The sequence below is a fragment of the Lagenorhynchus albirostris genome, chromosome 3, assembly GCF_949774975.1.
Source record: "Lagenorhynchus albirostris chromosome 3, mLagAlb1.1, whole genome shotgun sequence".
NCBI lineage: Eukaryota > Metazoa > Chordata > Mammalia > Artiodactyla > Delphinidae > Lagenorhynchus > Lagenorhynchus albirostris.
The window spans coordinates 164502649-164557881 of NC_083097.1; the positions used below are offsets into that span (position 1 = coordinate 164502649).

The 55233-nt window shown below is 52.9% G+C and overlaps 2 protein-coding genes across 6 annotated transcripts; one reads left to right on the plus strand and one right to left on the minus strand.

Annotated features, from left to right (window-relative positions):
• Positions 1-4247: 4247 nt before the first annotated feature.
• On the minus strand, positions 4248-10289 carry RDH8 (retinol dehydrogenase 8). The gene is made up of 6 exons (XM_060146690.1): positions 10187-10289; positions 7645-7806; positions 6826-7005; positions 5520-5613; positions 5125-5308; positions 4248-5015 (listed from the first exon to the last, which is right to left on the minus strand). Exons 1-6 carry the CDS (start codon positions 10287-10289, stop codon positions 4800-4802), a joined length of 939 nt encoding a protein of 312 aa, XP_060002673.1. The 3' UTR covers positions 4248-4799.
• A 1291-nt stretch (positions 10290-11580) lies between these two features.
• COL5A3 (collagen type V alpha 3 chain) lies at positions 11581-50401 on the plus strand. Of its 5 annotated transcripts, none has more exons than XM_060145248.1 (67): positions 11581-11629; positions 15967-16125; positions 16218-16407; positions 16483-16639; positions 17337-17441; positions 18002-18154; positions 19721-19834; positions 19939-20085; positions 21327-21374; positions 21447-21488; positions 21808-21870; positions 22321-22395; positions 22495-22578; positions 22719-22775; positions 22874-22927; positions 23078-23131; positions 24026-24079; positions 24392-24445; positions 24631-24684; positions 25030-25074; positions 25182-25235; positions 25418-25462; positions 25613-25666; positions 25810-25854; positions 26818-26871; positions 26974-27018; positions 27165-27218; positions 29044-29088; positions 29196-29249; positions 29379-29486; positions 29910-29963; positions 32253-32306; positions 33241-33285; positions 33455-33508; positions 33632-33676; positions 34090-34143; positions 34237-34290; positions 34427-34480; positions 34611-34718; positions 34892-34981; positions 35215-35268; positions 36164-36271; positions 36381-36488; positions 36577-36630; positions 37297-37350; positions 37996-38103; positions 38180-38233; positions 38424-38477; positions 38588-38641; positions 38754-38807; positions 39339-39446; positions 40117-40170; positions 40354-40407; positions 40802-40855; positions 41013-41066; positions 41265-41372; positions 41541-41594; positions 42238-42291; positions 42478-42585; positions 42875-42928; positions 43009-43044; positions 43724-43777; positions 44365-44572; positions 44653-44765; positions 46523-46591; positions 49084-49323; positions 49414-50401. In XM_060145248.1, the coding sequence occupies exons 1-67, from the start codon at positions 11617-11619 to the stop codon at positions 49558-49560; spliced, it is 5163 nt and encodes a 1720-aa protein (XP_060001231.1). In that variant the 5' UTR covers positions 11581-11616; the 3' UTR covers positions 49561-50401. The 5 variants fall into 5 exon arrangements, with proteins under 5 accessions (XP_060001231.1, XP_060001227.1, XP_060001228.1 ...); XM_060145244.1 differs by lacking the exon at positions 11581-11629 and adding an exon at positions 11889-12108 and having other exon boundaries at positions 15964-16125; XM_060145245.1 differs by lacking the exon at positions 11581-11629 and adding an exon at positions 11889-12108.
• The last annotated feature ends 4832 nt before the right edge of the window (positions 50402-55233 follow it).

The window sequence follows — 55233 nt, forward strand, 5'->3', positions numbered from 1 at the left end:
ACAGGCAGTGGTGGGGGATCAGGAATTGGGCAGTTGAGGAAAGATGAAGGTAAGAGAATTGTTTAAAAAATATTTCTTCATATATATTTTTTATTTTTAAAAACACTGTGAGGGCTTCCCTGGTGGCGCAGTGGTTGAGAGTCCGCCTGCCGATGCAGGGGAGGCGGGTTCGTGCCCCGGTCCGGGAAGATCCCACATGCCGCGGAGCAGCTGGGCCCGTGAGCCATAGCCGCTGAGCCTGCGCGTCCGGAGCCTGTGCTCCGCAACGGGAGAGGCCACAACAGTGAGAGGCCCGCGTACCGCCATAAAAAAAACAAAAAGCACTGTGAATGTTTTACCTCTTTGAAATATATTTTTATATCTATAGGCAGGGAGGAAAATGCAGAAGAGGAGGAGGCTGGGGCAATATTCCAGGCGAGAAATCATGGCGGTTGGAGTAGGTTAGGGGCCAAGAAGGTGTTTTGAAGTGGTTGGTTCTGAATATACTTTTCAGGTCAGGTGAACAGGATCTCCTGATAGATTAGCTGTGAGGTGTGAAAGAGAGAAAGTAGAGACGACGCCAAGATTTTTGGCTTGAGCAGCTAGGATGTAACGATGAGGTGGTGGGGGCATGAGTGTAGAAATAAAGAGTCAGGGCTTCCCTGGTGGCGCAGTGGTTGAGAGTCCGCCTGCCGATGCAGGGGACGCGGGTTCGTGCCCCGGTCCAGGAAGATCCCACATGCCGCGGAGCAGCTGGGCCCGTGAGCCATGGCCACTGAGCCTGCGCGTCCGGAGCCTGCGCGTCCGGAGCCTGTGCTCCGCAACGGGAGAGGCCACAACAGTGAGAGGCCCACATACGGCAAAAAAAAAAAATAAAGAGTCAAGGGTTCGCTTGTTATTATCACCTTCTGAGCTTTGGCCAATCTCTGCTGGTCACCAGTAGCATCCACCTGGAATTTAATAACAATATCCCTCCCCACACTGCATTTTTTTTAGAGTTGCCACCTGGATTGATGATGATTCTTCCTTATATGCAACAGAAACTGACTCTGTGATTTAAGCTGCAAAGGAATTTCTTGGGTAGATCCTGAGGGCTCACAGAATCACCAGCCTTGGAAGATTGAAAGGGAACAAAGTGGCAGCTCAGGGCAGCAGCTAAGATCCCAGCTTAAATCATCCCCCTGAAACCAACCAGAGGCTCTGGCTTTTGCTGCCAACGCTGGTAATGCCACGCTCCTGTCCCTTCTGCTACCTCCTCTTCCTGACCCCTTCTGTGGGTGGCCAACTCTCAATTCTAAATCCTGTGCATCTGCAGAGTGGAATCAAGGTCACATGCTCACCCTCTAGCTGCAAGAGAAGCTGGGAGAGAAGGCCTGGTGTTTTCTTGCACCAGGAGTCTATACGTAGGGGGTTTGGAATACTGTACGCGCCATCTGCAAATAAATATCGAGTTCAGCTTCACTCATGGTGGGTATGATGGCCTTTTCTTCTTGGTAAGGAGATAAATGTGTCTTTTAAAATAAATTATTTAAAGGAATTTTTAAAATACATTTTCAAATTTAATTTTTATTTTTTATTGGAGTATAGTTGATGTACAATGTTGTGTTAGTTTCAGGTGTATAACAAAGTGATTCAGTTATGCATATACATGTAACCATTCCTTTTCAGATACTTTTCCCATATAGGTTATTACAGAATATTGAGTAGAGTTCTAAAGGATTTTTTTTTAAAAAAACAAGAGAATGCTGGACATAAAATTCAGGACAGTGGAGACCTTTGGGGTGAGGCAGACAGTGAATATCGATAATGTTCTAATGGGAGAGTCTGATGGTGGGCTAGTGTGTATGCATTTTGCTCCTCTGCTCTGTCAAGTGCATATGTTACATCAGTCAGCACCTTGGATGGAAAGAGACAGCACACTCACAGTGGGTAATTTGGGAAGTGATGAAGACAGGAACAATGGTTAAGGGAAGGGTTGGGGGTAAGGAGACGTGCCGCCCTGCTGGCAACTGTGGGGTCCCATCACCATCTTTAGTTGAAAGGGGCAAAAGGAGGGAGTGGTTCTCAGAAACTAGAGCTGGGGCTGAGATAGAGGGATGCTGCGAATCCACACTGACCTGCATGGAAGGAGCGTGAGGGACAAACGCCGTGGCCTTTCCCCTCCCACTGGCAGAACCCAACGGAACCCGAAGCCAAAGGTGGAGGAAATTGATTGATGTAATCCTGGGGTGAGCCTCCTGGGTAAAGACCTCTTGCACGTGTGCATTTCATCTATTCTTTTAAAAAATTAATTTAATTTAAAAATTGACACAGGGAACTCTACTCAATACTCTGTAATGACCTATATGGGAAAAGAATCTAGAAAAAAGTGGATATATGTATATGTATAACTGAATCACTTTGCTGTACACCTGAAACTAACACAACGTTGTAAATCAACTATACTCCAAAAATTTAATTAAAAAATCAATATTCAGGTCATGTGAAATAAAATGACTGGGATAGACTCCAAAAAAATAAAAAATAAAAATTGAGATATCATTTATATACCATAAAATTTGCCCGGTTTAAACGCACAATTCAGTGGTTTTTGGTGGATTCATAAACTTGTGCTACCATCACCACTATCTACTTTCATATATTCTTTTTCAGGTATTACAACATTGCTTCAAAAGTCCAGTATGGGATAGGGGAAGGGAGGAGTTGATTTGAAAAATTATTAAATAGCCCCCATTATCTCTGCAATGACTCAAAGAGACCTCTTCTGAGGGTCCTGGACTCAGTTTCTCTTTTCTTAGAAAAGATCACGAGAGATCCCTAAAGACCAGCATAGACTGAGCTGGACAGCCCCAGACTTGATTCCTGCCCCTTCCCCTCTGCCCCTGGCAAATGGGGATGTTGAGTGGCTTCATCTCATAAAACTGCAGAGCAAACATTAATTAAAAAACTTTGCCCAGAGCTTGGCATTCCAAGGTTTGAACACAAACCACAACAAAAACTGCAAGTGAAATGAAACAGTCCAGAGGACTTTCGTTTCAGCACTGTTATTGCTAACCCTGCTTGGTAGAAGATGACATCAGGGGAGTCACCTGCCTGGGGCCACCCACTGAATGAGAGAAAGAGCCAGCATTTATGCCCAGAGTCCATTCACTTCCGAATTCTCAAGAGGAGGGCCAAGAAATTTAGGGACACCGTCTCAGGGGTTCAGATGAGACCCCTATTGATTTAAATTTTTAAAAATTGGGCTAAAATACACATAACACAAAATTTACCATCTTCACCATTTTTAGGTGTACAGTTCATTAGTGACAAGTACCTTCACATTGTTGTGTAACTGTCACCACCATCCATCTCCAAGAACTCTTTATCTTGCAAAATTGAAACTCTGTCCCCATTAAACACTAACTCCCTGTTCCTCCCTCCCCCAGCCCCTGACACCCACCATTCTACTTTGCCTCTATGAATTTGACTCCTCTAGGGACATCATATAAGTGGAATCATACAGTATTTGTCCGTTTTGTGTCTGGCTTCTTTCACTCAGCACAATGTCCTCAAAGTTCATCCATGTTGTAGCATGTGTCAGAATCTCCTTCCTTTTTTGTTTTTTTTTTTGCGGTACGCGGGCCTCTCACTGTTCTGGCCTCTCCCGTTGCGGAGCACAGGCTCCGGACGCGCAGGCTCAGCGGCCATGGCTCACGGGCCCAGCCGCTCCGCGGCATGTGGGATCTTCACGGACCCGGGCACGAACCCGTGTCCCCTGCATCGGCAGGCGGACTCTCAACCACTGCGCCATCAGGGAAGCCCGGAAACTCCTTCCTTTTTAAGGCTGAATAAATATTCCATTGTATGGGTGGATCACATTTTGTTTATCCAGTAACCCGTTGATGGACATTTGGGTTGCTTCCACCTTTTGCCTATTGTGGACAAGGCTGCTCTGAACATGGGTATACAAATATCTCTTCAAGACCCTGTTTTCAATTCTTTCAGGTAATATCCAGGAATGGAATTGCTGAGTCATATGATAAATCTATTTCACTGTTTGAGGAACTGCCGTACTGTTTTCCATAGTGGCGGTACCATTTTATATTCTCACCAACAGTGCACAGGGTTCCAATTTCTCTACATTCTTGTGAACACTTGTTATTTTCTGGGCAATTTTTATTTTTGTTGTAGCCATGCTAATAGGTGTGAGATAGACCCTATTGCTTTTTAATTTTTTATTTAGATGTAAGAAATTGAACTTTATTAAATACAGTGATTGCTAGTGGTTACAAATATATATTTTGTGAAGACATATACATACATTGCTGGTGTATGCACAAACACATTTTACTGATGGAGTATGTGACCAGAAAAGTCTGGAGACCCCTTAGTGAAACCAGCTTTGGCTGTGTGTATAGGCGGGGAGGAGGGATGGTGATGTTTGGATCATCCCAGAATCCACAGACCGAAGATAGCAAAGTCCAGAGGTTGACTGAGGCAGTCTATCTCATCCTTCAAGGTCCAGCAAAAATGCCCCCTCCTCCAGGAAGCCTCCCTTGCCTTCCCAGACACAACTCCAGCTCTCTGATCTGGGCTCCTCAGCCCAGGGTTCCAGAGTCCCAGGGTCCCCTCTCTCTGCCACAGCCCTGACCGCAGAGGGGTCTGTGTCTAGAGGCTGAGGGCTCTCTGGGGTCCCAGCAATGCCCAGGCACAGAATGGGTCAAGCAGAGTTTGCTGAATGAATGAATGAATGAGTGGATAGTCTGTATGGCCTGAGATGGATGTGAACCGAAGAGGCTTGGCTGTTCAGGGGTGAGGAGGGTTGGGTGAGGCTCTGCTCACCGGGGCCACACTGGGGTACGGAAGCAGCTGCAGGCGAGACATCGAAGGCCAAGGTTGAGGAGGCGTGGCCAGCGGAAGAGCAGGCGATGGGAGGTTTGCACATACAGGCTGCCGGAGGGGTCCATGGCTTTGAGGGCGGTCAGCGGAGTGTAGCGGGCGTTGGTCTGTCTGCGCAAGGGTGGTCTGGCTGAGCCGATGACCTTGACAATTACCTGCGGGGTAGAGCCCTGAGCTTTGGGACCCAAGGAGAGGGGGTTTCTGTAGGGAGGGCCCCCCTCACATACCTGAGCCATGTCCTGGGGCTCTGGGCCCCCCACTCACCTTGGCCACATCCTGTGGGCTCTGTCCCACAGAGTGAAAGAGCTCCTTGGAGGCCGGGAGGTACAAATCCCGAAAGTAGCTCAGGGTGTCAGCGTCAGTGCCTGGGAACTCGGCTGTGGAAACCTGCTCCAGGAGCTTCCCTTCAAATTCGGTGGCCACCGGGCCCGGCTCCACCAGGGAGATGCTGGGAACAGGGGTAGGGGGAAAAGGTCTTGAGCCCCAACACACTCGCTGCCCCATTTTACCCATTACTGCCCATCTCTCCTCTTCACCCCCCTGCTTCTCCCATCATTGTTTCATGCCTCCTTGCTCCCCCAGCTCCTCGCTACTCCCCTTCCCTTGTCTGTCCCATCACTGCCGTCATTCCCCTGTCACTGTCCAAGTGCCCGCCTCACAAGATGTTGAACTGAAGCAGCTGGACAGCCAGACTCTCGAAGAATCCCTCCATGGCGAACTTGGAGGCCGCATAGACTTCATTGAACACGACACCTGAGAGGATTACAGGAAGGTGGGCTCTTTGGGGGTCTGGGTGATGGGCTTTGTGGGTCCAGAGGGATGGGGTCTTGGGAGACAGAGCAAAGAGGATTTCGGGATCACAGCATATCTGGGGCCAACCTGATGGGTGTATGTGATGGGAGCATATGGGGTCAGGATGAGGTTGTCTTGGGGTGCCAGGTCCCATCTCTTCCTGGCAGTGTTCCATCCACCCTCAGCCCAGGGAACTCTCCTATTTCCCTCTATCCTCTAAACCCTTGGGCCACTTGGGCATAGGATGCCCAGGGTCCCCAAGGGCAAGCACCATTCACCAGGATCTTTACTGGTCCCTGTTGAGCAGTGAATGTGTCCCCCTCCCTTCCAAGATCAGGAGATCCAGCTGGAAGAGAGGCTGAAGGGATGGGGCTGAGTGAATGCAGCTTTTCCCTGATAGGGTAACAAGTAGGGTGGATTCCTTAGGGGACTGCTGGGGAGGGGGGCAGATCCGAGGAAATTTCCAGGGAAAGGAAGGGAGTCTAGAGAGGTTCAAGGAGAAAGGATGGCAAGTAGATGGCCTCCATAGTAGGCCCATAGCAGACATCATTAGTCGATCACTGCTCTCTTTCCTGCAGAACCGCAGAGTCCCAAATCCAGACATCTCTGGAGCCTGGTGGGAGGTGTTTGGCAAGAAGGAGCCTCAGGAGGAGTGCTGATGGTTCCTCTGAGTTTTGTGGGATGGTTGGAAGAAATTTTTGGAGGTTTCCAGAAGTGGGGTTGAAAATGGATGTGGATGGCCTTTGGCAGCATCTATACCACCCCTGTCTACTCCTGTACCATGGTAGACATAGTTAATCTATCCCAGAACTTTTTTTTTTTTTTTTTTTTGCGGTATGTGGGCCTCTCACTGTTGCAGCCTCTCCCGTTGCGGAGCACAGGCTCCGGACACGCAGGCTCAGCGGCCATGGCTCACGGGCCCAGCTGCTCCGCGGCATGTGGGATCTTCACGGACCCGGGCACGAACCCGTGTCCCCTGCATCGGCAGGCGGACTCTCAACCACTGCACCACCAGGGAAGCCCCTATCCCAGAACTTTTTCCTTCTGAGCTGCAGAATGCTTCTCAATGCAGGCATATTTATGGAATATGAGCTAAAACCTAGTTGCCATCCTTCCAGCCGGGGGAGGGTCAGACGCTGGGAGGATTCCCAGGGGTGCATCCCCAGGGCTCACCTTGCAGCCCCATGACACTGCTGACCACCACGATGTGGCCCTGTCGTCTCCTCTTCATGCCAGGAAGTACAGCTTTGACCAGACGGACGGCCCCGAAAAAGTTGGTATCAAAGACGTTCTGCATGGCAGCTAGGCTGAGCCCCTCCAAGGGCCCCACCAGGCCCACTCCAGCATTATTCACTAAGGGGGTAGGGCTGAGGGTTATTTTGAAGTCCCCCAACCCTTCTAGTGTCACTCCCCCAGGGACACTCCCTAAATTATCCCACCCCTCCCCCACTCCAATTTCAGGGCTAGTCCAAGGTATCTTGGGCGGACAAATGTGTAGCATTGATAATCTTTAAATATAGTACAGCATTTGTTATAGGGAACTCTGAGCCCTGGGTGGGGAAGAGGGCTGCTGGGGACAGCCTCTACTTTAATGCATGAGCAATTCAGCTCTGACCCCAAATTGCATCAAAACAGCCACACCCTCCTTAGAAGACCGTTTAGGGACCATGAGTTGCTTCTTCATCATGCTCCTTTCCCACAATGACTCATCCAATTAGTTTTCCCAACCACATATGGTTTTCCCCATATGTGAGAATTTCTATTTGATAAAATCCACCCTATCCCCAGGTCTCAGTATATTTCCTATATCTCTAATAAACTGAATGGTATCCTGGGCTCTTAGCCAACTGATCTACCCCTTCTCTCCAGGGTCAGAGGTTATTAGGGAAACAAGAGAGTTAGTGCCCAGACACTGGAAAGAACTTGCTGTGATGAGGATCTATGCTTAGGCCAGGGAGGGGGCGAGTGACCCCAGGGGATGCTCAGACTCACCCAACACGTCCACTTCTCCTCCCTGGATGCAGCTGAGACACTGGGCCACTGACTCATCACTGCACACATCCAGCTGGGCCACGGTGAGGGTCTGACCCAGAGCCTCCCCAGCAGCTGCCTCCAGTGTCCCCTTCTTTCCCAGGTCCCTCATGGTGGCCACCACTGGGGACAGAGAACAGAGTTGGAGCAGGCACTAGGTTCCTTTACCCTGTGTGTGGACTTACATGTTCCTGTGATATTTTGCATGAGTAGTCACAGAGGAATGGAGACCCACAGATTTATACACCTACATTTGCCATACAACCACAAATGCATACTTGTGCACAGATATTTGTATACACTTCCATCCATCCATCCACTCATCTAACAAACATTTATTGAGCATCTACTACACCCTATGCACTATTCTAGGTGCTGAGGCTATTGCATGAAATAAGATAAAGTCCCTGCCTTCACAGAATTCAAAACCAGTAGGTAAGACAATAAAATAAATACAGAACAGATGGCTTGAGAAAAGAAATGCATGCACACCTGAAGTCAACATAGGTGCAAATATGCACATGCAAGTATGGATAGCCCCATTTACATCATCAACGTAGGTTCCAATTTATTGAACACCTACTATATGCCAGATAATATGCTAAACACATTTATAAACACGAACTCTAATCCTTACAAGAATCCTATGATCAGGTCACTGACTTATTTTCCAAAGATGGCCTCAACATCTTTTATCACACATGCTGTTCTAGAACCTAGCTGCTCACCCATCAGCCCATGAAATCTGATTCCTCTCCCCTTGAATCTTGTGGCTAGCTGGGAATCAATGGACGATGGGAAAGGTAACCCTGTGTGGCTTTTGAGATTAGGATGGAAAAGATGTTGCAGTTTCTGCTTTGCTTGCTGGAATACTCACTCTTGTAGGCTTCAGCCACCCTATAGCAGCCCAGCTGTCCTGAGGCCACCATGCTGGGAAGAAGCCCAAGCTTAGCCCAGATAGAAAGACCACATGTTCCAGTCTCCTCTGTGAGCCTTTGACCCTGAGCCCAAAGCGCCCAGCTGAGCCCTTCCAAATTCATGACCCTTGTAAACCACGAGACATAGACAATTGCAGCTGTTTCACGCCATACATTTTGGCGTACAGCTGTGTACGCCATACACCCCATGCATTTTGGGGTGACTTGCTTCTAGCGATAGTAATCAGAACACGTAGGCAATATTATTATCCCCATTAACACACTGAGGCTCAACACGGTGAGGTTTCTTGCCTGCTCCAACCCCTAGCAGGTGTGAGAACTGAGATTTCAACCTGGGTTCGTCTGAGTGCTGAGCTCATGCACCTGTACACATGTTTGCACCCGCCCCCCCCCAACGCCTGCACCCACAATCACACACACATTTGCATGTTGTCTGTGAGCCCATGTAATTCGCAGGTGCTGCACACATGAGTGGGACCCCGTGCCTCTACGTACGGTGACAAGCATGGGCCCGGGGGCTGGGCTACCTGAGTTCAGATCCAGACTCTGCCAAGTTCCAGCTTGGGCAAGGACCATTGGCCATCGGTGCCTCTGTTTCTTCATTTCTAAGATGGGGCAAATGATAGTGCCCACCTTATCGGGGTGATGTGGGGATTAAATGACTTTCTAATATGCAAAACACTTAGATGGAAGCCTGGCACATTGCAAACAGTCAATAAACATCATCCTTCAGCAGTGTTAGACACTCATCTGCCAGCCCACAGGGGCACACGCTGCAGAATTCCCTCTCTGCACACTAGCACCCGGACTGTCACACCCGAAGCTGTGCACGTCTCTAAGACAGAGGGTAGAGGGCTGGGAGAAGCAACTCTGCCAACTGGGGCAATGCCCTCCTCTTAAGTAATGACCCTTTGCTTACTTCGACTCCAGTGTGCACTGGGTCAAAGGTTCCCATGGGTGGGGTGAAGATTGGGGCTATTGATCCCAGAGTGGCAGGGGGCCGAGTCTCTAGACCTAGAGCCCCCTCCTCCTTAAACCCTCAAGGTCAGGGTCACTTAAGAGGCTTATCTTGGAGCGTTAATCTGAGAATGAGTGGGGGTGGGGACTCTTAGGGAATGACTAAGTGAAACCTCAGAAAAGCCCTCTCCAGCCAGCCCTTCTAAAAAATAAATATCACCCACACCCACCCCACTGGCTTTATTTTGCTTCTGACCACTTATCTGCACTAGCCACCTAATACGATTTAAAAATCTGTTTATTGTTTGTCCTCCCTCACCTCCCCCACTACATCACTACCTAGAACAGAGAATTTTGTCTATTCTGTTCGCAGCTGTGTTTCTAGCACCTAGAATCTGGCACCCAATGGGTGCATTAGAAATATTCTTTGGATGAGGGGATGATTCACAAGCGGAGGTGGGAAGGGGGCCTCCGTGTGTCCTGGGTCCTCCCCAAGCCCCCAAATGCAGTCGAAGTCATGGACTAGTGGAACTAGTGCTGGGAGAGCTAAGGGTCTTGGGAAGCCATGCCCACTCCTGTCCTTCCCAGCCTCACCCTGGTCCCCTTACCCTGGTAGCGCTGCCTGGGGTCACGAGCCAGCTGCACTGCGAGCTCCAGGCCAATTCCCGAGGAGCATCCCGAGATCAGTACAGTCCGGGGTGCGTCGGCCATGTTGATCCCTTTCTGGACGCGTGACCTCTGCTGGCCGGCACCTGACTCCCGCCACCCATCCTCTGCTCATCTGTCCCCTCCTAAGCACACCCCACCTGCAGGACGAATGGGCCCTGGGAGCCCTCAATTATGAACTGACTTTGGGCAGGCAGCTGGGGGGAATCCCTTCACTTCAATACAGTGCCTTCCTTTTATCTGTCAAAAATGTCCTCTCGCTGCTACACTCAAAACTGGGGGCTTTTGTTACGATGATAAATTATCCAGGGCTGGGGGGAGTTTCAGGCAGTGTGGGGAATAAGTGGAGGTGTTCTCTTGCTGTCTCTACTCTGGGCAAAGAATCTGTGATTGGAGAGAGGTGACGGAGAGTGTGTTCCCAGAAGGGTCCGTTCAAAGAGAATGGGCAGAAATGTCAGAAGGTGCGATAGACTATAGGAAGAACTTCCCAACAGACCAAGGCAGGGCACGAACTTTATGAGCGTTTTAGCCAGAAAAGTCTTAGTCTCTGATGTCCCTGGAGAGAAAGGAGGAGCAGCTTGGGGAGATTCCCTCTCCTCCCCCTTCTCAGGGCCCCCCTCCCCCTCAGGCCAGATGGGGCCCCACCCCCTCCTCCCTAAGGACACAGAGTCTCTTTGTCTGAGGAGCCAGAGGCTGGGAGGGAGACACTGCCGGCTTCTCCCTCTTGGCCTCGGGGCGGGGGAAGTGGGCAGTTCAGGGCCCGGGATATGCCCCTTGGGTTCCTCCCTGCGGAAGCTCCTTCAGATCCAGCATGTCTGTGCTTGTTCAATTGCACAGACAGCTCCACCTGACCTGACCCGCTGGGGCCTCCTCACATGGGGGCGGGGGTGTCCCAGTGGGGTGAGGGGGGGTTCCGCCTCACCCCAGGAATGGCAGGGGTCCACCCCTCCCTGTGGCAGTGCCCTGCTTAAGGTAGGGCCATACTCCCTGATTTAATGGGCCATGTGTGAGAATGGAGCTGGGGCCTCCATCTGGGGCCTGAGTCAGGGAGAAGAGGGCTAGGGATGGAGATGGGAGCCTTTATTTTAAGATTAAGAGTTTGGGGGAAAGAAAGAACTGTGAGAACTGTGTCTTGGAATCTGTGGTGAGGGTTTGGGGGTGGGGCTAGGGACCCCATTTTGGAATCTGGGGTGGAGTTTGAGGCGGGGTGAAGATCCCTTATTTAGGGACCTGCAGGGAAAGTATGGAGTGAGGTCGGTACCTCTTACTGTGGGACCAGGCAGGTGGGTGAGAATTTGGCATCAGAATTTGGGGGCCTGGCTGAGACAGAAAGGATCTGGTATAAAGCTGTACCCCTAATTCCAGGGCCTGGATGGAAGCTGAAGGTTAGGAGGCCTGTTAGGAGAAAAGGGTTTGGGCTAAGGCTGGGACCCCGGATTCTAAGGGTGGGTGGGAGTGACCCTCCTCCGACCCTGTGGGGTGAGGCAAGAAGGGCCCAGCTCCCGGCCCACGGCTCCACCCCTAGCTGGGCAATCAGAGCTCAGCACAAACTTTCCCAATTCCACCCACCAGCTGTCAGCTACCCCTCCCCCCCTTTCCGCGAGCTCCGCCTGGCCCGGAGCTGGAGCGCAGGGCGAGGCCAGGGCGGGGTCTCGGGCAGTCTCCTGTGGATCCCGAGTGGAGCCGGCCGCCGCGAGAGTGCCCTGAGCCCGTGGAGTCGCCGCGCCCCGCAGCCGCCCAGGCTGGTCCCCCGCCTTGAGTGTGGGTCCCGTGGGAATGGGGAGTCGCTGGGCCCTGGGCCAGCCGCGGGCCGGCCTCTGCCTGCTCCTGGTGTCTCTGCAGCTTCTCCCCCGGACGCAGGCCGGTGAGCCGGGAGGGAGAAAATAGGACCCGGAGTGCAGGATCCATCGAGGCCCCCAAAGACGGCGTGGAGTCGGGAGTCGGGGGCGTGCATGGGGGTCGTGCACGTTGCGCGTGGCTACGGTGTGGTGTTGGGGGGCGAGTGTCTGACTCTGGGCGGTTTGTGAGTGTGACAGCTTGGTGGGGGGGGTCGGGGAAACGTGTGACCCTGTTTCCTGGTGGGTGCGTGGCAATGAATGCAATTTATAGGTATACATGTGTGTAACAATATGCATGCGGCCATTTGGAGTGGAACTGTGTGTGCTGGGTGTGGGAGATGACGATGATTGTACACCTGGGTGATGGGATATGGCCTCTGGGCGAGTATGTGATTGAGTGGTGGGAAGGGGAGTGTGTGTCTGTGTGGGGAGCTGATTTTGAGAATAACCGTGTGTGTGTTATGCGTGTGATTGTGTGTCTCTGGGTGACCCTCTGAGGACTGTGGTTGTGGTTTGGGAAGCTAAATACTTGCCCATGAGGATGAGTCCCAGGGGGATGGGGGATGGTGAGCGGGGACTAGTAGGGAAGAGGGTTGATCTGGGATTCAGATTTCCCTTTGCGTCTCCCCAGATAGCTTCACCTTATTCCCCCTCTTTCCCCTCTGCCCCTAATTAGCGCGCACCCACCTCCTTTCCCCCCCATCTTTGCCCCTTTCCCCCCTCCCCGCACTCCCCTGAGCCGGGATCAGCACCATGGACAGGGCCTCGGGAGGGCCTTGGTGAGGGGCGAGGCGGGGCGGGGCGCGGGGCGGGGCGCGGGGCAGTGCACGGGCGGGGGCGGGGGGAGTGGAGGTTGCTCCCCCAAGCTGAGCGAGCCTCGGGTGTTTTTTCGGAGGAATTTCTCAGGGGCCCCCCCAGGGGTCCCGGGGGCCACCGGACGGGTGAGTCAGCGCTGACGCACGCCCAGCTGCACGAATTTGGCTGGACGCCGCGCCCCGCCCCCGAGGGTTCTGGGTCGGGGGCGCCCCGGGGTTCGGGAAAGTCGTGGTCCCTCAAGTGGTGATTGAGGGGGACTTCCCTGGTCTGAGATACCCCAGGTCAGGCCCTCCCCGTAATCCCTCCCTAAGGTGAACTCAGGACCCCAACACCCCCCCCCCCACTTTCTCACTTTCTCCTTTTCTCCGCAGTCCAGAGAGGTGTGTGTTTACGCGGATAATCCCAAAGTGGCCTATGCCCCACTCCCACGGTCACACATCCACACAGTCGTGCGATCTCAGGCGTGCACTCAGAATAGAAGGCCGCTGGGACACGAAGAACGTTAAACACCTGGGGCCCACGCCAAGGCAGCCCCATCCGCCACCCGCCCCACGGTCACAGCTTTTGTCACCCACCTACACTTTCAAACTCTCACGCACGCTTCCACTGGCATCCATACAACGTAGTCGATGTTCTCAACCAGTCACCCACTCGCTGACTTGGCCACGCTCTCACATATAACCACACTCCTCCATCTGGAGTCTGAGCTATTACTATCACAGACTCCCGTGCACCACCTGCAGGACCTCGAGCTCACTGCCAGGACCCCAGGACAAGTCAAAGGACTGCACCTAATCCCTCCATCAGAGGCCAAACACCCACAGACATCGACACGCCGCAAAGCACACGCTCAGCTAGTCCCTGGTCCGTACAGAGTCACACACGTGCTCGCACAGTCTCATGCATGTACACAATCGCGCATGTACCTATTTGCACAGACACTCACACCTAGGCTCTCCTACTCATCTGAGAGCGTCCCAGCCATGTCCCAGCCCGGTCCCTGCCTGCCTTCTTCCACATCCTAGGCCCCCACCTAGCCTCTCCCTGGGGTCCTGACCAGCACAGGGGAGAATCTGTGGGGGAAGGGCAAGCCAGTTACTTGACAGACTGCCGCCCCCTGGCCCTGCAGGCAGGACTCAATGCCTCTTGTGTGTCTCCGTGTCACAAAGCCAGCCATGGAAAGAAAGGGCAGTTGGTTTCTGAAAGGTCATTACAGAAGGAACACAGATTGAAGCAGGAGACATTTGGGTTAGATGCTGGGAAAGACTTTTAAAATGTTAACGAGCAGTTGGTCAAGGAGAGACCCCCTTCCCAGCGCATAGAAAGTGGAGTCTGGGTGAAAGGAGAGCCTGGGAGAGCCACACGGGGGGGAATCACGGACCTCAGCCCTCCCCTGGGCCCCCGCCTGGAGAGGGGGCAGCTGGGATGATCATTCCACGGGAGAATGACCCTTGTGGTCAGCAGAGCCTGGGAGCCCAGATTTTAGCCCCAGGGGGCTGTAACCCAAATACCTCTTAATAACAACCCAGCCACAAAACAGGCAATTAGAGATGAGGCCGGTGGAGGCAGCAGGGTTAGGGGAGAGAGAGAGAGAGAGAGATGGAGGGAGTAATCCACACACAGAGATATATAGAGGCACAGAGATAGAGGTATGCAGAGAGAAACAGATGTGAGACCGAGGGAAATACCAATAGGCAGAGACAGAGAGCTAGAGAGTGAGGGAGAGCTGGGAAGTAAGAGAGGGAGGGAGAGAGAAAGACTGATTCAGAGTTGGACACAGAAAGTGGGACAGAGAGAAGGCAGGGAGGGGGAGAGAAGAAAAAGAGAGCAGAACAAGGTTGGGGGCAAGAGAGAGCTGAGGTTGGAACAGGGCTCTGGAGAGTCTGAAGACTGAGGGGTCTGACCCAGGAGGAGCTGGGATGGGGGGGCCCTCATCCAAACCCCTGTCTCCCCCAAGTCTGGCCCCCTACCCTGGATCCCAATGGTGAGATCAGTAGAGCCGCCCCTGGGGTGAGGTCATGGCAGAATCCGGCTCCTGCCAAGAGGCTGGGTCAGGGGGTCAGTGGGACAGTCTGCTGTGGGGAGGGGAGATCAGGCAGGAGTTTGGGGCTCAGGGAGACCCCGCCCACCCTTGCCCAAGCCATGTGGTTCCACTTAGCACTGGCCAGGCTGCACCGGGTGGGGCTGGTAGGACAGCCTGGGTTAGGATCTCACTGGATCAGTCCCTTCCTTTGCTGGGATCAGAGGGAGAGGGTCAGAGGGAGGAGGTCAGGAGGTTATCAGAGAGAGGTGATCAGAGGATAAGGTCAGAGGGGGTGATAAAGTGGGGAGGTCCACAGGTCAGATGGAAGAAACTGGGATGGGAAGAGGGAAGAGGTCAGGTGGTAGTCAGAGGGAGGTGGTCAGGGACAGGTAGAGGAAGGTCAGAGGGGGTGGCCAGGAGAAATCAGCGGGGATCAGGGAAAGAATGGTCAGAGGGAGGAGGTCACGAGTGATGAAGGTCAAGGAGGAGGTCAGAGGGAGGAGGTCACGAGTGATGAAGGTCAAGGAGGAGGTCAGAGGGAGGAGGTCATGGGTGATGGTGGTTGAGGAGGAGGTCAGAGGGAGGAGGTCATGGGTGATGGTGGTCGAGGAGGAGGTCAGAGGGAGGGGAGCCCAGGGAAGAGGTGGGGAGAACACACTCAAGGAGCCCCTCCTCTCTAAGCGGGTTTCCCCTGGCAAGGGGGGCTTCAGGCCTGGGAAGCAGCCCCAGGGAGCTGGTGCGGGGGAGTGTGGAGAGGGGGACAGTTTGGCTCTGGGGCTCAGGCCAGGAAGCTGTGATTCATCCCAGAACTAGGTCAGCTTTTTTTTTTTCTCACCGAAAACCAAGGGAAAAAAACAGGAGTCAACAGGCTGATGAGGCTGGAACAGCTGTGGAGTGGTGAGGGGGGTATGCGTCCCAGGCCTGCTCCTTCCCCCTGACCCACAAACATAGCTGGGGGGGGGCTGAGTCCCCCAAACCCGAGCCACTCACGCAGAGTGCTGGGCTTGTTGTAACTGCCCCGCACCCTGGCTTCTTTCCGCAGCAGACCCTGTGGATGTGCTGAAGGCCCTGGGCGTGCGGGGGGGCCAGGCTGGGCTCCCCGAGGGTCCCGGCCTCTGCCCCCAGAGGGTCCCACAGGGCGACCGGGCATTCAGGGTGGGCAAGGCCAGCACGCTCAGTGTCCCCACGTGGGAGCTCTTTCAAGGTGAGTCAGGGTGAGAGGGGCTGTGGTTCATCGTGGGAGCATGGGTCACAGTCGGGCCATCTGAGCTGCCCCTTTTCCCTCTGCCCTCCCAGCCGAGCACTTTCCCGAGAGCTTCTCCGTGCTGATCACTCTGCGTGGCCGGCCAGCCAACCAGTCTGTCCTTCTATCCGTCTACAATGAGGCCGGTGTCCGGCAGCTGGGCCTGGCGTTGGGGCCGGCTCTGGACCTCCTAGGTGACTCCTTCAGCCCCCTCCCCCAGCAGGTCAACCTCACGGATGGCAGGTGAATATGGGGAAGGTGGGAGTCCCAGGAGAGGTGGGATGAGCGCGCGCCCACACTGAGACTGTCCCCTTGCAGGTGGCACCGTGTGGCGGTCAGTGTGGATGGTGGGATGGTGACCCTGGTGGCTGACTGTGCACCTCAGCCCCCCGTACTGAGCCAGGGACCTCGATTCATCAGCACGGCTGGACTTACTGTGCTGGGGACCCAGGACCTCGGGGAGGAGACTTTTGAGGTAGCGCTTCAGTGATGGGGGAAACTGAGGCAGGAAGCAGGAGGGAGATCGGTCCACAGCCTGAATCTGGAGAAGAGAATGGAGAAGGGAACTATCCAGCTTCAACTTAGCGCCAGGAAGCTGAGGAAGGGAGCGCCGGGCATCACGGTGCATCTTTGTGGCATGTGCCTACGAGACTGTAAAGCCGTGAACTGATCATTTGTGGTGGTGCCTACTTGGCTTGTGGTGGAAGGATAAGGTCGTGATGTGTGACGGCGCTGCTGGTTGTGATGGTGTGCGATGCCAGCAAGGCACGGAGTCGTGTGGCTCTGGGACAGATGTGTTTTCGATGTGGTGATTGTTATGCGTGTCATGACAGTCCAGGGACCTCATCCTCTTGCTTCCCTCCTTATCCCCAGTACCTTGAAGGGCACCTGGCACACAGTAGGTGTCACCATGTGCCGCGAGTGAAGGAACAATTGTGCCTCTGATGGGACAGAGGTTGTGGGGTGTGGCTTGTGGTTGTGGTTTGGTGTCACCCTGATAGAATCTTCCTCCTCTCAGTTTTTTGGGGCAGAGGGATTTCTGGGGCTGTGGTGGGGCTTCCTCCTCCCTATACTTAGCCTGCTTTGGGTGGAAAAACACCAGACCTTCATGCTTGGAATGGGGGTCGGAGTCAGCCTGCAGACCCCTTCCCAGACCCCCACTCTCTCCCCAGGGAGATATTCAGGAGCTGCTGATAAGCTCAGATCCTCAGGCTGCCTTCCGAGCCTGTGAGCAGCACCTTCCTGGCTGCGACGACCTGGATCCTGTAGCCACAGGGGTGAGTAAGGGGCTTGTCCTGAGGTCGCTGGCTGAGTCATCCCTGGCTCCAGGTCTCAGGAATGAATGAATTCTGAGCCCTATCCAGGGGGCTGAGTGACCCCTGCCCTTAAACTGTTCTTAGGCATGAATGACCTTGACTTCAGGTCACATAACTGACCCTTGGCCCCTCATCATATGATTTACCTTGACCCCAGGTCCCAGGGCTGAGTGAGCCCTGGCTTTAAAGGATAGGACCAGGGCTTCCCTGGTGGCGCAGTGGTTGAGAGTCCGCCTGCCGATGCAGGGGACACGGGTTCGTGCCCTGGTCCGGGAAGATCCCACATGCCGCGGAGCCATGGCCGCTGAGCCCGCGCGTCCGGAGCCTGTGCTCCGCGACGGGAGAGGCCACAACAGTGAGAGGCCCGCGTACCGCCAAAAATAAATAAATAAATAAAATTTAAAATATAAAATAAAATAAAAGATAGGACCAATGGACCATGTGCCAGCAAGACCCCAGGTGATCTGAGCGATGCGGCCCCCACTCAGGGAATCTGGACCCGACTGGAGTCCTCTTCCCAGGTACCCCAGGGGGAACCGGAAACCCCTCCCCGTCGGCGGAAGGGGAAGGGAAAAGGGAAGAAAAAAGGGCGAGGTCGTAAGGGGAAGGGCAGGAAGAAGAAGAACAAGGAAGTTTTGGCCCTGAGCCCACCTCCCGTCTCCCTGGAGAACCAGGTAAGGGGTCTGCGGTATCTCCCCTCTGTTCTTTGACCGCCCTGCTTCTGGCCTCTGATCCCCACCGATCCCTTGTGCCTCATGCAAGGTCTCTGCCTCTTGTCTCCAATAACTGACCTTTGACTTCTCTCAGCTGACCGATGGGGGGGGGGGTCTGGTCCTGTCTTAGGTGCTCTTTCATATCTCCCTCCCAACTCCCAATTCTGCAGGGGGACTAGAGAGAGGGAGCGCACCCCGTCGGGTACCTTATGATGAGGGGGCTCTTGATGAGGGCTACTGTTTAAGGGGAGCCACTAGCTGGGGTGAACGATGGGTTCGTTAGCTAGTGTGTCATTGTTTGGGGTTGACTGGTTGGGGTCATGGGGGAGGGTTATTCATTGGGGGTCGCTAGCTGGGGGGGACACTGATGGAGGTTGCTGGTTGGGGGGTCATTGTAGAGAGATACTGACTGAGGTTGATGTTCGGGGGTTCCCTAGCTGGAGGTCACTGTTAGAGGTCACTGACGGAGGCCGCTGTTGGTGTTATTGGGGTCTGTAGTTTAGGGTTAATGGTGTGGGGCTCATTGCCAAGGACCACTAGTCGGGCAAGTCCCCAGTGGGGGACCACTGATTAGAAGGCACTAGTGGAATCACCAGCTGGGGTCACTAGCTGGGGGAGTGCCTTTCAGGGGGTCATGGATGAGATGGTTAGTTTGGGAGTCCCTGATGGGTAATTAGTTGGGAAGTCATTGATGGGTCACTGGTTATAGGAATAACTGGTGGGAGGCCAATGATTTGGGTTATTCGTAGGTGTGTATGGGTCATTGGTTAGGTCCCTTAGTGGGGATCACTTGTCACGGGTCATTAATTGGGGGTCATTAATGGGTCACTGGCTGTAGGAATAATTGGGGGCCATTAGTTGGGGGTCACTGGGTAGGTGTCCCTGGTGTGGGCCACTGGTCAGGGTCCTTGGTTGGAGGGTCCCTGGTTGCACTACCTCTGCTCGCCGCATCAGTGGGGAGAAAAAGGGTTATCACTTCAGCCTAGAACAGAGACACCAGGAGTAGCCTACCCTTTCTCAGCCCCTTCCTTAGCCTTCACCTGGGCCCCCATCACCTGCTGTGCGCCCTTAACCCGGTTCCTCTGCAGCTGTCCAGGCCAGGAGGACCTCCCACTCCTTCTCTGACTGTGGCCTGGCTGGCTGACAGACTGCTGAGACCTACCTTGAGAGAGGACATATGGGATAGGCTTCCGGGAGTCTGGCCCTGAGTGGTGGACATTGACCCTGACCCCTGGGCTTTGGAGCCAGTCCCACTCTGCCTTCCAGGCCTTCCAGACCTGCCAGCCCTGCCCCTCCTCCACACACAAGGGCTCTCCCTGCTGGCTGTCCTTGTCCAGCCAGCACACCTTCGCCTGCACTGGCCAGCCCCCTGCCCCATACCCCTGTGATGTTTTTTTTTGGGAATCCTCCTCTGTCCCCCTCCCTAGACTGGGTGCTCTGGGAGAGAGAGTCTGTCTCCTCCTTCGTCTCCCTTTTGTCTTGATTGTCCTGACCCCAGACCTGGTACCTTCTCTGTCCTTCCTCCAGACCTCCGCTGACATCCCCAAGACAGAGACACCAGCTCCAACTCTGCCTCCAACTCCCACGCCTTTGGTCATCACCACGACTGTGGCCATAGGCAGCAACGTCACCGTCCTAGAGGTTGTGGGAAGTGGACGAGGCTGGAAGGGAAGGTCCTGGGACAGTGGTGGTAGCAGACAATGAAGAGGCCAGGGGTAAACTTTGGTCTGTCCCAATGTCCTCAGGAGAGCTTGGACCCCGACGATGGAACTGAACTGGAGACCGTGGAGACTGAGTTAGCCAGAGAAGAAGAAGAAGAAGGTGGTCCCACCATGGGCCCCCACTTCCGGGCAGCAGAACAGTCATGGAGGACTGAGTTGCAGATCTTCCCTGTGCGTCTGGGTGGCTGGGTTAGGTGCGGGGGGAGGGACTCCTACCTGGAGCCACACATAGCTGCCTTCTCTTTTTTGCTTTCTTTTTATCTTGCCTAGAATGCCTTCCCACCACCCCAGTGCAGTTGACAAATATTTATCTACAGATACTACGCTAATGTGACAGGCATTGTGCTAATGAATGGCTCTGTGGGTAGGGTGATTCATCTGGTTTTTAGCCTAAGCACGACAAGAAGCCACTTGAGATGGAATACGATCTGACTTGGGAGTTTTCAGAGCTCTCTCTAGCTGCCGAACAGCAGATGGACTGTAGGGGGAGCCAGAGGGGCAGCAGGGAAACCAGTAGTCTATGCAAAACAGAGTGGTGACCTGGATGAGGGTGGTGGCTGTAGCGGTGGTGGTGGGGATAGAGAAAAGTTGGACAGATTGGGGACGTGCCCCGTTTTGCTCTTGCTGCTGTATGTGGAGAACAATTCAAAGATGACCGGGTAGACGCACAGTGGCGCCACTGAGTAGGATGGGGAAGCCTGACGGAGGAGCAGGTGGAAAGTGTCAAGGATCTCATTTTGGTTGTGCTCAACGGGCAACCCTGTCTGATTGTCAATGCAAGTGATGGGTTAGAAAATTCTGGAGTTCAAGGAAGATGGTCTAGCCTGGAGATAAAGACTTGGAACTCATCAGCGGAGAGATGCTATCTTCAGCCAGGAGATGAGATTGCCTAGGAGCTTAAGGCAGACAGAGAAGGTGTCTAGGTTCTAGCTTTGGTGTTGGACAGGGGAGAAGGTGACTAATCCTAACCATCTTACTCTGAGTGCCTGTTATGTGCTAAGCATTGTTTTAGCTTCTTTATCTTCCCGTGGGATGTATACAGTCGGTGTTCACCCACACGCTATGCAGGTGAGGCCATAGGAGTTGAATAAGTTGCCCGACATCACTCAGCTTTTGAGAGGCAGCTCCAGGATGAGGACTCCACAGTATGCCCCAGGGTTCATGTTCCTGACCCTGCTGCAGCGTGGCCAGCTTGAAACTGGAGGATGAGCTGCTCAAAACATACTGGTTGAAGAAAGGACAGCAGAGACAGCTCAGAGGGTGGACTCTGCGCACGCATGCATGCCTGTGTGTGTGTGTGTGTGTGTGTGTGTGTGTGTGTGTGTGTGTGATGAGTGGGAGGTAAGTTAGCTGAGAGTTCTATGTCTGAGTTCCAGGGCTCACACCTCTTCTCTTTCCATCCCCTGCCCCAGGGCGCTGGGGAGAAGGGAGAAAAAGGAGAACCGGCCGTGATTGAACAGGTGAGGGGCCTGGGGCTGGAGGACGTGGCGGGGTCTGTGCTAGAATGGGGGTCACACTTATTTCTCCCCCAGGGACAGCAGTTTGAAGGACTTCCAGGAGGCCCAGGACCCCAAGTGAGTCATGGCTGCATTCCCCTCTTCTTGGCTTTTACTTGCAGTTGGGGTATTTGATCCTCTGGGCTGGGAAGTTGGGGTGTAATGTTGCCAGATCATTTGAAGACGATTGGATATTTGAGGCTCAAAAGATGAGTAAAAATAGGGGTTGAGATGTAAAGTTGGGGGTTTATATGTGTCAGTATAGTATTGAGGGGCCAGGGGTGGCTCGGTGATGGGGTAGGAAGGTCAGTATGGGGTCAGTGTCAGTGGTGGTTTGGAAGTCAGCCTGGCTCAGACTTTGCATTTGTCATGACCTCTGTTCCTCTGTCCCCAACAGGGGGTGGTTGGCCCCTCAGGTCCTCCTGGCCCGCCAGGATTCCCTGGGGACCCTGGTCTACCGGTAAGAGACTTCCTGTGCGGTGTAAACCCCTGGGAGAGTGAGGTTTCAAGTTGGCAGCATGGCTGCGACTGGAGCTGGCTCTGACCCTTCCGCTTCATCCTCCTCCCCGTCTGGGAATTATCATTCTGTCTCCTCTTCTGTCTCTGGGAGGGGGCGCTCTCCCCTGCCTTTCTCCTTCTGTCTCTATCCCTGAGTGTCTTTCATCTCTGTCTTTCTCCCTATGTCTCTGTGCCCGTTTCCTCTTCTCTCTTTTGTCTGTCTGTCTGTCTCTTTCTGTTTTTGTCTCTTTCACTTTTTATGACTCTTTCTCCTGCCCTCCATTTCTCTTTCTCTCACCATCTGTCTCTTCTCTCTCTCTCTCTCTCCCTGCCTCCATCTTTCTCTGTCTCTCCCTCCTGCCTCTCTCCATCTCTCTACCTCCATCCCTCCCTGTCTCTGTCCCTCTCTCAGGGCCCCGCTGGCCTCCCAGGAATCCCTGGCGTTGATGGGATCCGGGGTCTACCAGGCACTGTGATCATGATACCGGTAAGAGGGAGAGAGGGTGGCACAGCCTTGGGGAGTAGAATCCTGACCAAGGAGGAGGGCCTCTCCTGGAGGCTTCCCTCACTACTAGTTGCCCCCTAGTTCCAGTTTGCAAGAGGCTCCCTCAAAGGACCCCCAGTCTCCTTCCAGCAGGCCCAGGCTCAGGCAGTCCTGCAACAGGCTCAGGTGAGTGGAGGATAACTGGGAGACTGTCAGGGGGTGATGGGATGAAACTGAGAGAATGACAGAGATGGGAGATGGTGAATAGTCAGGAGACAGGTGTATATTTAACTTCTGATGATGGCTTTGTTCCCCTGTCTCTTCAGCTCTCTATGAAAGGCCCCCCTGGCCTGGTGGGGCTCACTGGGCGCCCAGGCCCCGTGGTGAGTAAGGAGACTGTGTGGAGTGGGGAGTACATAAGCGGCGATGACTCTAACTCAAACTCCCTCTAAATGCATTACCTTATCTTTCTTCCTCCAAGGGTCTCCCTGGGTATCCAGGTCTAAAAGGAGAGATGGGAGAAATGGGGCCACAGGTGAGATTTGTGGGGGTGGGGACAGGGTTGATGGGAAGGGTCTTCTCACAGGGCTACAGGATAGAGTGCTAGCTGGGGAAAATGGCAAAGCGGCTGGGGTTACCCTTGCAATTACTGACATTTTTCTTCCTCCTTTCCTTTCTCTTCTAGGGCCCCCGAGGACTTCAGGGACCTCGTGGACCCCCTGGCAGACAGGGAAAGATGGTGAGTGACTCCTAGGTCCTCAGGTCATCCCTTATCCATCTCCCAACACCCAACAGGAGCCTCAGCTCTGTGCTCCCAGGGTCTGCTGGTGTCATTGGGGGGATAAGAGCACTGAGGACAGGGAATGACAGTATACTGAGGGTGTGACAAAGGAATCTGGCCAAGTCCCTGAGTCTGGGAGGACTTGCAGAGGAATGATGCTTGAACTGAGATCTGAGGTATAACCAGGGAAAAAGGAGAGGAAGGGCATTCCAAGTAGAAAGAACAGCACATGCCAAAGAAGAGAGTGGCACATTGGGGGAAATGATGAACAGGATAATTCCAGATAGGTTTTTTTTGAATTTATTTTTTGGCCGTGTTGTGTTTTTGTTGCTGCGTGCATGCTTTTCTCTAGCTGCGGTGAGCAGGGGCTACTCTTCGTTGCGGTGTGCGGCCTTCTCATTGTAGTGGCTTCTCCTGTTGTGGAGCACAGGTTCTAGGTGTGTGGGCTTCAGTAGCTGCAGCACACGGGCTCGGTAGTTGTGGCACATGGGCTTAGTTGCTCTGCGGCAGGTGGGATCTTCCCGGACCAGGCACCGAACCCGTGTCCCCTGCACTGGCAGGTGGATTCTTCACCACTGCGCCACCAGGGAAGTCCTCCAGATAGTCTTAAAGTGCCATGAGGAACATACAGCAGGGAAATTAATGGAGACTGAACATGAGTGTTCTTAATTTTTATGATGATGATAACTTGAACTAGAGAAGGGGCACTAGGGCTAAAGAATAATGGATGGGTTTGAGATATATTTAAGAGGTTAAATTGGTACATGTAGAAGCCCCCAGCATAAGACACTGCATGAGGAAGATGCTCGATACATGGTAGTAGATATCTTGATGATGTCATCTCCCCCATAGGGCCGCCCTGGAGCAGATGGGGCTCGAGGCCTCCCAGGGGACACAGGACCTAAGGTAGGTGATGGGGCCAGGCCTGGGACTTGGAGGGACTGTCAGGGTAGAGGATTCAAAGCTCAGCTGGCGTTTCTTTCTTTCTTTTCTCTTCCAATTTATTTTAATTCATTTATTTTAAAATATTTATTATTTCTTTATTTATTTTGGCTGTGCCAGGTCTTAGCTGTGGCATGCGAACTCTTAGTTGCGGCATGCATGTGGGATCTAGTTCCCCGACCAGGGATCGAGCCCGGGCCCCCCTGCATTGGGAGCACGGAGTCTTTCCCACTGGACCCCCCAGGGAAGTCCCTCAGCTGATGTTTCTTTGTGCAGGGTGATCAGGGCTTTGACGGCTTGCCAGGGCTGCCTGGAGAGAAGGGCCAGAGGGTGAGTGTGTGAGACCCCTTCCGCATATCCAAGCCCCCTCCCAATGTTCATAACACCCTCCCCACCCCCAATATCAGAGCCTCCGTTCCTGGGTCTGAGTCCTCACCCCTAATACCCCATCTCCTTTCCTGGGGGCTGGTCTCCACTTGTTGACTCTGAACTGCCCTCTGTGTTCCCCACTCCAGGGTGACTTTGGTCATGTGGGGCAACCTGGCCCCCCAGGAGAGGATGGTGAGAAGGTAAGTTTGGAAGAGGGTTGGGGGGGTGGTTTGGAAGCTAGAAAGCCAGAACAGGAGGAGTAGAGCATTCAGGAACCTGGGGGAGGGGTGAAGGTCTGACCCCGGTGGGGCTCAAAGAGACAGGCTGAGAGTTGTGGGGTTAGGACTAGAGTTAAGGGGTTAAACCCAGGATTGCAGGTCCAGGATCGGGGTCAGGGGCCTGAATCAAATCACGTATACGCAGTTGGCTGGATCCTGCCACACACTCTGACTCTGAGATTCCCTGGAAGGGGCTGCCGATATGAGAGAAGGTGATTCTCTGAGGGTTATACCTCCCCCCTCCCCAAGTCATATGCTTTCCCACAGGGAGCAGAGGGACCTCCGGGGCCCACCGGCCAGGCTGGGGAGCCGGTGAGTATCAGGGACCCCTGGGCCCCTTGCCTGGCACAGGGGAGGGAGTCAGGACTCATAGGACCTCGGAGCAGTGATGCTGGAATAACTTTCCTACCTCCTTGCAGGGCCCCCGAGGACTGATTGGCCCTAGAGGCTCCCCTGGCCCCTTGGGACGCCCGGTGAGAATGTCGCTGTCTCTCTACATCCTGTTTGTCTTTTTCTTACCTTTATCTCCTCTGCATGTCCATTTCTGTTGCCTGGATTCTCTGTCCACTCACCTTTTCACCTGTGCCTCTCAGTGTCTCAGACGCAGGCTCCTGTGCATGGGTCTGCCCTGGTCTCACACCCTCTCCTCCCCCAGGGTGTAGTTGGAAGTGACGGTGCTCCAGGTGCCAAAGGAAATGTGGTATGTGTCCTGATCCCTGATGCGTTCTGACACTCTGACCCTAGGACCACCCATACCCTTGTCCACTCCCATGATCCCCCGTTTCAACTTCCCTGACACCTCAACACCATAATCCCTTCCAGCTTCACAGAACCCTCACTTTCTCCCCAGGGTCCTCCAGGAGAACCAGGCCCCCCAGGACAGCAGGGGAATCCCGGGTCCCAGGTTTGAGCTATCTTTCCTGACAGAGGGGGCGGGTTGTCCTGTCGCTCAGCGGAGGTCGTAGACCGCTCCTGGCTTCCCCAGCCTCTGTACTTGCTGCCGCTTTCTCATGCTCTCCTTCTCCCCTTTTTCAAAAATATTTCCAGGGAATCCCCGGCCCCCAGGGACCCATTGGCACTCCTGGGGAGAAGGTGAGTGACGACAACTCTCCCTCCCTTCCCTCCCCTCCCCCAACATCTTTTCCCTTCAACTCTGCCTGCAGGAAAATCTTCCCACCAGGGCCCCTTTTGTAAGCCCTGGATAATGCAACATTCCCTAAATAAGCTCAGAGTTACCCAATGTCATTGCTGGGGAGGGGTTGATGGCCAGAAACAGAACCAAGGCTAGATCAGACGGGGATATTGTCAGGAGAGAGGGGAACCCTCAGGAGCCAATCATAGAAAATATTACCAAGGCTCACGGGCCAGGAAATCCATTTGTCTCGGGTCTTGTGGTGTCATCTTTCTTCCTCTGCACATCTGTTTCCATCTCCCGTGAAAAACAGGCTTCTTTCTATTTCCATCTTAGTCTGTTCTTACCCCGACTTCTGTTTCTACACACCCTTGTGCTGCTCTGTCACTATTTCAGTCCCCAGTTCCTTATGACCTTACAGTTTCTTTATCCAAATCCATCTGGTCATAGTTTCTATGAGGCAAGATATCCCTTACCTCAAAATTTCAGGAGAGAATCTGATTGGCTTATCTGGGCCAAGTGCCCGCCTCTGGACTTGTCAATGGTTTGCAGGACATAGGGGGTCACCTCAGGCCTGCCTAGGCCCACACCCACACCTCTTCAGGTGGAGCTGTGGGTTGGAGGTGCTTCTAAAGGAAGAGGTGTGGCTGGGGAACCCCCCACCCCAGCATGTCTCTCACACTGTTTTTACATCCCTTGTCTCAGCCCTCCCAGAAGCAGAGGATTTCTGAGGCACAGAGAGGGGAGAGAGCTTGTCCAGGGTCACACAGCAAGTTTGGAAGAGCTGAGGATAGGTTTCCTGGCCAGTAGGATCTGTTTTTTCTCTAACCTTGAAGTAGCTGTATGTCTGAGTAGGGACGTTCCTGGTGGAATGGCCAGGCTCTGAGACCCTCTGTCTCCCCATACTGTTCATCTTCTTTCAGGGTCCCCCTGGGAACCCAGGAATTCCAGGCCTCCCAGGATCTGATGGCCCTCTGGTGAGAACTAGATTCTGGGAGAAGGAGGAAGGAGAAGTGGGGAGGCTTGGGAATTTGGATGGCATATCAGGTCCCGGACAACTTAGAATGTTTATCTCCTAGGGTCACCCAGGTCATGAGGGCCCAACAGGAGAGAAAGGGGCCCAGGTAAGTGACCTGGAGACGGGCTGATTTGGGGATGAGGGTTGGCAGGCAGGGCCAGGAGTCAGGGGCTATTAATGAGAAGAGAGATGAGGGCACTGGGAACATGGAGGGGGGAGAACAGGATGGCACTCATCTTATGTCCATCTCAGGGTCCAGCAGGGTCGGCAGGCCCTCCGGGCTATCCTGGACCTCGGGGTGTGAAGGTAAGTGATACTTGGGGCCTGCAGATAGAGTTTTTTGTTTTTTTTTTTGGCCGTGCTGCGCGACTTGTGGGACCTTAGTTCCCCGACCAGGCATCAAACCCAGGCCCTCGGCAGTGAACGTGTGGAGCCCTAACCACTGGACTGCCAGGGAATTCCCTGCAGATAGGGTTGATCCGTCAGCATGGACCTCTGGAAGCCAGCTCTATCAGAATCTTCTGTGTGTGTGATGAGAGGAATCAGTCTTCCAGGCAAGGTGTGGTAGAAGTGACAATATATAGCTACTTTGGAGCTGAAAAGCCAAAGGGTAACGGTACAGCATGGTTGTCACCTTGTAGTCGAGAACAGTTAAACCCATTAGAGGCCAGAACCCATTTCACTGGAAGCACACACATCACGTCCAGGTCCAGGTCAGCACACTGTCATCAAGCAGAGGGTTGTTTGAAAGCTCAAGCCCAGAGCCATACCATGTGCAAGCCCAGAAATGCTAAGACGAGCTGAGAGCTGTACTGAATAGAGATTCACTGTTGACCCAGCGCAGGGACATTGGAATTCACATCTATATGGTAGCTGAGTCCAGTTACATTGTAGCCAAGTACAGGTATCCATTACCTGTAGTCTAAAAACAGAGTTTGATGGTAGCCAAGAGCTGGCTCCTCCTATTTTTGAATTATAGACAAGCTTAGTTACACTATAACCAAGGAGGTGGTTCTACTGTAGCTGGCCACAAAATCCTGTGGGTGTCCAAACTCAGAGTTCCATTGTAGCCAGGCATGGTTTTCTATATATAGTTGAAGGCTATGTTGTTGCTGAGTCTAGTTACATGGTAGCCATGGCCAGAGAACAATTGTAGCCAAGCTCAGTTACATTGTGGCCATTGAATTGCCCTGTGGCTAGAGACAGTCATGCTATTGTCAAAACGCACGGTTAGGGCTTCCCTGGTGGCGCAGTGGTTGAGAGTCCGCCTGCCGATGCAGGGGACACAGGTTCATGCCCTGGTCCGGGAGGATCCCACATGCCGCGGAGCGGCTGGGCCCGTGAGCCATGGCCGCTGAGCCTGCGCGTCCGGAGCCTGTGCTCCGCAATGGGAGAGGCCACAACAGTGAGAGGCCCGCGTACCGCAAAAAAACAAAAAAACAAAAACAAAACCACATAGTTATATTGTATCCAAGTATAATTTTGTTGTAGTCACTGAGTTCGGTCAATATCGTGTCTCCCTGTGGCTGGAAACAGTCATGCTATTGTGAAAACACAGTTGTATTGTATCCAAGTACAATTTCATTTTAGTGGCTGAGCTCAGTTACGCTGTAGCCAAGTGCAGCTTTTCTTGTGGCCTAAGCCCAGAATTTGGCTGGAGCAGCATCTGGGCTTGCACTGAGCAGTCTTGCTGTAGCCAAGCACAGACTCCCCTTGTTGCCAGGCACAGAGTTGCATTGTAGCCAGCACAATGGGAAACATTCCTTTGCCTTTAGAATGCAGCCGGGGCCTGGAATGTTCATCCTCTTTCTCCTGCCAGAAGGAACCGTGGACACAGTGTCCCCGGGAGATGGGAGTCAATTACTTGGAAATTTGGCCTTCCCTGCACTCCCCCACACAGATGACCTTGGGAGGCTGCCAGTGGGAAGGGGCGGGGGAGAGGCAGCCTCTTGCACACCATACTAGCAGACTTTGGGGAAAGATAATTTCCTCTGGGGCTGACCCTCACCCCCCTTCCTCCAGTCTGACATCCGCTTGGGACTCTCCTGGCTGTTTCAGGGCAGGGGACTGAGTCCTGGGGCCCTTCTTAAGTGGGGGGACGGGGGGACCTGTGAGCTTTTATATTTTTCAGGGTACCTCTGGCAACCGGGGCCTCCAGGGGGAGAAAGGAGAGAAGGTGAGAAGGGAGGGGATTCCTTGAGGGGGGAACCCTAATAATGGGGCTCTGGCTGTGTCCCTTCCCTGAAGCCCTGACTTCTGATCTCTGTACTATCTTCCACCCAGGGAGAGGATGGCTTCCCAGGCTTCAAGGGTGATGTAGGGCTTAAAGGCGATTGGGTAAGATGACCTCCAGAGGAGGGGTCTGGTGGATCTGGGGGACTTGGGAAAGAGAGGGAGGGGGCGAACTGGGGCAAAGACAGGAATGACAAAGGGACTGATGTCAGGGCTTCTCCTTTTCTATTCCAGGGGCAACCCGGACCCCCAGGTCCTCGGGGAGAGGATGGTCCTGAAGGGCTGAAGGGGCAGGTGGGACTTGCTGGTGAGGAGGGGCCCCCAGGCTCAGCTGGGGAGAAGGTGAGTGGACCTGGTCACCCCCTCCAGTCTATACCCCAGCTTCTAGCCTGCAGGCAAGGTGTTCCCTGGCCCTCTGCCTTCTGCCCTCTGCTCTTTTACCTCCAACTTCAGGAGGCTCTCAGCTCCTTCAATTCCCCAGCTCAGCATTACAGAGCAATTCCGTGCACTTTATCTTATTTTTATCCCCATAACCACCACAGGCAACAGACATTTTTACGCCCATTTTACAGACAAGGAAACTGAGATTTGGAATGGTTGAATGAGTTGCCCAAGGACATACCCCTAGCAGGCAGGGGCCAGGACTTGAACCCATGTTTCCCTGAATCCCCCCCCGCCCCCCTGCAACCATGCCCCAGCCTTCCTGCCCCTCCCCCACTTACCTCCAAGTTGCAGTCTGACCTTTGTCCCATAATCTCTCTGCAGGGCAAGCTTGGGGTGCCGGGTCTCCCAGGTTACCCAGGACGTCCAGGCCCTAAGGTCAGAAGCTACCAGGAGGGTGGTGGGCAAGGGCAGGGTTCAGAGACTGATTAACATCTGGGGGTCCAGGCTGTGGTCTGAGGGTGTGAGCTGTCCACCCCATGGGGCATTGAAAGTGTAAGATGTGGGCTTTGGCATCAGACAAACTTAGGCTCAAATACCCAGCCTTATCTGCTAAGTGACCTTGAGTAAGTCACACCTTACCTGCTAAATGATCTTGAACAAGTCTATTGAACCCATTTTCTCAGTTACGAAAGGGAGATTCCAGTAGTATCTACCTCATCAATTTGATTATGATAAAATTGATGATTTTGGTGATAATAAAACTGTAGGATCCTTCTTATTTGGTATGATTGAGGTTGGTTCAAACAAGTCAGTAAGGAGGAGAATCATAAAAAATACATATTTTACATATCTTGAATTGATTATAACTTAGAATGTACTTATGTAAAACTGTACATTTGGCTGCCAATGTTTTGATGAATGAGGCTATTGGTAAGACATGTCTTTCTGCCTAAACCACACCCATATTACATCACTGATGATTTATAGTTTTTTGTTACATAAAGTGGAGCAGAAACGCAAAGACACTTGGGAAGAAATCTGAGTACAGAATCCTTCTTGAGTTCCACACTTTTGGTGTCTCGATCTAGCAGTTATCTTGCCCATGCCTAATTTGACAGTGTGTTTTTTTTTACTTCCCTTTACATTGAGTCTTTTCCATTTAACCTAGATTTTACAGATATCTTTCTTTTCCCTTTCTACATTTCATCAGTTTTTGTAAGGTTTCATTAAGTCACATGACCCCAATAGCAAGGGCAACTGATATAAATAGGTTTGGGATTAACTCAAGGTATCAAAACTAAGAGCAGAACTCAGCCTGTTGGAACAGAAATTCATGGGAGTTAGAACAAAGCCTCGTGGCCAAGACTGATCAGTGTGTCTTGGGCAACAAGCAATGAATACTTTACAGGAGGCCTGATATGTTGGCCTAGTTGAGGTCAGTGTCTTATTCAGCTTGGGTTGCTAGAGTAAAAATACCTTAGACTGGGTGATTTAAACACAGACATTTGTTCTGGAGGCCAGAAGTCTGAGATCAGAGTGCCAGCATGGTTGGATTCTGGTGAGGGCTCTTCTCCTGGTTTGTAGATGAACATTTTCTGTCTTTGTCCTCACATAGGGGAGAGGGAGAAGGAGAGAGAGAGAGAGAAAGAGAGAGAGAGAGAGAGAAAGAGAGAGAGAGAGAGAGAAAGAGAGAGAGAGAGATCTAGTCTCCTCTTCTTCTTATAAAGACACTAATCCCATTCACGAGGGCCCCACCCTCATGACCTACTTACTTCCCAAAGGCCCAACCTCCAAATATTATCACACTAGGGACTGAGGCTTCAGCATATGAATTTTGGGAGGACACAAACATTCAGTCCATAGCACTTACTAATAATCAGCATGAATAACAAAGACAGCTAATATTTCTTGAGCACATGCTATGTGCCAAGTACCTTTAAAAAAAAAAACCCACTTTCTATATATATCCCATTTAATCCTAACGAAAACCTTGTGAAGGAGGTACTGTTGGTATCCCCAGGCTACAAAGGAGACTGATGCTCAGAGGGGTCAATCCATTTGTCCAGGGCCACACAGCTAATTTAGTGATGGATCTAGGATTCAAAACACAGTGAGGGGTGAGAGGGGATATCAGAGCATCTGATGTTTTCCCCCAGGTCAAGGGACGATGGGCAGGAAAGCAAGTACTGGAGGCAGTTAATTAACAAGTATTGAGTAAGACACCACCATGTGCCAGGCAGTAGGGAATAAGACCAGAGCATTATGTCCTAGTCATTGAATAAGTAAACAGATGAGCAGGGTCATTTCAATACAAATATTATAGGGGAAACAAAATAGGACGTGATAAACAGAGCATGACTTGAGGATGTGGTGGTCAGGATGATGGCGGAAAGCTTCTCTAAGGCGGTGATGTCTGAATGAGATTTAAATGATGAGGAGTAGCTGGCTTTGTGGGGATCTGAGAGAAGAGCATTTTAGGCAAAGGCAGCCAGTGCAATGGCCCTGAGGCAGGAATGTACTGGTATCTGAGTAGCATTAAAGAGGCCAATGTGGCTGGAATGGAGTGAGCAAGGGAGGGGCTGCTCACTGGGGCTGGAGGGGCCAAAGACTTTCTGGAATCACTGGCCTGGAAATGCCTGAAAAGATGGGGTGGCTGAATGCGGTGAGGGGCTAACGTCACCCACTCCTCACACCCAGGTCTTCTCTCTCATCCTCTTTACTCAGGGATCCATTGGCTTTCCCGGGCCCCTGGCACCATTAGGAGAAAAAGGGAAGCGGGTGAGTCGCAATCCGGGGGTCAGGGGAGAGGGAAGGGCTTGCATGAGAGGAACAGAGTGTATGGCTGTGCGTGATAGCACGTGGGGCCCTAGGTGGCTGTGTCTATGCCTGGAAGCACTTGTGTGCACACATATTGCCATGTGCAATGCAGGGCACATGTAGGTGATCCCACCTGGCATTACAGCAAATGTGCCTGCGTGTCTGTGTACGCATGTGCCTCCCGTGTGCCTTTCAGTACAGATTAGATGGGGTCTGGGTGCTGCAGCCTAGGGGCCTGTGACTGGGTGAACGAGGGCACCAGCTGCACGTACGTTGTGTGACTATGGGCATACGTGTGTGAGGGGGTATGTCGAAGTGTGTGAAAGAATAGGGAAATACACATATGTGTGTGTTTCTGCACACCTGGGGGATTGTGTGTACATGCATGCGTTGTTTCGCTATGGCTGCACTGTAGCTATGTAAATGGACATTGTGTATATGCACATGAGGGTTTCTATACTGCTGTGTTTATCAGGACTGTGTCCTCACATGAATCCATGCATGTACGTGTTTACACTGGATAGACACGTGTGCAAGGGACATATTACATGACAGGCTCCGAGCGTCATCTCGAAGCTGCGGTCCCCCCTTGCATGCTGCGATGGCATGCAGTCACGTGTGCATACCATGCAGCTGTGATAAATAGGTGTCTGTGTGAGCAAATGTGCTTGTATATGTGGACCTGTAGGTGCAATCATAATATAATTGGGTGCCTGTGATCTTTGCGTAGTTGCATGTGTAAGCTGTACTTATGCGTGTGTGTGAGTGAAAGGCTTGCAAATGAATGTGGGGCAGGCATCTTTCCAGGTCTCTGACAGGGTGCATTTGTGTGTTTGTGTCATGTATTTGCACCATCATCCTCTTCTGCTTCCCCCTCATCTAATTTACATTCCAGGGGAAGGCTGGGCAGCCAGGCCTGGAAGGAGAGCGGGGACCACCAGTAAGAAAATGGGGGCAGGGCTGGAAGGAGGGGCTACGAGAGGAGAAGTGGGCGCGAAGAGGGTTTGGGTTACTTCAGGTAGTCATGGTGGGGGGACCCAGAGGACTCATCCTCATCTCCTAGGCTCCCCCACCCTCTCACTTCCAATGTTTGCTTCTTTTCTATTCAGGGCTCCCGTGGAGAGAGGGGGCAACCAGGTGCCACAGGGCAACCAGGCCCCAAGGTATGGGGTGGGTGGGTGGTCAGGCCCCCCAAGCAGGCCCTCTGCCCCGGGCTCACCAAGTCCCACCCAATACCTCCTCGTTGAGTTCGTTCTGCAGCCTGAGTCTCATTCATTCCATCCTAGGGTGATGTGGGCCAGGACGGAGCCCCTGGGTTCCCTGGAGAAAAGGTGAGTGAGTGAGTGTGTGTGTGTGTGTGTGTGTGTGTGTGTGTGTCTGTGTGTGTGTGTGTGATTCTGGGTAGGAGACAAGCCCAGAAGGTGGGGAGACATTATAATGCAGAAAAAGCACAGCCTCTGAAGTCAGAGAGCTGTGAGTTCAAGTCTTAGCTCTGCCATTCACCTGCGGTGTGACCTTGGGTGAGTCACTTAACCTCTCTGTGCCTCAGTTTCCAACTCTATCAAATGGGAATAACCACAGTCCCCATCCCAAAGGGCTGCAGTGGTGAATGAAATGACTTCCTGTGCATAGAATGCTTGACCCCATGCCTGGCCTGCAGGAAGCACCCAACATGCTGTTGTCATTATGTGGGACTCAGGGGCAGGCGGGAGGGATGAGTGAATGATTTCTGCTTCCATTTCAGGGCCTCCCAGGTCTGCAAGGCCCTCCTGGGTTCTCTGGACCAAAGGGTCCCCCTGTAAGTGAGCTCACCCTGCTGGGGGGAAGGGGGAGCCAGGCAGTGGGGGGACTCCTTGTTTGTGCCTCAACTCTCTCCCACCTTGTCCCTCAGGGCCCCCAAGGGAAAGACGGGCAACGTGGGCACCCTGGACCTAGAGGAGAATTGGTGAGAAACCCTTTGACCTCTGACCCATGACCCCATTAGGCTCTCCATTTCTTCCCCTCCATGACACCTCCATTTTGTTTTTGTTTTTGTTTTTTGTTTTTTTTTCATGACACCTCCTTTTAATGTTTCTCCTCAGGGCTTCCAAGGTCAGACAGGCCCACCTGGACCAGCTGGTGTCGTGGGTCCTCAGGTCAGAGTGGACCCCACAGGTCTCCCTAGTTTTGTACCAGTTCGGGGATATTTGGGGGAGGGGGAGGTGGTCTCAGGCAGACCCCCACCCCAGGCCACCTCCATTCAAGATGAGCCTTCTTCCTCTCCAGGGAAAGACGGGAGAAGCAGGGCCTCTGGGTGAGAGGGGGCCCCCAGGCCCCCCTGGATCTCCTGGTGAACAAGGTCTTCCGGGCCTGGAAGGCAGAGAGGGGGCCAAGGTGAGACCCTGCCCCACGGGAGATCTCATCAAGTGACCCCAAAGGTCCCTCAACATCCCCACGGCACCTCCAGGCTCAGAATCAACACCATGGGGCAGGGGGCCCAGACTCACAGATTGAGGGGAGACGCCCTCTTCTCTGGAGTCTGACCTCCCTCTTCTGCACTCCTCCAGGGGGACCTGGGACCACTGGGACCCTTTGGGAAGGAAGGGCCACCTGGACACAGGGGCTTCCCTGGTCCCCAAGGAGCCCCCGGGGACCCAGTGAGTATCATTGGGAGCCCCTCCTGAATGTGCCTGGCTGGGCTGTGAAGCAGAGGAGGAAAGGGGGGCCCAGGGGAGGGGCAAATGTGATAGTAAAGTAATGGCTGCAGGAGGGACAGATCCCTGAACCTCAGTGGCCGGGAAGCGGGTGGGAACTCTGAGCCCCCCAGAGTGAAGACAGGACCCAGGGGCACCCCTGGGAGTCTCTCGACTGTGAATCATCTCCTCCTCAGGGACCTACTGGTTTGAAGGGTGACAAGGGCCCCCCCGGCCCCGTCGGGGCTAACGTAAGTGTAAACCCGTCTGCTGTGTGGCAGGCAGGGTGCAGGGGTCTCAGGGTTTCTGGGAAGCTGGGTGTTGTCCTCATCAAGTCTGTTATTTGGGGAGCCAAACAGGTCGGGGTCACGGCCAACTCTGCCACTCACTGGCTGGGCAGTCGTGTCACTGTGCGAGCCCCCGTTTCCTTGTCTGTAAAATAGTCCCATCTCCTAGATGATCGTAAATCTCAGTGAGATGATCCGTTGGGCACATACTTACCTGCTAGCAGACATCAGCGTTTAAAAACCTTCTTTCAAAAACAAACAAACAAACAAAACCCTTCTTTCTCCTGGAGTTTACTGCGATCTAGCCAGGGAGATAGGGATCCGCTGCGATGAACGCCACAAGGCAAAATAGCGCAGAGTAAAGGGGAGAAGGGGAGAGCCGTTGAAACAGGCAGGCCAGGGAAGGCCTCCTGAGAAGGTGACATTTGAGCTGAGACCTGAAGGCGGTGAGGGAGGAGCCATGTGGGTGTCTGAGCGGAAGAGTGTGCCAGGCAGAGGAAACGGCATGTGCAAAGTCCTGAGGCTGGAGGAAGCAGTGAGCAGGGCCGTGTGGCTGGAGGGGAGTGAGCCTAGGGTGAGTGGGAGGAGATGAGAGCATAGTCGTGCAGGACCTTGTGGGCTGCCAGGAAAACCTTTTTTTCAACAAGTGGGGTGGGAGCCCCAGAGGGATGTGGGCAGGGAGGGAGGGGAGGCACGTGCGCTGACTCAGGTGTTCACAGCGCCCTCTGGCTGCTGTCTGGGGGAATAGATTGGATGTGCTGGTAACCACCTAACTCAGGGCCTGACTGCTTGAAAACCCTCCAATAAATGAGAATTACCACTGCTGCTATTATCCCTGACCCTTCACCCCTGTTTTCAGGGCTCCCCTGGGGAGCGCGGTCCTGTAGGCCCAGCAGGGGGCATTGGGCTTCCTGGCCAAAGTGGAGGCCAAGGTCCTGTTGGCCCTGCAGGCGAGAAGGGGTACCCGGTAAGTGCCTGCCCCCCATCCCCCAGGCATCCCCCAGACCCAGCCCTCTACATATCAAGAGCTCATTTCTGCCCTGGCCCAACATAACCCTTTCCACTCCGCCCATCAGGGTGAACGCGGCCCCCCTGGTCCCACTGGCAAAGACGGGATCCCAGGGCCCCTGGGGCTTCCTGGATCCCCTGGAGCTGTGGGGCCTTCTGGCGAGGAAGGGGACAAGGTGAGAGAGAGTTCATGGAAGGGGAGGGGCTGGGGGGGGCTGGGGGTAGAGGGAGGCATGATCCTCCCTCATCCTGTTTCCTCTGCAGGGAGAAGTGGGAGACCCAGGTCACAAAGGCAGCAAAGGCGATAAGGGGGATGCGGTGAGTGGGGGGCCCCAGTGAGGGGGGTGGTCCTCGGGGAGGGGAGAGGGATGTGGAGGATGGCCAGGGGGAGGCCACGGAGCTTCCAGCCTTCATGAGACCCATCTTGACATCTGCAAGTAACAGAAGCCACTCAGGCTACCCGGAATAAAGGGGCTAACTGCACCCCCAGCTTCCCTCCGGAAGTTCAGCCGCAGCGCCCAGCGTCAGGGAGCCAGCCCAGTCCCTGGGTCCTGGTGGGGCTTTTGGGCAAACATTCTGATGGGCCAAACTTAGGACACATGCTCTGTCTGGTCCCATGAGTTGGTAGCTAGGAAGACAGGGTTGGGGGAGGGAAATGCAGCTTCTTTGTGGGGGGAGTGGACAGGGGTGCAGTGATTGACATCTCTAGTGTTTCCAGCCCCCCAATCTTGAACCTGAGGGATTTTGGGGTTTTTTTTTGCGGTACGCGGGCCTCTCACTGTTGTGGCCTCTCCCGTTGCGGAGCACAGGCTCCAGACGCGCAGGCCCAGCGGCCATGGCTCATGGGCCCAGCCGCTCCGCGGCACGTGGGATCCTCCCGGACCGGGCCATGAACCCCTGTCCCCTGCATCAGCAGGCGGACTCTCAACCACTGCGCCACCAGGGAAGCCCCTGAGGGGTTTTTGACTCTGTTCCCTCCTCCAGGGCCCACCTGGACCAACAGGGATACGGGGTCTTGTGGGACACCCAGGCTCCCCGGTGAGTGATCCCAGTTTTGTGGCCATCCCCTGGATCCCCAGTGGGAAGGGACAGTGTTCTCCATGGTGACTCAGGCCCAAACTCAGCCCTGACACTGACCTACCTCCATGCCAACACTCAATATGAACTCACCCCAGAATCTGACTCAATCCTGACCTCAACCCCTGAACCCCATCACAGCCCTAATCTCAACACTGCTTGTGACCTTAACCTCAATCCCATCTCAGACCTGACCTTCACATCCAACAGTAGCCGAACCTGACCCAGTCTTACCCTTAACCCCAGTCCTGACCCACCCTCCAATGCAGACCCCAAACCTGGGCTCAAACTCTGATTCTACCTTAGCCCTAACCTCAAACCCTACCCTACATCTCAACCCCATCTGGACCTTCCCCTCGTCACCTTAATTGACCTCAACTTGACCCTGACTCACCACCCAATGCAAAGTGTTTAGAAAAACTTTGACTCAACCCTTGACTTCATTGTTCATCTCTGATGCTTAACCTGCATCCCCAACTTCAAACCCAGTCCTGACCCTCTCCAAACTGAATCCCAACCCTGAGCCTCAGTCCTGACTTTGACCCTTAGCCTCTCTCTGACCCCTGACACAGACCCTAACTGTGCCTTGCCCTGTCCTCCCCCCAGGGGGCAGATGGAGCTCAGGGACGCCGGGGACCTCCAGGCCTCTTTGGGCAGAAAGGAGATGATGGAGTGAGAGGCTTCATGGGGGTGATTGGCCCCCCTGGCCTGCAGGTAGGTGTCTGAGTTTGGGGATACAGCCTCCGGTCCTTCCCACTTTGTGCCCCAAGTTTTCTTCTTTGTTCCACAGGGGATGCCAGGCCCTCCTGGAGAAAAGGGGGATGTTGGAGACGTAGGGTCCATGGTATGGACAATGGGGGAAATGGGGTTGTGGTGGTAGGGCGGAGGTGGCCATTAAACCAGTTTGGGGGGGTCACAGGTCACACTGTCATTTTAAGGGTCATGTGGGTCACCAGCATCAAGGGTGGTGTTTGTGATTAGTGGAGCTTTGAAGGACCATGGGGTCACCGGATGCTCTTCTGACTGTCCCACAGGGTCCCCATGGAGCTCCAGGCCCTCGGGGTCCCCCGGGCCCCAGCGGATCAGAGGTGAGGACTCTGGGGGAGGGCAGGATGCCTCAGAGGTGAGGACATAGCTTTCCCAAGAAGGGGCTGTTGGGATTGCACAGTCCCAGCTGTACCCCTTGCTGTCTCTCCAGGGTCCTCCAGGGCTGCCTGGGGGAGTTGGTCAGCCTGGAGCAGTGGGCGAGAAGGTGAGAGAGAGAGAGAACCAAAGTCTGCCTGGGGTGGGGAGGCACAACCAGTCCTGCCTGGGGGTGGCTGCCAGGATGGGAACTCTCCTCACCTTCACTTTGCCTCCTGCAGGGTGAGCCAGGGGAGCCTGGAGACCGGGGACCCCCAGGAATCCCAGGCATCCCTGTGAGTGACCTTTGTCCAGTGTCCCTGCACCCATCTCAGGGAATCCCTGACCCCTGGGCATCTAGGGTCACCATGACCTCTGCAGCCCTAGGTCACCCACTGACCCAGGACCTATAGGCATCCCCTGTTATCTTGATGACAGAGCCCTGAAAGGTATCAGGGTTGCTACACAAAGTTCTCTAGGTTGTACACTGCACAAGGGTGTAGGGCTGAGGAGGCAGGTGGGGCTCACGTCTAAACCACAAGCCCTGGCTTGGGGATGAGTTGCCCAGAGGGGATCCCTTTTCTGATTCACTCCAGGGTGGCACATGGGCTAGCCCAAATTTGCCCATGACCTCTGGGCAACTGGACCATCCTGACCCCTGACTCCTATAAATCCTAGATTCCTCTGACCTCTGACCCTTGGGCAGTGTAGGCTACTCTGACCCCTAACCCCAGGAAAGCCCCAGGCCACCCAGATTCCCGAGTCCAGGTATGCTAACCCTTGACCCCTGGAGAGGCCAGGCACCTCTGAACTCTGTTTCTGAAAAGGGGCCCAAGGGAGAAATTGGTGAAAAGGGGGATGCAGGCCCATCTGGGGCAGCTGGACCCCCGGGCAAGAAAGGCCCCCCCGGAGAGGATGGAGCAAAAGGGAACGTGGTGAGTCCTGGGGGACATGGAGGGAGAGACTCGGGGAGGAGCACGTGTGTCACCTTGAACCTGCTCCCCAACGTCCAGCCGGGGGTGGGGTCCCATCCTCCAGTGTGCTGATTCCACAAGCAACCCGGAACATGGCTGAGTAAATGAATGATTGAATGAAAGAATGAGTCAATATAAAAATGGAGTGGTTATATGTCATTGCAGTAGGGGAAACTTGATTCCACACTGAGTTGTTCTAACAATGCTGGGAAGGTCAAGGTTGAGACTCATGCTGGGTCAGAGTTGGCTGATGAAGGATTTGCCATCAGGGCAGAGGTGGAGCCCCTCCCACCATGGTGATGGGGCTCGGGGTTGGGAAGGAGGACATCAAGGAGCTTCGGGGTCTGAGGGACCTTGACTTGAATCTCACCACCCCACCACTCGCCGAGTCCTTTCTCTGAGGTCAGTTCTGTCTGTGAGTCCCAAGCCTAGAGGATGCAGTGAGATGATGCATGCAACATACTTAGCTCACATTAAACACGAGAATGTTCCTTCTACCAGGGCTGGGATTCTGTGTTTTGTTCACCAGTGTATCCCAGCAACCAGAGCTGTGCCTGGGCACAGTTAAATGAATGAATGAATGAACGCTCCATCATTCAGAGATATAATTATCCATCATTCTGTGTTCCAGGGCCTCACAGGGCTCCCAGGAGACCTAGGCCCCCCCGGAGACCCTGGGGTTTCGGTGAGTGTGACCCCTCCTTACTCGAAAGCCTAGCATATTCCCTATTCTGTTCCCATCTCCACAACGCCCCCACAGACCTGGGCAAGGTCGATGGAGGAAATAACCTTCACATTCCTCCAAACCTCACCCCTAAATTCTCATGTACCCCCATGACCCCTTCCGACTTTGTTCCTCCCACCACAGGGTCAAGACGGCCCCCCAGGGGAGAAGGGAGACCCTGGAGATGTGGGGGGACTGGTGAGTAGGGGAACAGAGGATGTGGTGCGTGAAGAGGGGGGTTGGGGCTGGTGGGTGGGTGAATTGGGGGGTCAGGAGACTGGGTTAATGAGGTACCCAGGGCCCTTGTAGATGCACCTGCTTGGCCTCTCTGGGTCCTCACCGTGACTGTGAGTAGCTTGAGGGTAGAGGCGGGAGATGGCTGGTGCTGGGTGACATGTGGGGAAGGCTGTCTTCACATCAAAGGCATCCTGATGGGGACGTACGTATACGTATAACTGATTCACTTTGTTATAAAGCAGAAACTAACACACCATTGTAAAGCAATTCTACTCCAATAAAGATGTTTAAAAACTAAATAAAAAGACATCCTGAAACCATCATCCTCAACTACCCTGCTGGTTATAATCTCCAGGGTCCACCTGGTGCTTCTGGGGAACCCGGTCCCTCTGGGCCCCCTGGCAAAAGGGTGAGTGATGAGTACCCCACCACCACCTCCTGGCTGCCCTGGCTCCAACTTTGTTCCATTCACTCTCACAGCCCCCCGCTCCCCCCTACAAAACCCCCACTCATCCCCAGAGCACCCACTCACCTCACAGCTCCCCACTCACACTTTCTCCCCTAAGGGTCCTTCTGGTCGCACGGGTCGAGAAGGCAGAGAAGGGGAGAAAGGTACCAAGGTGAGTGCCCCCTGCCAAGGGGTGGGGGGGCCTTGTCCTGACCTGTCAGCCAACAGTTGGGCCATCAGAATGGGGAGAGGCCTGGGACACCACGGGTGCTCCAGTTCCGACCCCTCCCTGCTGGTTCTTGGCTGGCGGGTCGGGAGGCAGCCACCCCCTGACTCTCTCTGCCCCCTCCCTTGCCCCTGTGCTTTTCAGGGGGAACCAGGTCCTGACGGGCCCCCAGGGAGGACAGGCCCAGTGGGGACTCGAGGGCCCCCTGGGCGTGTCGGGCCTGAGGGTCTTCGAGGGATCCCCGGCCCTGTGGTGAGTGGTGGGAACAGGGACAGGGCGGCGGGGGGGATCCTGCCTTCCTTATGCGCTCCCATCTTGTAATTTCTCACCATAGTTAGAAGGAGCCGACCCTGGTGGGCAGCGGGACATCCACACTGAGTTCTGACAGAGTTCAGCCCCCCATGTTCTGCTTTGCCCTAGGGTGAAGCAGGCCTGCTGGGACCTCCTGGACAGTTGGGCCCTCCTGGCCCCCTGGTAAGCGACTTCTTCGTCCCCGAGGTCCCAGCACTGGGAACCACACTGGCCATCCAGTGAGCATCTAGTAACCATGGGTGCTGACGCTGCAGACTGACCACTCATTGACTAGCCATCTGATGGTCAACCCTGACCGTCTATACTAAGCATCTCTTCTGATCACTCATCTCAATGGTCTACACTGACCGTCCACACTGACCCTCCGTCTTGATGGTCTACACTGACTACACACTGACCCTCTATCTTGATGGTCTACACTGACCGTCCACACTGACCCTCCGTCTTGATGGTCTACACTGACTACACACTGACCCTCTATCTTGATGGTCTACACTGACCGTCCACACTGACCCTCCGTCTTGATGGTCTACATTGACCAAACAGACTACCTATCTTAATAGCCTACACTGACCATCTACATTGAGGTTGACCACGGACCATCCAAGTTGGCCGTGCTCCAACAAACCCCTTCATTCATCTCTCATCATCCCTCCTCTTTCTTGACCATCATCCCCATGACCACTTCCCTGGTAATTCCGTTTGAAACCTGGGTAAGTTCCCATTTGACCATCCCCCAAGCACTCACATGGACCTTGAGGCTTTCTGTCTGAGACTCACCAGCTGACCCTAACTCTTCTTCCAGGGGCCCTCTGGCCTCCCAGGGCTGAAGGGAGATGCTGGCCTCAAGGGGGAAAAGGTAAGGATACCTCCTTCCATTATTCTCCTCCCCCACTTAACCCCCCTCTCCTCCACCCTTACCTCCCTCTGTAGCCAGAGGGCTAGGAGATTGGAGTCTCCTCTACTACTCCAAGGCTCTAGGAGAACAATCTCCCAATCCCCCGCCCACACTTCTTCCCCAACATGTGCCTCTTTTATCCTCCAGGGCCACATCGGATTAATTGGTCTTGTTGGCCCCCCTGGGGAGGCTGGTGAGAAAGGGGATCAGGGTTTGCCAGGAGTGCAAGGCCCCCCTGGCCTCCAGGGAGAACCTGTGAGTGTGTGTCCTGCCCCGAGTGGGAAGATTGTGTTCAGAGGGTGGTGGGAAGGCAGAAGTGGGGCTTGTTTGGAGACTGTGGGTATGGGGATTTGGGAAGCCTGGGTCTAGAATGATAGGGGTTGTGTCTGGAGAAAATGGGGGGCTCTCTCTGGGGACTTGAAGGTTGAAGTCTGCATCTGGGGTTTGGGGTCTTCTTTGGAGGGAACTGGAAGCCTGTCTGGGGGATGTGTCTGGACCATAGGGATGAACCCTATCAATGATGACTCTGATGTCCTTTCTCCAGGGTTCCCCTGGTCCCATCGGCTCTCTGGGCCACCCTGGACCCCGAGGTGTGGTGGTGAGTATGAGGGATTTGTGGGGTGGGGTCACCTTGTTGGGCCAGCCAGGACTCCAGCTCTCCCTGTCTCTACCCCACAGGGTCCTCCAGGACAGAAAGGTTCAAAGGGGTCCCTGGTGAGTACTCACTGTTCCCTTGGGCTCCCACATCCCAGCCCCCTTCACTGCGCTAGAACGCTCAGGGCCTTTGCATTCATTCATTTATTTATTCAGTCAGTCAGGCATTCAACAAGTATTTCTTCAACACCTACCATTGTATTTTTTTTAACATCTTTATTGGGGTATAATTGCTTTACAATGGTGTGTTAGTTTCTGCTTTATAACAAAGTGAATCAGTTATACATATACATATGTTCCCATATGTCTTCCCTCTTGCGTCTCCCTCCCTCCCACCCTCCCCATCCCACCCCTCCAGGCTGTCACAAAGCACCGAGCCAATATCCCTGTGCCTTGCGGCTGCTTCCCACTAGCTATCTACCTTACCTACCATTGTATTTTGTCAAATCTAAGATGCCATCCATTGTAAGATGAGCCATTATTTTATAAACTGCTATGGAAGAAAACAGTTCTACCAAGTAAACTATGACTTGTCACAGATGATGACTTCAGAGATGTTCACATATAGAAAGAAAATGTGCAGTTTGAAAATGTGCAGACATGAAAATTGCATGTCCTTACCCCCAGTGCTGTGTGTGTGTGTGTGTGTGTGTGTGTGTGTGTGTGTGTGTGTGTGTGTGTGTTGGCAGGCAGCAGTCTCCATAGACAGAGTTCACACCCAAATGACTTCTCCCTACAGGGATCCCAAGGTCCCCGCGGAGACACTGGACCCCCAGGTCCCCCCGGCCCCCAGGTGAGTTACCCAGGGACTATGTCGGAGTGTGTCCCCCTTGGGTCCCTCAGTGCCCAGAACTGGGCGGAACACCAGGTGTTCAGGGGGTGCAGGTGGGGTGGGACGTGGACCCAAAAGCTGAAGGAGGATCTGGGCTGTGTGTAGGGCGTTGGGGGGGACATCCATGGGGGCTCTGACAGTATCTCGTATGTCCATCTCTCCTGGCCTTTCTCTGTCTCTATCTCAAACACTTGTTTCACTATTTTATCTTTGTTTCTCTCTTCCGGGCGCACCCTCTCTCTGTCTCTCTCTGTCCTTGTCTCTCTCTCTCTCCTTTGCCTGACTTTGTGGTTCTGTCTCTTTTTATCCTCTCTCCACTTCGGCCTCTCCCCATCTCTGAGCCCTTCTGTCTCTCTCCTTCCCGTGTCTCTGTTTCTGACTGTCTATCTCCCCTTGTCCCTGTCTCTATCTCTCCCTCCCCTTTCTCCTCTCCCCCTACCCCTCTGTCTTTCTGCCCCCCACGTCTTTCATTTCTGCCCCTCTCTCTCCCTGTCTCTTCCTCCTGCCTCTCTGATCTCCTCCTCTCCTCCATCCCCACCTCCGCCCAGGGTCCATCTGCGCAGCTGCACGGGCTGCGCCGGCGCCGGCGCTCGGTCCCGAGCCCGGGAGTCCCGGAGGGCGGCCTGGAGGAGGTGCTGGCCTCGATCACGTCGCTGAGCTTCGAACTGGAGCAGCTGCGACGCCCTCCAGGCACGGCTGAGAACCCGGGCCTCGTGTGCAGCGAGCTGCACCGCAACCACCCGCATTTGCCCGACGGTGAGGTTCCGTCTCTCCCCCGGTGGGCGGGGAGCCTCGGGGTCCGCCCGGCTCATCCGCCCTACCTGGCTCTGCGGCAGGGGAATACTGGATTGACCCCAATCAGGGCTGCGCGCGGGATGCGCTCAGGGTTTTCTGCAACTTCACGGCGGGAGGAGAGACCTGCCTTTACCCAGACAAGAAGTTTGAGACCGTGAGTACCTCTGGGGGTGAAGTGGGAGGTGGTGGTGGTGGAAGGAGGGACCAGACTCTGGAAACCATTTCATTCATACCCTGTCCACACACGCACACACACCAGGCGTTGACTGGGACTTTATTTTTCCTTCACCTAACATCTATTGAGCACCTACTGTATGCCAACTCCTTGAAATGCTGGGGTTACAGCAGAGACTCCAAAAAAAAAAAAAAACTGCTTTGCTTTTATGGAGCTCATTTTCTATGGGGGAAAGACAGATAAGAAAATCTAGTAAAGAAATCAATGATGGAGAACCTTGAGATAGCAGGTACGTGTGCCAGCCCTAAGCGCTTGGCTGCATCAACAACCACCCATGTGGCCATTCTGTTATCATTCCCAAAATAGGCCACCAACAAGAGCCTGCTGTGTAGCACAGGGAACTATACTCAATATTTTGTAATAACCTAGAAGGAGAAAGAATCTGAAAAAAAATAGATATGTATGTATGTATAACTGAATCACTTTTCTGTAACCTGAAACTAACACAACATTGTAAATCAACTATACTGCAATTAAAAAAATAAAATTCTGTTATCATCCCCCAGACAGGGAAACTGAGGCACAGAGAGGGACAAGATTACCCACGACAGTCTGGCTCTTGTCCCAGCCCTTAACCATGCTCTATTGTGCCTCCTAACCTGCTGTCTTATAGGCCCCATGGGCTCACTGCCCTCCACCTGGTTCCCCAGAAATCCTGGGGTTCTCCATCAGGGAGCCCTGAGCCTAACAGCCTCTGACACCAAGCCCCAGGCTTGGCTATAGAGGGCAGTGGGTGTGCAGTGAGCTTCTGAACCCTGGACTGCTCAGGCTGGAATCCAGATCTGTCGCCTCAGTTTTTTCATCTGTAAAGTGGGATTCAAGAAAGTATCTACCTCATAGGGTGGTTGTGCCATTGAGGCGCCAATGAACATATCAGGGGACACTGAATGAACACTGACTATGTGCGTCACTGTGTTAATACCTCTACTGCAGGGAAAACACGTTGTAAGCTCAGGGCCTGCAAAAGTGCCCAATAATGTCCTTCTTATTTATTCTTATTCTTTACTGGTCAGAGCCCTGGTTTAGTGGGAACTCAGATACCCTAGTGGATGCAAATTTAGACGAGCTCACCCCCATCCAATTTATGGGGGCTTGAGGTCAGGGCTTGATCTCTAAACAGTTGCTGACACCTGAGGCCTGATCTCTCACCAGCTCATCTTCCTTCTGCCCAGAGAGAGGCTGGGCCAGGGAGTGAGGAACATTCTTGGTTTGGGTTCCCCAGACACAGACCCTGAGATGAGGGTTTGACAAGGGCAAGTCATTTATTTAGGAGGTGATCCCAGGAGGGGTAAGTGAGAGGGGCCAGGGGAGGCAGCCAATAAGGAGTGTGCTGTTAAAACATCACCGTTGGACACCCAAGGCTCAGTTCCACTGGGGACTTCCAGGAGACAGTGTAGGGTAGGCTCCTGGGAGCTGTTCCCCACCTCGGGGAGAGGGAGCCGGGGCATTTATCCACCAGCTCTCATCAATCATTGGTGGAGGCTGCCTCAGAAGGTGGGAACACCCAGCCTCTTGGGTCTGTCCTGTGTACCAGCCAAGTCCAGTCCAACAGTCAGAGAACAGACTGAGAGTCCCTGATATTTACATGACTGTAGCTTTCATTGTGGGGAGGTAAATGCAGAAAGGACATGGTGGCCCCCTGGGGCACCTGCTACACCGTCCCTTCCACTCCCCAGGTGAAACTGGCCTCCTGGTCCAGAGAAAAGCTGGGAAGCTGGTATAGCACATTCCGTCGAGGGAAGAAGGTGAGTTGCCCTGGAGGCCAAGGTGGGGATGGTATAAAAATTGGTGGGAACCAGCATGGGAATTGGAGGAGGTGAGATGAAAAGGATAGACTCACTTTGCCTCTTGATGATCACAGCATCAGATGTATGATAGGGCAAAGCACAGGTCATGGTGGCGATCCAGAGGCAGTGCTGGAAGGACCTGAAGCCTTCCTGGTAGAAGTCACAGCTCAGCTGAGGTCTAAGGAATAAGTTGGGTTGCAAGTTTGGGAGGACAAGGAATAGTGTTCCAGGCAGATGGAACAGGATATATGAAGGCTCAGAGTCAAGAGAGGGCCTGGTAAAATTTAAAGAAAAGGTGACTTGCTCTGCTCTAGAGAGTGTGAGGGGGAATGTGGTAGGAGAAGAGGCTGGGGAGGTGGGTGTGAGCTAGGCCCACTTCCTCAGAAAGATCTATGAGCAGTAGGGAGCCATGGAATGTTTTTAAGTGAGGGAGGCACTGAGATTAAATCTCTGTAATAGAAAAATGCCTCTGAGCTGGTGGTGGTGGTGATGGGGAACTTGGAGGCTGGGAGACCCAGAAGACTGATGTGTTGGTCCAAGAGAGCAAGGAAGGGACCAGGCTGTAGCTGGTGCTATGGAGATGGAGAGGAGGGCATGGCTTAGAACAACCTCTAAGAGGGGAAGTCAGTACGACCTAGTAATTGATGGGATGACAAGTCAATAGGACCTAGTAACTGATGAGATGGCACGTGAATAGGACCTATCAGGTGAGTAACTGATGAGATGAGTAATTGATGAGATGGAGGGGAGGGAAGAGATAGGGATGACACCCAGGTTCCTGGTTTGAGGGACTGATGTCTAGTGAGGTTCTGAGATATGTAAATGGGAAGAAGGTCAGGTTTACGGGATGGAGTGGAATCTTGGGTTCATTTGGGATTTGTTTATGTTACATATATGTGTATGCTAAACATTGGGAACATAGCAGCAAAGAAAAGTTCCTAACTTCATGAAGTTGATATTCTACTGGGAATAGGACCAAGGAAGCAGACAGACCATAACCAAGGAAACAAAGCTATAATATAATGTCAGGGGGTATCTTGGTTTGGGTTCCCCTGAAAGAGACCCTGAGGCAAAGACTCAATTGCAAGGGGCTTATCTGGGACGTGATTCCAGAAAACATCAATTGTGGAACATGAAAGGGTACAGGGAAGAGAAGGAAGCCAGGACGCGTTACCAAGCCAGTTATCTCAAGTTAATGATATATTTTATGTAACCCAATATATCCAAAATATTGTCATATCAATATAAAGATTATTGAGGCATTTTAAACTTTCCCCCTCTGAGTTCTTCAGAGTCTGGTGCATATTTTATATTTATAGCACATCGTAATTTGGACACTAACTTTCCTTGGAAGTACTTAGATTGCATAAAACCTGCAGTTGAAAAAGTACATTCACATCCTCAAGTTGTTCCAAACCTCAGTTTTCTGATAAATGGATTGAAGCTCAGTTATTAGTTATAAATTAACGTTACAAGTTTTAAATTAAATAATTAAATAAAAAATTAAAATTTAAATGGATGGACCTAGAGATTAGCATACTAAGTGTAGTAGGTCAGACAGAGAAAGACAAATATATGATATCACTTACATGTGGAATCTAAAAAAATGATACAAATGAACTTATTTACAAAACAGAAATAGACTTACAGACATAGAAAACAAACTTACAGTTACCAAAGGGGAAAGGGGAGGGAGGGATAAATTAGGCATTTGAGATTAACAGATACACACTACTATGTATAAAATAGATGAACAATGAGGACCTACTGTAGAGCACAGGGAACTATATATTCAATATCTTGTAATAACCTATAATGGAAAAGAATCTGAAAAATAATATATATATGAGTATATGTGTATATATATATATACACACACACATACACAAATAACTAAAACTTTTCACTGTAAATCTGAAAATAACACGACATCGTAAATCAACTATACTTCAATTTTTTTTTTTTTTTTTGCGGTACGCGGGCCTCTCACTGCTGTGGTCTCTCCCGTTGCGGAGCACAGGCTCCGGACGCGCAGGCGCAGCGGCCATGGTTCACGGGCCCAGCTGCTCCGCCGCATGTGGGATCTTCCCAGACCGGGGCACGAACCCTTGTCCCCCGCATCGGCAGGCGGACTCTCAACCACTGCGCCACCAGGGAAGCCCTTATACTTCCATTTTTTAAAAATGAGTGCCCACAGAAAAAAATTAACATTTAAATAAAGTTTTGAAAACTTTCTCAGTCTCACCGGCTGCCTTTCAAGGGCTCAATGGCCACACGTGCCTAGGGGCTTGCAAGAGAACCGTGGACGGCCGGTGGCTGGTGGGGCTGATAAAGATGAGGACGTGGCAGGGCGGGCAGGTCTGCGGTGGGTGGAGATCCTGGGAGGTGGGTACCTCAGAAGGAGTAGAGGCGAATGGAGCACGCTCACCTCTTCTTTGTCCCACCTCCAGTTCTCCTACGTGGATGCTGACGGGGCCCCGGTGAGTGTGGTGCAGTTGACCTTCCTGAAGTTGCTGAGTGCCACAGCCCGCCAGAGCTTCACATACTCCTGCCAGAACTCGGCTGCCTGGCTGGACGAAGCTGCAGGAGACCATGGCCGCTCTGTCAGTTTCCTTGGGACCAACGGGGAGGAGCTGTCCTTCAACCAGACGGCAGCAGCCACCATCACTGTCCCCTACGACGGCTGCAGGGTAAGGGAGGGGTGAGGGGCTGGCCAGAGCAGGGCGGGAGGCTGTGGCTACCCTCCCCCTGACTCAGCATCCGTGTCTTCCCCCGGTCAGCTCCGGAAGGGACAGACGAAGACCCTCTTCCAGTTCAGCTCTTCCCGAGTGGGATTTCTGCCCTTATGGGATGTGGCGTCCGCTGACTTTGGCCAGACGAACCAGAAATTTGGGTTTGAACTGGGCCCCGTCTGCTTTAGCAGCTGAGAGCTTCACGGGTGGGAGGGAAAATGAGGGAGCCCCAGATGGGGCACATTTGGTGCTGAGGCTTTGAAGCCATCACATTTATCGTCTCCTGGGACTGTGGAGCCAGGGGACAGTCTGCTCATCACCGTCAAACAGTATTCCTTCTCCATTCCGGGGGTCTGGAGGCTGGACTCCCCTGGCCCATGAGTCCCATTGCCCTGCACTTCACCCCGGCTGGCATAACTGTAGTCTGGCTCTGTCTCCCCTTCATGCTCACCCGATGCTCAACTCCCTCCCCTGACCCCCATGCAATGAACTTCTAACTCAGAGCTGATGAATGCCCCCCATGCCTGCCTCGCACCCCTCAGTCAGTGCTCTCAACACCCTTTGGTGCTACCTTCCGCATAGTTAAGCACTGGATGTCTCCTGATCCCAGGCTGGGACCTCTTCACTCATTCCTATTTTCAGGTGGGTTCACAGTGAATGGACTGAAGTCAGACGACAGAGGGAAGTGGGATTTCCCTGGGCTGAGCTGTGTGTTCCCTCTGCTGCCTCAGCCCCGCTAGCTCTGAATACTGCTTCCCCCCGTATCTCCCCAAATGCACCTTGCCATGCCAGATGGTTTGGGGACCAGGATGGTGGGGGGTAAATCAGGATCCTAATGGTGCTGCCCTATTTATACCTGGGTCTGTATTAAAAGGGAAAACCCCCTCTGTTGTATATTTAATCTGCTTCTTCCTTAGGGAGGGCTGGGATATGATGAGAGAGATTCTAGCATGATCCCCAAGTCCGCCCCCCACCCCGCCCCAGGCCATAGGGCATAATTGGCATCTCAAGTCTGAGAATAAACCAGTGAACTGTGTCCCTGTCTGCCTTTCATCTGACGCTGGCCATATCTCTCTTAGGGTCAGGCTCTTGTCTCACCCAAGGAATCTGCCACCACCTGTCTTAATAACTGAGTCTTTTGGTAGAGGTAGCTTTGGGGGTCGGGGAACCTAATTATAATGGGATTCACTGGAAGTGATGGGCCTGTTTATTAACTTAGGCTGCTAGAGGAAAAGTTGAAAAAATAGTCAGATCTCTAAGAGAGCAGATCTTAAATGTTCTCAGGACAAAAAAAGAAATGGTAAATATGTGACGTGAGGGAGGTGTTGGCTAATGCTATGGTGGTAATCTTTTTGCCATATATAAGTGTATCAAATCAACATGTTATATACACTTTAAACATCTACAATGTCATATGTCTATTATATCTCAATAAAGCTGGGAAAAATTGTGAACCTATTAGGAAGACATTTAACTTTAAAAAAGAAAGTAGACAGATCTCCATGTTGACCTTGATTGGTCTTGGAATCACTGCCTGAGTTGAGGGGATGTATCAAGAGGTGACATGGAATGTGGTTTTGGTTTGAGATAAAACGACTAGGGGTCAAAGGTTTGGGTGGCAGGTCAAGGGAGTGAGTTGGGGGTGAAGAGAATTGAATTATGAGTTGACCCTTGTGGTGAGTTGGAGGTTAGGGGTTAAGGGTAGGGTAAATTACGTTGAAGTGGGTTGAAGATAAGTTGAGTTGGAGGGTGGTTTGAAGTGTGTTGAATCAGTTTGGGGATCTGTTGAATTGGGGGTTGGAATGATGAGTGGATTACATTAAGGGTTTGGAATTGGATATTGGGTTGAATTGAATTAGGGTTGATTGAAGAAGTAGAATGAACTGAGTAGAGGTAAGTAGGGGTTACTATGAATATGGGGTAGGGATTGCCAGTGTGGTAAGTTAAGATGTGATCAGTTAAGATGAGAGTTGGGTTTGGGGTGACTTGAATTTGGGGTTAGATGTTGGGTTGAAGGTTTTAAAAAACAGATTTATTGAGATATAATTCACATACCATATAATTCACCCATTTAAAGTGTATAATTAAATGGTTTTTAGGGTATTCACAGACTTGTGCAACCATAACCACCATCAATTTGGAACATTTTCATCACCTCAGAAAGAAATCCCTTATCCGTGAGCAGTCACCCATCATCTCCTCCAAACCTCTCGGTGGTAGGAAACCACTAATCTTTCTGTCTCTGTGGATTTGCCTGTTCTCCACATTTCATATAAATGGAATCATACAATATGTGGTCCTTTATGTCTGGCTTCTTTCATTTAGCATAATAATGTCACAGTTCATGTTGCAGAATGCATCAGAACTTCATTCCTTGTTATTGTTGAATAATAATTTACTGCATTTTGTTTATCCATTCAGCACTTGATAGACATTGTTGAGTTAGGAGTGATGGAGGGCTGGTGTGAGTTAAGTTGGATCAGGTGGGATTGTGTGGGTAGAGGTAGCAGGCTGGAGTGAATTGCCTCCCTCAAACCCAGGGCTTGGGACTTCCCTGGTGGTGCAGTGGTTAAGAATCCACCTGACAATGCAGGGGACGTGGGTTTGAGCCCTGGTTCCGGAAGATCCCACATGCCGTGGAGCAACTGAGCCGTGCGCCACAACTACGGAGCCTGCACTCTGGAGCCCGCGAGCCACAACTACTGAAGACCGCAAGCCACAACTACTGAAGCCCACATGCCTAGAGCCCGTGCTCCGCAACAAGAGAAGACACCGCAATGAAAAGCCCGTGCACCGCAACGAAGAGTAACCCCTGCTCACCGCAACTAGAGAAAGCCCATGCCCAGCAACAAAGACCCAATGTAGCCAAAAATAAATTTATTTAAAAAAACCCCAAAACTAGAGCTTACTCTGCTATTCCTGCCAGCAGCCCTCTAAGGCCACCTGAATACTTGCTCTAGATTCCTTTATTCATTCCATAAGTGTTACTAAGAGTGCTAACTCTATGAAGAATATTGGTGCCCAGAGGTTAATCCATGAGTTCATCCCTTTATTCACTTATTCATTTGTTTAGCTCTATTGAGTGTGTAGTAAGCACTAGGCATTGCTCCAGATGTGGAGATAGAAGAAAGATGCCGTATCTGCCCCTCAGGACCTTACTTCTGAGGAAAACAGATTCTACACAAATCTCTATGTAATGTGGCTTCAGGTAGCATTAATTGTTGTGAAGGAAAATCAAACAAGTTACATGGAGAGTGATGGAGTCGGGGGCTTATTTGAAATAGGTTGGTCAGAAGAGGCTTTGCTGAGGAGCTGGTGTTTTAGCAGAGACCTGAAGGATGTGAGGGAAGAACCAAGTGGAGTCTTTTTTTTTTTTTGCCGTACGCGGGCCTCTCACGTTTCTGGCCTCTCCCGTTGCGGAGCACAGGCTCCGGACGCGCAGGCTCAGCGGCCATGGCTCACGGGCCCAGCCGCTCCGCGGCATGTGGGATCCTCCCGGACCGGGGCATGAACCCGTGTCCCCTGCATCGGCAGGCGGACTCCCAACCACTGCGCCACCAGGGAAGCCCCAAGTGGAGTCTTTTTTTGGCCGAGTAGCTTGAGGGATCTCAGTTCACTGACCAGGGACTGAACCCAGGCCACAGCATACAGCAGTGAAAGCCCAGAATCCTAACCATTAGGCCACCAGGGAGCTCCCCATGTAGAGTCTTGAGGAAGTATCCGACACACAATGAAGAACCCAGAAACCCTCAAATACCAATGAGGGCTCTTAGGGGGTGGTGTTTCTCCCGGTCATCTCTTCTCCAGATGTGTTGCTTTTGCTGATTTCTTCACCCTGGGTTGATGTCTATCAACCCAAATGTAGACCGGAGCCTGCCTTCCTTTTAGTTCCTCTCTCAAACATCTTTAACTCAAGAATGCTTATGGTGGGCTTCCCTGGTGGCGCAGTGGTTGAGAGTCCGCCTGCCGATGCAGGGGACACGGGTTCGTGCCCCGGTCCGGGAGGATCCCACATGCCGCGGAGCGGCTGGGCCCGTGAGCCATGGCTGCTGAGTCTGCGCGTCCAGAGCCTGTGCACCGCAACGGGAGAGGCCACAACAGTGAGAGGTCGCGTACCGCAAAAAAAAAAAAAAAAAAAAATAGTGTAATGACTCTTTAATTACGTAAAAGCTCATTAAAGAATTACAAATTCAGCCCTGCTAAATTAAAGGGTAGTTGACAAAGGTGTAAGGAGGGAATTTTAGGCCTTGCACGCTCAGCTCTGTGTATTTACCCAGCATCGTCACCGGCACCCTGGCGGCTGCTGGGAAATTCCCAGCTGATTTGCATATTCAGCAGCCATAATTAATCGCACTGCTTGTGCTTCAGGAGCAATTACTCCAGAGCTGGGGGTGGGGCAGGGCGGCCAGCGTGGGGGCCCGGCTGCAGATTCAGACCGGGTTGTAGGGGGTGGGTGGAGCAGGGGATGTTACACATACACACTCACAACATTGTGGGAGATACAAACAATGACATACGCAGACCAAGGGCTCATGGAATCGGACCCTCATCTTGTCACCTCCTTCCATCCCCCGCTGCTACCACAGCTGCAAGTCACTTCCTGGACCCACAAGCAGACTCAGGCAGACCCGCATCACACACTCCCCTACACCTCAGCCAGATCCAGATACACTGACACACAAAGGCCACACAGAAAGTTGCACGCACCCAGTTGTGTCTGGACATACACCTAGAGCTGCCCTGCAAAAAAAACCGTGTTCACAAACCCACCCTCAGAGATGGAGCCACATCTGGAGGGAGATCCCCATTGTCACACATAGAACTACTGTATCCTGGGGCCTGGCACATGCTAGGCACACAGAGGAACACGCAGCCCCACACAGAGACATGCCACCAACACACAAGCCGCAGATGTGGGCCCAGGTAAACTCCATCATGGGTGGCTCAGAGATAACCCTCCCTCTGCCCACACATTCATTCAATCAATCAACCAATCTTTGTTAAGCACCTACCATGTGCCAGGCACTATTCTAGGCTTTGGGTACCCAGCTGTGGACAAAACAAAGATCCCTGCCCTCGTGGAGTTAATACTAGTGGGGTTGACAGACAGTAAGCAAATACATATATGATATGTCAGGTGGTGCTATGAAGAAAAATAAGGCAGGGAGGAGGACTAGAGGGGTGTTCGTTGAGACAGAGTAGTCAAGGAAGGCTTCCTGGAGGAGGCATCCCTGAAGCGGTAGCTCATACAGAGAGAGAGGGAGGGAGCCATGTGACATCTCACACAGCCAGGCCCAGAGGCACTGACCCATGCAGAACCGCGCCGATCCACATCTGGCCATGCAAAGAGGTCCTGACCCCACAAGGGCAGATGTGTGGCCTCCTGTGCTGAGTGCCCCAGACAGCAGAGCTTCCTTTCGAGAGGACGGGCCTGGACCCTGAAGGTGACAGTGCAGCACTGGGAAGACGGGTGGCTGAGCAGATGGAAGACCCAGATTGACACCAAGAGGTTGTCCTGTCTTTCCATGATGCTAGTCTAATCTCCTTTATACACGCTTTTTCCCCCTTGGTAAATTTCTTATTTTATTTTATTTTTGTGGTGAAAAACTGCATAACATAAAATTTACCATCTACCTTTTTTTTTTTTTTTTTTTTTTACGGTACGCGGGCCTCTCACTGTTGTGGCCTCTCCCGTTGTGGAGCACAGGCTCCGGACGCACAAGCTCAGCGGCCATGGCTCACAGGCCCAGCCGCTGCGCGGCATGTGGGATCTTCCCGGGCCGGGGCACGAACGCGTGTCCCCTGCATCGGCAGGCGGCCTCTCAACCACTGCGCCACCAGGGAAGCCCTACCATCTACCATTTTTAA

Bases quoted from the DNA above. Each gene is read 5' to 3' on its own strand.
- COL5A3 (XM_060145244.1), top strand. From the start codon at position 12,021: ATGGGGAGTCGCTGGGCCCTGGGCCAGCCGCGGGCCGGCCTCTGCCTG. The intron at 22,396-22,494 runs GTAAGAGGGAGA...GTTGCCCCCTAG, and splicing joins GCACTGTGATCATGATACCG to TTCCAGTTTGCAAGAGGCTC. The intron at 43,778-44,364 runs GTGAGTTACCCA...ACCTCCGCCCAG, and splicing joins CAGGTCCCCCCGGCCCCCAG to GGTCCATCTGCGCAGCTGCA.
- RDH8 (XM_060146690.1), bottom strand. From the start codon at position 10,289: ATGGCCGACGCACCCCGGACTGTACTGATCTCGGGATGCTCCTCGGGA. The intron at 5,309-5,519 runs GTGAGGCGGGCA...CCCTGTTCCCAG, and splicing joins CTGCTTCAGTTCAACATCTT to CATCTCCCTGGTGGAGCCGG. The intron at 5,016-5,124 runs GTGAGTGGGGGG...TCTACCCCGCAG, and splicing joins GCCCACAGGATGTGGCCAAG to GTAATTGTCAAGGTCATCGG.